The 71023-nt window shown below is 39.8% G+C and overlaps 5 protein-coding genes across 7 annotated transcripts; 3 read left to right on the forward strand and 2 right to left on the reverse strand.

Moving 5' to 3' along the window:
- Positions 1-1067: 1067 nt before the first annotated feature.
- nop9 (NOP9 nucleolar protein) lies at positions 1068-11850 on the reverse strand. Of its 2 annotated transcripts, XM_026150442.1 has the most exons (13): positions 11780-11850; positions 11585-11669; positions 9975-10200; positions 7604-7840; positions 6961-7170; positions 4956-5063; positions 2743-2884; positions 2456-2648; positions 2225-2365; positions 1933-2052; positions 1598-1810; positions 1392-1497; positions 1068-1295 (listed from the first exon to the last, which is right to left on the reverse strand). In XM_026150442.1, the coding sequence occupies exons 3-13, from the start codon at positions 10189-10191 to the stop codon at positions 1141-1143; spliced, it is 1842 nt and encodes a 613-aa protein (XP_026006227.1). In that variant the 5' UTR covers positions 10192-10200; positions 11585-11669; positions 11780-11850; the 3' UTR covers positions 1068-1140. The 2 variants fall into 2 exon arrangements, with proteins under 2 accessions (XP_026006227.1, XP_026006228.1); XM_026150443.1 differs by lacking the exons at positions 11585-11669; positions 11780-11850 and having other exon boundaries at positions 7604-7877; positions 9975-10190.
- Positions 11851-20281: 8431 nt separating this feature from the next.
- tgm1l1 (transglutaminase 1 like 1) lies at positions 20282-36366 on the forward strand. The gene is made up of 14 exons (XM_026150016.1): positions 20282-20695; positions 23684-23976; positions 24058-24249; positions 26598-26849; positions 30951-31069; positions 31327-31434; positions 31528-31705; positions 32306-32444; positions 33026-33218; positions 33398-33551; positions 33866-34150; positions 34973-35133; positions 35252-35388; positions 35483-36366. The coding sequence occupies exons 2-14, from the start codon at positions 23685-23687 to the stop codon at positions 35625-35627; spliced, it is 2355 nt and encodes a 784-aa protein (XP_026005801.1). The 5' UTR covers positions 20282-20695; position 23684; the 3' UTR covers positions 35628-36366.
- Positions 36367-43228: 6862 nt separating this feature from the next.
- On the reverse strand, positions 43229-48035 carry abhd4 (abhydrolase domain containing 4, N-acyl phospholipase B). The gene is made up of 8 exons (XM_026150479.1): positions 47549-48035; positions 46531-46616; positions 46314-46418; positions 45901-46189; positions 44422-44603; positions 44225-44336; positions 43933-44119; positions 43229-43788 (listed from the first exon to the last, which is right to left on the reverse strand). Exons 1-8 carry the CDS (start codon positions 47596-47598, stop codon positions 43699-43701), a joined length of 1101 nt encoding a protein of 366 aa, XP_026006264.1. The 5' UTR covers positions 47599-48035; the 3' UTR covers positions 43229-43698.
- Positions 48036-48130: 95 nt separating this feature from the next.
- On the forward strand, positions 48131-51332 carry dad1 (defender against cell death 1). The gene is made up of 3 exons (XM_026150480.1): positions 48131-48433; positions 50589-50728; positions 51126-51332. Exons 1-2 carry the CDS (start codon positions 48223-48225, stop codon positions 50717-50719), a joined length of 342 nt encoding a protein of 113 aa, XP_026006265.1. The 5' UTR covers positions 48131-48222; the 3' UTR covers positions 50720-50728; positions 51126-51332.
- A 12287-nt stretch (positions 51333-63619) lies between these two features.
- pigr (polymeric immunoglobulin receptor) lies at positions 63620-67927 on the forward strand. Of its 2 annotated transcripts, none has more exons than XM_026150868.1 (8): positions 63620-63736; positions 64365-64709; positions 64797-64878; positions 65062-65288; positions 67015-67105; positions 67192-67280; positions 67454-67503; positions 67614-67927. In XM_026150868.1, exons 1-8 carry the CDS (start codon positions 63688-63690, stop codon positions 67695-67697), a joined length of 1017 nt encoding a protein of 338 aa, XP_026006653.1. In that variant the 5' UTR covers positions 63620-63687; the 3' UTR covers positions 67698-67927. The 2 variants fall into 2 exon arrangements, with proteins under 2 accessions (XP_026006653.1, XP_026006651.1); XM_026150866.1 differs by having other exon boundaries at positions 63621-63736; positions 67012-67105.
- Positions 67928-71023: the final 3096 nt, after the last annotated feature.

Genomic DNA, 71023 nt, shown 5'->3' on the forward strand with positions numbered 1-71023 from the left:
ATGTTTGCACTGAAGCACCGCAGCAATTTCCTAATGTTGTAAACCTGCTCAACATTTGGCAATAAACCCCATTCTGATTCTAATTCTGATTCTGATTCTTCACTGCTGGTAATATCACTCTCTTTGGTTCAAGTGACTTATGTATTTGTGAAGTCAAATATACACATCTCAAAATATATATACGTGTGCAACCCTAGATTGCTAAATGGACGTATACAGGATCTATCAAAATATCTGGATATACCAAATCAGTCTGCCATAAATCTTAGTCAAGTTCCTTTACTGGGTTACTTTTGGAAACACCTTAATAATTAGCCCATTTTTATCATCTGTATTTTGAGTCTTTGTTTCATAAAATGGATTAAAAGGACAAGTGAAAGATGGGTGGGGGTATTCCACAAGGATTAACAGCTTTTAACACACCCACTACTGTATAGACATCATTTTGAGTACTTTAGTCTCTGGTTCTCTTCTGGTTGCTCTTCCCAGCCCTGTGATTCTTCTCAGAAGAGAAGCTCTTCCCAAATAAAGACTTTCCTCCTTCAAATCAATTTATGATCAATAAAAGGGTCTCCAACAACAAAACCTGCCCGCTGCTGAGGCACTGAGCAATTTTCTAACTGCCTGAATTTGTTTGCATTTCCATGAAAGAATCCTGAGGAAAGATGACATTTAGATGAGCTCAAGATTAAGATGTATTTCATTGTCAGACTCACTGGTGGGTGGTGGTGCTTTTTAACAAATGCTTTGAATCTGACTCCTTTTCTTTGTTACATCCCCAATCTAACAAAACCCCTTTTACATGTTTATTATGTGTGTGCCTAGTTAATGTGTAAATAAGGGGGATTCAGTAACTATTCAGCAACACACTAAAAATATGTTAAAAAGGGCCTTGCGTGCTCACACATTTAAACTAATGTTGCTCTAGTTAACTGAAGACCTCATCCATGGGATGAAGTCTAAAATGATACATGTTCCTACAGTGCCCCCTACAGGTCAGGCTGATTCATACAATCCATAGCATACATTGGGTAAAACTAAACTTTAATTCAGCACACACACAGATATTTTCAGATTTTTTTTTTTATTTACATCAAAAAGAAAATCACAACAAAACAATTCTTCACAAATATGCACTTGTCATTCAAGAATGTCACTGAAAAGCTTCCGCTTCTTGGACTCGCCCGTCTGAATTTCCTGCCAGTGGGCTCTTCTGTGTGCAAAGTGGGAGAGAGCAAATTTGGCCCACACGTGACGAGCAAACTGATCTGCCCTCAGCTGGCTTTCACTTGGAACTGAGAAGGGGAGGAGAGACAGGAACAGAAGTCATGAATAGGGAAGTGAGTCACAGGAAAAGTGGGATTCTGAGAGAGAATGTTTGTCATTATTACCTAGTTCCTGTGCGATACTTTGCCTCTGACCGACTGAAGAGCTGTTCCACACGGCTTCGAGTACCCGGCTGCCCAACCTGGAGCAGGCCATCTGGACGTACTGACCCTGAAACAACAAAGAGCGTGATACGGAAAGAGAATGATCATTAAAACTTACACATGTAATACTTGAAGTAATTTTGCTTTCTGAATTAAGTATCACGTACCTCAAGTCTCTTTAGGATCTTCCCCCTGCCCTTGTCACTGGATGTGGTGATTAGGGCCTGGAGGACGTGGCTGCCTGCGGGGTCAGTAGCCATACTGAGCAGGTCCGAAGGGCTCAGAGTGCGCAGGCTGCTGAGGAGGAGTGAGCGCTCCTTGAATTTAGCCAGTGCCTGGACCAGCCGGGATCCGTGGTAACATATGGAGGTCAGTGGGATCTAGAAAAAACCCTGACAACTGATGAAACATGTATTTTGGTGAAGCGCTGCACTGTTAGTCCAGCTGAAACGCCAACACTACAATTACAATCAAACAAATGTTTTTCCTCCCAGCAGTTTACCTCCGTGCTTATGTTGCCCTCTGTGGTGTCAGAGTGATAGTACACCTCATAGGTGAGCAGAGACATGAAGAGAGGGAGGCAGGCGACGTGTCTAGAGCCAGGCTCAGCGCAGTGGAAAGCCTGGGAGGCAACACATCGACAGGGCTTCATTATCCACAAATCAAACATGAAGTAGTTGTTATGCTCCATCAACACCAATCATAACACAGGGATAAATGAAAAAAAGGTTGTTCTAATCACTCAGGGCCCACGTGGGCCTGCACTTCAACAACAAACCCTCTTTTAAGCTTACATTGAGGAGGCATTGCATCATCTCGTCCTGCCTCTCTTCACTTTCTGCGCAGCTCTCTGCCAGCTGAACTATCACACCCATGTGACCTGCGGCCAAGATTGCCTCCACTCCCTGGACCAGCTCATCAAATATTCTCAGGAACTGTGGAAAAAGGAACGACACCAGGAAGCCGGTGAGAAAATTTCCAGCAAATCACCTCTCCCACGTTCTCAATCACAAGGTGTGACCTACCAGTTTGTATTTGGCAGATGCTGCTGTTAGCCTCTGGATGGGAAAGTTGGCGATGGGATGGAGGGCGAGGTCAACCAGCTGGCCCTTGAGATGGTTCTTGTAGAGCCCGCGGAGAAGTGGCTTGTGGGACAGCTGTATGATGGTCTCTATGAGGCGACTGGAGGCCTGGTCCTTCAGAAAGACTAGAAGCGGACTACGGGGAAATAAAAGTCACACAACACAACATTCTTAAAATAAAGAAAGAAAAAACACTCAGTGGTTCACAAACGCAAACTTTGGCCTCTTACCTAACTCCAGGAGCAGCGCTGCGACTCGTCAGGTATTCCATGATGCGCCGGAGGAGCTGTTTGCAGAGTTTGGGCCGTTTTCTGTGACACACAGTCAGCATGGTCTGGAACACTGCGCTGGCAACAGCGTCAGTCACACTTACTACAAAGAGAAGAAGCACCGTTGAGACTTCCTGCCAGTACAAAGGTGCCCTATCATGAACAAAACAAAAGATGCTTCCACACTGAAACACACTGTGTGTGAATACTTTAATACTGTGTAGTAGTAGTCTTCCCTGTCTTTGCAAGTGCGTGACTGCCACCAGCAGTACAAGAGTAAAACTGCATACACAAGCAGGTGTTATGTACTAACGGCCTTAACAAAATACACAATATTCACTGTTGCATGTTTGCAGCATTTCCACAAGTAGGTCCACCCAGAGGAGAGACCATCATAAGACTGAAACACTCTTCTTTCACTACAACTGCAAAATGTGATCGAGGCCACATTTTTAAAGAAATAGTACCAGTCAAAAGAAATTGGAAGCAAGCACTCATCTGAAGTTTTTTCATAATTTCTCTTTAAAATATCCCAATGGGTAAATGAATGAATAAGAATAAACCTAATTCCATACGGTTATGAAGGAGAAGAATTAGAAAATAAAATTGCTTTTTGTACCAGACTAATTTAATTAATGTAGGAGGGTTTATTTAATCGCAGCTATTAAGCAATTATCCTGGAAAAGAAAGGATGGATTGAATCCACAGCTGGGTACAGCCTCAAGTGGTCATTCGAAGAACTGCAGATTTAAAAAAAGCTGCAGGCTGCAAAAGAAAGAAAGAAAAAAAAACACTCCTGGTGGGCACCTCCTGTTCTTTTAACAGGCTTTGTGTCTTGGCAATCCTTCCAAACAAGCCGTACTTGTTCAGTCTTTTTCTACCTGTGCACTCATGAATGTTAATATTTAACATCTTAACTGTGGCCTGTCGTGTCTGAAATGTAGCTCCTGGGTTTTGTTGTCCGTTTTGTTTTTTCGCAGTTCCTTTGAGCATTGCAGTCTAAACTTGGGGTGAATTTGCTGGGAATCCTCTCCTGGGAAGAATTCCTTGAATGTTTTCCACTTGTGAATAATCCTTCTCCCTGCAGAGCGATGGACTCTAAATTGCTTGGAAATGGCCTTATAACCCTTCCCAGATTTTCGGGAGATACATAAATGTCATTTTGCACTGAGCTATAGTTTATGTTTTTATTGTTTAGCCATTATAGATGTTGTATTTGTTGACACCAGCTATATTTGTTAGCCTGGTATGATAGCTGGAACATAGGAAATACATTTAAAGGGAAATGCTGAAGTCTAAAGGAAGTTACACATAATGTTTACTACACAATTCCATACATGTTATGTTTAATTATCCACCTTTGGGTTTTTTGCCAAATGACAGAAAATTGTGAAATAAATGACAGAAAATTGTGAATATGTGTTCAAACTTTCGACTGCAACTCTATTCCCTCAAATTATAGACAAATAAAAAATTCTGATCACTCAACTCACACTGACATAAAAAAAAAATTTAAATTCACCAAATGCAGAAAACTGAACGTGCATTGGAGCCACACTGCATTTAATATCTCATTTTAATACAATTTATGTTACAAGGCCTGCTAAACTGCGTCTGCTGTGCCAGATTCCACCATTGCTCTGTCAGATTAATGGCTTACAGTTTAAAGCCTATAGTTTCAATCAGAGACTGTGTGTGTGTGTGTGTGTGTGTGTGTGTGTGTGTGTGCACGTTAACTAATGGAAAAACTGTGGACTAAACAGCATTTCTTTCTGACACAGAGCTCTACTAAAAGCCACTTAGGCTTCTCTGCAGCGTGTGCATTTGCCCTCACTTTATTTACTGCCCATTTCATTTTGTTTTGATATTACGACTGCAAGAATTTGAATTGAGCACATAAATTCTAAACACATGCTGGTCAGCGTTCTGTTCAAGACTGCCTTTAGGCAATTCCCCTTTGACTTTACTCCGAATCCTCGCCTGCATTCAAAAACAGCTTCTATGGTTTTCAGATTCCCAGAAAAATGTTACAAGAGTCAGGAGAGCACAGGAAGAGGGAGGCAACACTGCTGCTTTCTTTTTTTAATGACCTACTTAAAACATCTATCATACAACAACAGTTAAATTCCAACATAATAATAAAACCACCAATTATTTTATGAAAGATGACTTACAATTAATGTTTTCCATCAAGGTCTCTGTAAGATCTTTAAGCTCGTACCAGAAGGAAGTGGGAATCTCAAAGTCTGTCAGCTGAGGAGGGATGCTTCGCTCTTTTCCTCCTGGTTAAAAACAAGAATATGAACAGAGAAAACACGAAGAAGAAGAAGAAGAATATACCTCTTGGCATAAAGGGCCTGACATAGTCTCAAAAGAAAAGCGCACTGACAAAGCCAGCAGATCAAGAGCTGTATTTTTCTTCTGTTACATCTTGCAGAAAAAGAAACTGAAGTGAGACATCGGGCCAAATGGGAGAAATTGCTTTTTTTTCCGTAGGGTGAACCGAAAGCTCTTTCTCTGTATAGCAAATGTCAGCTAGTGCCAGTGTTGCCAATTAAGCTACTCTACATGCCTTCTCAGCCAATTGCTGCAATTTGTATCATAATTTGCACTTTTTCTCTGAGTCATAACTCAGTCAGCTCTTAGCATACACGCATTATGCATGTGTATTTAGATTCTTTTTGACTTGTGCTTCCTGGGGATCTCATTATCTCTAAAGCTAACAAATAAAGCAAGCTGGATCGCTACAGAACCTGGCAGAGAATAATCGTATTTCACGTGTTCTTTGGTGTCAGCGGATTACAGTGATAACAGCCTGTGCCTGCATGGGTATCTTGCAAAGTGGAACATCTAGAGGTTAACTCCGCATACTTTATGTGCTGCTAATTGGACAAAACGTAAAGATCACAAAAAACCCCCCAAAAAAACATGGATGCCGGCTTATTCTACTCATCTATGGGTGAAATAATGGATGTAGCTTCCAGGCCTGAAAACACAATCCTACCAACAGCTAAGTGCTTTCAATCTCCATTCTTTTATTGGCTAACAGGGGTACCTGGGTTACAAAAAGACTGTTTCTATAGAATCTATGGGAAAACAGGCCTTTGGCAGGACATATGTGAACATCTTAAACACGAAGTCCTGTTTCTAAATTATGATCATTATGATCTAGAAGTCAGACCAGAGGATTATCCAGAATATCTGATCCGGTTTGATCTCTGGCTCCTCCAGTCTGCATGCATATCCGCTGGAGGGTGAGTGTGTGTGAATGTTAAGAAAAGGTGTTTAGGCACAGAAAAAAGCGCTTGTACAAATGTGCGTTTAACAGGGTGAATAATAAAAAGTGCTTTGAGTGCTCGGTTAGTTTAGTCATTTATATTTTTCGGCTTGTTTGTTTTCCCACTTAACATGGCCTGAAAAAAAGACAGGAGCATCCTGCTGTGGAACTCAAAAACTGCTCAGAAAACAGCATAAAGTTGCTTCTCATTGTTGGAGGTCTAACAACCACACACGGTTCTCTGTTGCTGCATATTTTAGTACAGGGATTCCCAAAGTGAGGGCTGGAGCCCCACGGTAGGCCGTTAATGTACTGCGGGTGGGCTGCAGTAGGTACAGTTCCATATGCATATAAATGTATTTATGTAAAGAGCAAATTTAAACTGATGATAGGAGGTGGTTAGTTTGTGACATCACTCATTACTTTGACCTAAATTTACTGCTCTTGTATTGAAGTTTGTGCGATGGTTGGTACCAATAACAGCTCGAGCTGATTCAATTTTGTGAAAATCAGCTCAAGGTCAAGGTCACACCAAGTGTGAAAAGCAGCAAAGATTTTATATTACCCACAATTTTTTATGGAAATAGACAGCAATGAGGGGGCGTGAGCACCTAGGTTGGCTAAGGATTTGATCCAGACCTTCACTGTTTGCACCCAAGATCAAAGTTGACCTTAAAAAAATATATTCAAGAAACCAAATCAAGTGTAATATATGACATGAACGAGCAGAGAGAGAGTAGTGCAACACACTTTTTATTTTTTTCAATACGACGCCCTACAACTATAACCCTCAGGGGTAGTTGTTTTGAGTGTTTTGTTTAACTAATTAAATGGGAAAAAGTATCCACTAAAAATCGTCATTTTTTTCATACCAGCGTGAGTGTGTGTCTGCGTGCATTTACCTGGACGGGTTTCGGTGCGAGGTGGTCCGAGGCAGCCTCCCAGCACGTGTAAAAGCGTGCGGACCACGTGTGAGCCGTGAACATGTCTGATGAACTCGGCAGCGTTGTCCCTCACCACCTGACTGAAAGACAACACCTGAGCCTCCAACAGGCCACAGCTTTCTTCTCCCTCCTCCTCTGTGGGCGGAGAGGATTCCTTCTCTGAAGACTCTAAAAAGGACAGAGTCCTACCAGGAGTTAGGTTGGTGCGATTTTCTCAACCGCAGCTGTTCTCTGTCACAGTAGAAAATGGGAATGTTTTCCCTTCTTATCACTCTTATCCTTCTTCCAGCTTCCACAGTTCATTTCCCTCCCCCCCTCGCCTCACTCCCAACCGATCACTGGAAATGGCCGACCCTCCCTTAGCCTGGTTTGACTGGAGGTTTTTCCCTTTAAAAAAAGAGTTTTTAAAGTAAAGTAAAGTAGTGCTCACTCATAGGGGGTCATCTGATTGATGGGGTTTCTCTGAATTATTGTAGGTACCTTACCATATAAATCACTTTGAAGTTAATGATTTTGTAATTTACAGCTGTGTAAATAAAACTAAACTGAAGCTGAATTGATATTTCACTTGTAAAGCAAACTTACACTTGTGTGAACTTACCCATCCACCTGGACATCTGTCTGACTGCGCTCTCCACAACATGGCCTCCACACCGGTCACAAGAAACCGCCTTAAACTCTGAGCCCGATTCTCCACCCAGTTCAGCCAGCACCTCCCCGACCTGCTGGGGGCTGGACAGCGGGAGCAGCCGCTGCAGAGTGATGCTTCCGGTCCGATCTGTCGCCACCAAGGCCGCTTTACCTTTTACTTCTGTGAGGACATTCTCCACAAACATCTCTGTGAAAGACGGGGTGAGTATAAACAGAGAAGAAAGCTGCTGGAGTTAAAAGCAGAAATATAATGGAAGGAGGGAGAGGAAGCTGTTTGTTATGTTTAAGGTAAAATGATGCAATGGACGTGCAATGAGCAGTCATTTAAGATCAGTGCATGACGTGAATAAGTCGAGGTCAGTGCAAGAGACGGTTATATCCAGCTCCAGGCAGTTTTTCTTAAAGCAATTACTTAATGGAGGATTTTGCTCCAGAAACACACAAAGTACCAACTTTGCGTACTAACACATCACTTGTCAACACAATGAATTAATTAGCATAAAACAGAGTGGGCATCTTTGGTATGAAGTAGTGGTGGGTACTGTATTAAATAGAGATTAAAATAAATAAATAAAACGGACAGGGCGATCAATCACAGATTGAAACCATTTTTCAATTCAGGCTTCTCTCTTCTTTCTCCTCTTTTTCTTCATTATATATACACGTGACAGCAGATCTAATGCTAGTAAATAAACCTGCCATCTGCTTCGCTACATAAGCAACTGGAAAGGCTGGAGGTGATTTATGTGTCGCATTCACCATCGGCTCTGTGGCAGAGCAGAGCTGAAGATGTTCGCCAATGGTGGTCAGCTAATTCCTCCAACAGATGGTCGTTTGTGGGAATGCAGAAATTAATCAGTCAGAAAGCACAAGAACACAGCTTCTGAGCGACCTTCACAGTCTGGACCAAGCTTTGTGTGAAAACACATTTAATTAACTTATTGAACCCACCACCAATTATCTTCTAGTTTGTTATTTAAATAATCAAACCTCTCTTGTTTTGGGCCCTGATTCATGGCACCAGTGTATCGTGAATCGGGGGAGTTTGAGCTGTCTTTAGTTGTTCTTGCTCCACGTGGGGCTCAACTTCCTGTTATCCTCTTTTGGACATCCTGGTGATATAAACCAGGTGAGATCAACCAATAAAAAGCAAACTAATGTGGCGAGGAGCAGAGTTCAGAGGAGTTCGGCTGTGACATTCTGAGACAGGACATTTGGCATAAACAGTCGAGGTGCGTGCCATCCTGAGTAAAGAGTACACTGGAAACACAGGAGGTTTTGGGCCAGCCAAGATAGTACTTACACAAAGATTTGGCTCCCTGTAACCTGAACCTCTTCTCCAAAGAAAATTTAAGTAGAAGTGGTTAAAAAAACTTCCGAGAAGTGAGCCAGCGTAAATGTAGCATGAATGCTGACGCCACTTTAAGGACACAACCTTGAAGCAGCCAAACTGATGTATGTACAGTGCACAGATTATGTGCTGTGCTCAAAACTCACAAATATTCAATCTACTATACATAAACAGCTCAAAAAAATAATTAATTACATTTTGTAGCTCTGGCAGTGCTCAACCTGTTCCTCCTTGCACAAAGAAGCAGGTATCGGTCCTGCTGATAGTTTAAGGACCTTCTATGGCCCTGTCTCCTAGAGTAACTGCCTGTCGCATGAAATCTACTCCATGCTCCTGAGACTGTGCTGGGAGACACAGCAAACCTTCTGGCAATGGTACGTATTGATGTGACATCCTGTAGGAGTTGGGCTACCTGTGCAACCTCTGTAGGGCCCATGTATCACCTCATGTTACCTGACCCTAGCCAAAAGCAAAACTAGTGAAAAATGTCACCTGTACAGACATTCCTGTTTCAGGGCTTGTCTCATTGTTTCCCCTCTAGTGCACCTGTTGTTAATGCCATTAACACCAAAGCAGCTGAAACTGATTAACAGCCCCCTCTGATACTTGACCGACCAGATCAATATCCCGCAGTTCAAGAAATGTGAAAAAATGATTCGATTTATGAAGATGGAATAAGTAAATGTACACCTTGGAAAAAAATGCATTTAATGAATTGTCAGCTTATGTGTTTCTTCTCTACAGTCTAAGTCTGCTTCAGCAGACCTCATCCAAGCAAAGCCGGCAGAGGATGCTCCACATATCACTAGTCTGTGATTTTCTGTTCCCTATGGCAGCCAAGTTCAAAAGATAAAGTTCATGAATCATGGCTGCACATGGTGCTGTGTAATGTGACCTTCTGCTGCACCCCTTATTTAAAGTTCCAGTCCTGTGCTTTACTCAGATCCCCAGAAAAAAAGACCTTTCTCACCTCTCTCCTCATCATCTTCAAAGCCTTCACTGAGCCTTTCTCCGACACGGCGGAAATAGCCCACACTGAGGGCGTCCAAGCGCTTCTTGCCACCCTGACCCTTCTCTCCTTTTGGACTTTCTCTCCTCTTCCTCTCTCCTCCTCCATCTTCTCCGGGATGCCTCCTCTTCTTTCCTCCCCCTTTCTGTGGCTTCTTGTCTTCTGCTTTTGACAGCATATCTTGAACCTTTAACCACGAGGATACAAGTGAAATATAAAGCTAGTTTCTAAAGCAGATTTGAACCAATTAACTACATAACATATCTCATTACACTGCTGCATGTTTGCTACCAGTAAGACAGATTATTATACTTCAATAGATATATAGTACTTGATCAAACCCTCATTTCTTTATATTTTGCTTCCACAGACCCAGATGTTCTTGTGATTTCTAAAGAGCTCTTGAGCGAAGGCTCTTTGGGCTTCAGGCTCTTTGAAGGTCTTCCAAAGTTTTCTTTGGACACTGGCTGCTTATGTAATCATTTGTCCTCATACCTCACCATTTTCAGAGTTATTCAAGCATTAAAAACAAAACAAAAAATACCTAACTTAAGGGTTGAACCAACGCTGTGTCTAAACATAAAAGACAACTTAGCAGAGAATCAGTTTTACACTGGTTACATTTTGTTATCAGCTGCTAAAGATAACGCAATTTGACCAGCATAAAATGGTATCTGTGCGGCGAAAAGGTGATTTCCAAAGAAAAAACAAGTGATTCTCCGAAGAAAATCTAATAAAAAACTATTTAGGGAACATTTTAAGGACAAAAGAAGCATTGGGAGGTCTAAAAAGCTACCTACAGCAAGCTAACAGTATCTGAAAGTCATGTCTTTCAGAAATCGGAAAGAACACTTATGCAAAGAACCTGAGAGATGGATGATGATTATGCTGAAGCCTCATCGGAAATGGTTTCAGTGAAAGAGTGGCTAGAAAAAAAAATCTTAAGGAAGGGAAACAGGGAGAACAGACTGAGGAATACCATATTACTCAAGAATGGGACTAAAGATCAGCAGGAACAGGACTTTTGGAGTGATTAATAAAAATGTTTGGTTCAAATCGTTGTCAGCATATCAGAAGGAAGTAAGGAGAGAAGGGAGCTTGCCTAACAGGGTCCAGGCTGGAATAAAGAATACCAAATACTGACTTTCAAACCCATTAGCATTGCACACACTGTTTTTTTGCTCTATATACTCTCTTTCCGTGCATATTTGCAAGTTTCAATAAATAGCTGCACCTATTTTGCACTTTCCTAGCAACATATACGGATCAAGATTGTACTTTAAAAAGCTGTTACAGGTAAAAGGTAATATTGGCATAATGTTAAAGTGGCTACAAATAAAGCTGTCATTATTTTAGAAGGAGTTCGACTAAAACATGCAAACAGGCACAGGGACTGTCCATGCTAACGTGCTGCACTCCAAACAACAACACAAACTCTCGAAAACGTTGCCAAAATAAAAAAAAACGATGGTTTCCCAAAATGTTAAAGAATGACTAAACCACACTGCTAAGTTACTCTGCGGAAAAATGTGTATATTAATATCGTTTCTGTAAAGCAACGTTTTACTCACGTGTGAGAGAAGTCAGACAGAAGCACTGTGCCGTTGACGCGTGATGATGACGTAACAGCACGCGGACAAATATTATTACAGTTTCCTTAAAGATTAATGAATGGATAAAGAAATAAACAAATACATAAATAAATAGTTCACCATGCTCGAAAAGGCTTTATTTATGTAGCCTAAATAAAAACTGGTTGTATTTACCGTAACTAGCACGTCGCTGTCTTTTCTTCAATGTCCTTATTGGTTGACACCAGCAGAGGGCAGCATAGCTACTTTCCTGAAAGGCTGATTCGGGACGACCTCTCGATGGGGGTTCAGAGGTGTGCCCAACAGGCATATGAGTCAATTAAAAAAAAAACCTGTGATAATCAAATGTCGACATCTTACACCATCCCAACCCACAAAACAGAACAGTCTCGTTGGGCATAAAATAGGAAGCCACTTTTAATGTTCTTGGGATTTTTAACTGGCAGCAAGGTTATCAAATTAAACCTCATAATTCTCAAACAAAAAACGTGCTTTTTTCATGGTAGCAATGCCATAATATCACAATTTGGCGTCATAATTACACAAAAATGATATGACGTTGATTTAAAAATAAAAACAAAAATTTATTTTTTGGGCAGATTGAGCTCAAATGTGTTACAAGAGCTACTGAAAAGGTTTGCCTAAAGGCATAAAATAAAATAAAAATAAAATAAAGGACAAAATCAACATAGTACCTTTTTTTTCTTAATATCACAGTTATCATCAACACATGGTTATTTCAAGGTTAATAGATACATTCCACAAGTGAAGAGAGAGCTCTAACCAAATCAGTCAAAATGCAGTTTTACTGCATCCCACCTTTTTTGCATTTGTATTTAGTATTTAGTATTTATTTATTTATTGTCATTGTCAAGAACAATGAAATTGCGTTTGGGGCTTCCATACAACCCAAAAAAAAGAAGAAAATAATAAATACCCCTTAAAACCCAAGTGTACATATTTAACCCAGTGTGACTCCAATGCAATAAGACAATCCTTAGCAATAATGTTCGTAGAAATTCAGACAAAGACCTGAGAAACATGACAAAATACAACAATGCAACCCATTCAATATTATTGTACTGTGAGATATGATATCAGATATGATAGTTATCTATTTAAGAAAGAGGGGGGGGGGGGGCAGGAGGGGGAAGAGAATAAAGATATGATGCACCAATGCAGACCAGTTCATTGCTATTAAGAAGTTGGATATGGTTATTGTCCGTGAGAGGGGGGCAGAGAGTTCAGGAGCCTCACAGCCTGTGGATACAGGCTGTTGGCCATTCTGGATGTTCTGGCCTGTATAGACCTGTACCTTCTCCCTGAGGGCAGCAGATGGAAAAGGTGGGGGCATTGTTTCCTAATAACTGTTTGTTCATGGGTTAGTGGTTTTATTGCTCAGGGCAGAACATTCTGGATTTCTGCTGGGACTTGACTGTAGTGTAACGGAAAAACAAAAGCCCATTCATCTGAAACTACAAAAAATGACATATCCGTGGCTACAGTAAATGTTGCACAATTAAATGAATCAGAGGTGATGTAAGTTAAGATTTTGTCATCTGTCTCCATCTCACTCTATCCCCAGCTTCCTCTTCCGTCACACCAACCCTCTGCATGAACCCTCCGTGAACCTTCTCTGCGGTGTTCCTGTTTTCCTCCTGCCTGTCAGCTTCGTCTTCATCATCCCAAAGTCTCCATCCTCACTTACCAATCTACCCCTCCTGACTTCCTCAGTTCCACAGTTCCTTCCTGTTGACATCCTATCACATTTCTCTAGATCCACAATGAAACAGTGTAACTTGTGAACTTCTCTATACTTCTTCATCAACACTGCTGCTCGCTGATCATCACCTCTCCCCTTAACCTAGCTTCAACAGCGTAGCTTCACGGTTTGACTCATCAACGTTATCCCTCTGTAGTTACTACAGCTCTGGACCTTTGTTCTTGAAAATCAATGCCACTTCACTTCTTCTGCATTTCTCAGGCATCCCCTCACGCTCCAGAACTGTGTTAAATTCTGTTCAAATGTCCTCTCTCTGAGGCATCTCCATGACATCTGGACCACCCGCCTTTCCACTCTTCATCCTCTTCACAGCTACCCTCTCATCCTCCTTATTAATCCTCTGAACTTCTGTCTCTCTCGTTTTCTTCATTTATTCAAAGCACATTTTTCCTAACACACTCTCTTCACTTTTTAGTGTATTTCTACCTTTGATACAGCTCGATCTTTCTATCGAGCCAATCAGTACCAGTCCTGTTCTCCTTCCATGTGTTGTATCTAAGAAAAATGATCTCACACAAGGAGATGTTGGTAAAGAGAAGCATTTAGAGATGTGTGGTATTAGAAATGCCAGCCAATCCATACAGAAAATAGAAAGAAACATAATCAGCTGCTGGGGAGATTTAGAAGATTTGTGACATTATGGACAAGTGCATACTTTTCAGTTCACATTGTTATGCTGGATTAGCAATTCCATTAATGAAATTTTCAGAAAGGAACAAGCATGGTCCAGATTACTGAGTGGATGTACAGGAGGCAGAGATCGGCTATAGCTTACTGTCTCAGCTTGCCTGTTTGTCAAAGCTGCCACACCCTTAACTTCAACAAAATGTCAACAAAATCCAAATTGATGCTATATTGACAAAAAAAAAAAAGAAAAGAAAGAAAGATGATACCTTGTACAATTGTTAAGAATGAAAAATTCAGCTAGAAATCCCAAACCATTTTTATACTAGACTTTAAACAGTATTTATGGGAGAGTGCTGTTGGAGCCAGTCTCAAGTAACAACAATTACTTATCCTTCTGACGCCAGCGTGCTTCTTCTGGCTAGGTGACGCATCTGTGGATGCAGTAAATGGCTGGGAGTGCTGTTAGAGGTGATGTAAGTCGAAATATTGTGCTTTCAGATGAGAAATGCAGGTTCTACTTTTCACAGGTAAATGATGCATGCAGAGGAAACAAATAAAAAACCCACAGGCAGCTGTAGCAGAAAGGAGACTATTTACAGATTTTTAGCCATTCAGAGCCATGACACAGTCAGCCAGCAAGTGCAAAAGATTTGTCAAAATTATGTCCTATCCATAGACTGTATACAAAAGATGGAAATGACCATATTTAAACCGGACGGTGAAAAGTCATTTAGCTGACGCGATCAATCTGGATTATCAAATCGCACTCATAAGTGCTTGTCCACAACTGCTAATTACTGCTAACAAGCTAATAAATACACTAATAAAACTGTAATTTCCCTTATAAAACCTCGAAACAGGCCAATTTATTTATCAGATCATAAATAGCTCAGTCACAACTAAGCTCTGGTGATGCCTACCTAACATCAGCTAGCCTGTTTTGGCTTGGCTAACACCCCTAACATTAAGCTTAAAAAAATCTAAATACAAAGGTTATTTCAGAAATACATGTGTTGTACAGTTCTTAAGAAGGAGGAAATTACCAACAGGGCCAAAACCATTGTTCTGTGCCAACCTTTAAACTTCAGTCATGGGGTGGGGTTTGTTTTCAGAGCTAGCCTCAAGTGGCCATCAGAGGAACTGCAGGCTTTGCAATTCCGTGTTCCTTTTTCAGTCCTAGTTCATCGTAATATAACATTGTAGTTTTAGTCATGATGAGTAAATGCAAATTGTCCAATAGATAAAAGGCTTACATCCAAACCTTTAGTCTACTTTGTTGCTGCACTGTGTTAAGATTCAGATAGTAAAAGTTGAAACCTCCACAGGGCTTTTTTTCTACACAAAAATAGATCAGGAATCAATAACTCTGTTAATAATGAACTGGACATATAAACAGAATTGATAAAAAAAAGTCCTAAATAATATTCACATTCCTTCTTATCAGTATGTAGAATCTGCTTCCATTTAATTGGCCATTGAGGCTAAAGCTGCACAATACAAGGAGACTAAACAAATACGTTCAGAAAGCTGTCTCAGTCCTGTGGGTAGAGCTGGACAATCACTACACAGTCGTGCAGTGGAGGATACTGTCAAAACTTCTCTCTACCATTTATGTCTCCCACCTTTTAAATAGTGTTTGGTTTGCTAGAGGGGCATCATTATCCCACCCAGAGGATGAGATAGACTAAAGGCTCCGCTGAACATTACAGGACATTACATTACATCCTTCGTGCTTAAGCTATACAATTTTCACTTTCCACAATCTGGAGCAACAATTACCCTAAAGGGATTAATGAAAAGGTTTTTTTTTGAGCAGCCTGTGCTTGATAGCTTGCTTACATTAGCATTTAGCTCTAAGCAACAACCAGATCTAAATCTCTTTACCACTCAGCCTGTACAGCCTAACTACAGGTTTGATTGCATTCCAATTAGTCTAGTTCCACTTGAAAAGAGCTCAAGCAGTATATACAACCATAAAGTTTTAGACAGACAATGTCCGGTCAGTTTTGCAATCTGTATACTATAGAACACACTCTGTGATCCACTCTCGATTTAGATAAGTCCCTGAAAAAGGGTACTTGCTATCAGAAAGCACATATCTCTGCCTTTAACTCGGAGAGCTGAATCATGCATGAAAGAGAATCTTACTTTCTCTGGATTTGCTCATTTTAAATTGTGGGAACAAAGAACTGATAGCGGGGACGCAGGAGAACAGAGATATTGTTTGTTCTCCAGCAGAGTTCCTGTCGGCTCTGTCTGTTTGTATTCATCTCCAGAGCAACTGCAGCAGTGCATGAATCAGCCTGAACATGGCAAACTGTGAAGGAATGCTTCAATTATGAAAAAAGAAAATCCCGTCTATGCAGGCGTGCAGCATAGACAGATTTCATCACATCACTATAAAACAGACAGCTGTTGATGTCATGCGCTGAATCTTGTTGAGTCATGTTAATCGGGGCAACAGCAGAACTTTGAATGTTAAATCCTCCACTCCCATTTACCAGGCTTTAGGTATGACGTTTGTGTCACGCTTAATGAAACATCTCTCTTTATCTCAGGGTTGAATTCTTTATTAAAGATGGGTGGATGAGGTGGAGTCACACTATGAGTAAACTAGTTTAGATGCTGGTGATGGCAACAAGCCTAACATAAAAAGGGGTACAGCTAGCTTGTTCAAAAGGTGTTTTTTTTTTTTCAAACTCCCTACCAAATAAAGTACATGGGTTGTGTCCATAAAAGCATTTGGTAAACAAGTTCTCCACTGAGCCCAAGGAGTGCTCATAGACAGCATAAAAGATGGATCCAGCCTAAGGGGCTTAAAAGTGAAATCAAGTGCCTCAGACCTCTGTTGTTTTTAAATGCCACCAAGAGGCAATAGCTGTGTTTGCACAAAGACTTCCAGCAAATAGCTCAACATACTGAACATGATACAATCACCAGTTGCAAAGGGAAAGATGTGTATTTCCAAACTGGTTGATAAATGGTTCCTGGAGGTTGTTGCCAGTCAATGGGTTGCAAAGAGGCTGTACCAAAAAAAAAAAAGAAAACGCCTTATGATCGCTTTGGTCAATGGCAGATTGCTGCAGTCACCTTAAGTTTGCATGGAAGGTCCTGACTTGTCTGCAAACACTTGTTACCTAAATGCCGAGCAGTAAAAGTTGAAAAAGTGTGATGCAACCCAGAAACTGAGCACGTACACTTTCAAAGTAAAGGTTGCGAAATGAGTGATTAAACGTAAAAATCCATCACGAGTGGAAGATGTAATCAGATCAGATAGGATGCAGGATTAATATTACAGAGAAAACTTTTGCAATGGATTTATTTCTCCACCCTAGAGCTAAATCCACGTCTATCTTCTTAAGCTTTTAAAGGAATAAAGTGTATAAAACATTCTTTTCCTGAGCTTGAGTGGTTCTATTTCTAGCCAACAAACAACTTTGTCTGGTTGCTAAATAAGACACTTAGCTTCAGAACTTAGAACAGATCAAGATAATCTATCCCGAAGGTAAAAATAAAAAAATAAAAAATTAGCTTACTAATACAATGTAGCTTTTTAAAAGAAATTTATGTGAAACATTCTAGAAATATTTTTTTACTTACTTTATTTTATTAATTGATTTTCTTGTTTTTAGCTAGCCCTCTATTATTTTAAACTCCCCTTATTATGCTAAACTGATCTGTTTCCAGGCTACTTCTACACAACATCATCTATGTCTATGAATTAACACATAAGAGACAAATTATCTAATTAATTACATAATTTCCTAAATAAAGACTGAATACAGAGAAAATAAAAAGAGGCAAATGGCAACTGATTGCTTCTTCATTACAAATGTTTAATGAGGGGTTTTGATTTTTTTTTAGTTTTATATTCTTTTTTTATTCAAAATGCTTTACTTCTCCTCTTCCACTTGTCTTCCAGTCTTTATGCAAAAAAAGCTATCCAGCCCACAGATAAAAGAACTGCCTTAAGCATTCCTTTAGCATAACATGGTCTTTTTTTATTTTCCCTTTCTTCTTATGTTAAACTCATAATGTGTGCTTTGGCTCTCTGTGCTTTTTTTAATCCTCTCGCCACTGAAAAAAGTCAGTGGAACTTGGTTACTTTTTAACAAAGACACACCAATACAACACATACCAAAAATATTCTCACAGACACAGGGTCAGTCCAACAGTAACCTGCTGTGTGTTTGCTGAGAAAAAAAAATCCAATTGTAAAATGATATACAATAAATGACAGCCAATGTTTTTCACTTTTTGTTCTTAATAAAAAATGTATATAACACACAAATAAAAGGTTTCTTCCAACTCCTAATAAGTTATGTCTCTCACAGCCAGGAAGTTTCCTTTGGCCCGCTGCTGGGTGTTTAGTTTCCCAAGTACAATATAAGAACAAGGGCCCAGTCCCATCTGTTATACTCAGATACTCAGCGAACCCAAGTCACCTTTATGTTTCCTCTCACGCCCACCGCTCTGCAGAAGCCGCAAATGTTGTCTGAGCCATTTATCATGCTAGTGCCAAGCCAACAGAATCAAGAATAAGACTGGTAAACCCTCTGCACTTTTCAAAATACAAATCATGACAAAAATCTATGGTTCTTAGCTGCTATTTCTAATTATATTGTAAAAAAAATGCATTAGGCCTTTAATTTCTGCATCAAATGGTTCAAATAATAACAGCCCTCTCTCTTAGATTAGACATTTATGAATACATTTCTGTGTTCCATTAAGTCCCTAACTAAATGTTAAACTCATGTTCCGGACTTGTGGCTGTGCTGTTTACTGTGTCTTTGCTGATGCATTTTGCAGGCCTTCTCTCTTCAACCCCAACCCAGACTGCTTGACCCAATATGCCTGCGTCCTGTGACAGAAGATAAAGTACTATTAAATCTACCACCTCCAGAATGGTCAATGCTGTTTTTTCTTTTCTACGTTTTTTCCCCTCTTGGACTGACAGATTGAAAGTTTTCGCTCAGGCATACAGTGCAAAAACATGCCTTAACTCATTGTTACTCAGCCATGCTGGCACCTAACTTGTACCTTTGCCGAAGGTACATTTAGTCCAACACTTAAGTTCACTCTTGAATATCTTTAAAAAATAAAGAATTACGAAGGTTCACACCAAAATTTTAAAACTTTGTAAACCAACATCAGGATACTCTTCCTAAGGTAAAACCCAGACTTTACTTCTTGTATCCCCACAAGCTCACATGTTCACTGACAATTAGATTAGCTGCAATGAAACTTGGCAACACGTGTGGTCCGGGGACAGATGTGTCCTAATGATTTCCAGCATGGCTGAATGTTTTGAATGTGAACATGGAAAGTATGAAAATAGCTGTTCTTAGTGGCTCATATTTGTCCAAAGATCTGGAATACTACAGAGGTTCTCCCATTATAAAAGAGGGGAACCAAGTGACTTAATTGTCATGCCTAGGAAAACCCCCGGCATTGCTATAGTAACTTGTAATGTCTGTTACTGCTTTAAATTTAAATACAGTACACAGCATGTCAGGTGAAATTGTAGCTATAGAACACAGTGAAATGAAAAAAAAGTGATATACTTTATCGCCTAAACGTGGATTGAGCTACAAGAATATCAAACTGTATACATCAACATATGCACCACATTTTTAAAAAGGTTAAACTTATGCATCTGCAATTTCATCCGGAAACATGTTTAAAGGATATATTGATAATAATAAGACCAACATTTACATTTAACATCACCTAAATATTTTGCTTGCTTATGGCAGCCCTAATTCTAAGTAATAGTAATTTGTAATGCCTTACTGTAGCCTGTGAGAGCATTTCTCTCCTCTAGATGTAGCTGATTAAGCAACCATCTAATGCTGATTGGTACAGGAGGGCAGGTTTTGATATTTATCGGGCTGTCTGTGTCATCATCACCACGATCTGGTATGACTTCATAATTCTATTCTGCCAAGCCACAAAGCTGCTGATGCAACTTCAGTTATTCACTCTGCTTGCTTGAATTGGCCTATGAGTCATAAAACCTCGAATAGGTGTTCAATTATCCCGGGATGAACTTATGCCTTGGTTATTATGAAGTTCAAACTTTGCGCGGTCAGAGGTCAGAATGGGTTTGACTTTGAGGTTTTCCTGTACAGCAATCAAGAAAAGGAGAAGAGAAAAAAGGGAAGTTTGGCTAAATCAGCACTTTCTTGAACTCCTGAGTTCATAACTGAAAACATCCATGAGATTTTTGTTATTTTTGGTCCTATTGTATGCGCCGTATAAAGCAAACACAAAAAATAGTTCTTCAGGCATGCCGTCCTTATCTCTCCTCTTCACTGTCTGTCACCTTCCCTCCATCGATAAAGTTTTGCTAAGTGTTGCACAACGAAACTTTGGGTCCTCCGCCTTGTCCCACTCTACGCTCTCTGACGCATCGTGCACAAACGTCAGCTGCAGCTTCTGTTGGGAGTGGGAAACTTCAAACAAGGGCGGGGCGGTGGTGCTAAGCGGTGTGAAACAGAGGTGTGTGTGTCAGCTTTAAGTACCGCGCAGGACATTCCAGGACACCCTTAAAATTCTGATCCACGAACGGAGCGCATTAAGACGAAAAGTTTCCAAAAGTTCTCACAGGCTGAGAGATAGCTACTCACGACGACATCCAGGTCTCATCGTTGATCCAAAGAAGAATCCATACAGAGAAAGTAAGTTTTTCAACCACTCGCATTTTGTTTTCTTAAGACAGATGTTGAAGTCAGGCACAGGCGTAAAGTTGTGCGCATTCTTTCTTGGTTTTGTTACAGTTAAACTCTTACTGGATCTTTCTCCACGGGGAAAAACAAGTTAGGAAAGCTCGAATTTGAGGGCTATGTTCATCATTACAATTAGCCACCTCATCTAATTTGTGTCCAGTAGAAAGAACATGTCTGGTGACCCCACCTTCCAAACTCTAAGACGTTTTTTGTTGTTTAAACGTTTTCTACGTTCATTTAAAATCAAACAAACACAGTCAATTAGTTCAGGTATTTTCATGGCTTCAGCTTTTTTGGTTGGCAGCCAGCTGCTGCAGCTCATCCCTTTCTTTTCTCAATGACCTAGACGATGTGTAGTGTATAGGATTTAAGCAATATCTCTATGTACTTACAAAAAATTACACTGGAACTCCAGGGATTTGTTGCGACAGTTTAATAATCAGTCAGTTTTACATGGGACCAAACTCACTGGACAAACAAGCCAGTTTAAGCTGGTTTTACTGTAGAAAAGATAAAGTTAAATTTGTAGGGGGCATATCAGAACCTAGTAGGCATACCAGCCATGCTAACAAAAACTGGAAGAAAAGTGCAGGACTGCGGAGATACAGAGCAAAGTACAATGGAAGAAAGTGATATGAGTGGTAGTGAGAGTAGCAAAGGGAGGACGAGATGAAGAATACTTCATTTCAAGCTTGGCTGATGGCTGTATTACAGTATAGATCATTTTAAGTTTGTGCATTAGAGTGTGAGCAAGGGAAGAGAAAGGCTGCCAAAAAATTAGGCTTGTGAAATGACTTTTCATGGTTCTAGGGGGTTCAGTGGATGTCTCTAATTGGCCAATTTTAGACCACCTTGGTGCAAGAGGAAGATAAGGCTTCATTTTAAAAAGGACAAAAAACACTTGTAAGTTGCTTGTTTACTTAGTTATGTTTCAAAAGATCCTGTAATAGCTCATATGGAGGGTGTTTGTTTTTCTGCCTCGCTTCCTTTTTTTTTAGATTCAGTGAGCCTAACAGTATCGACTTGAGCTTTGGGTGAGGTCACTGTGTGAAAAACATACAGCTTTATCATTTTCCGTCAGGATTCAGATGAACTCAGGAAGCCACAGAGTTAAAAAATACAAAACGTGACCGACACACAGATGGTGCACACATGCATTGATTTTAAAAGCTTTGAGGCTATGAGGCGCCCCTCCCTCTTCCTCAGCTGTTGTCTGCCCTTTGACCTCTGCCCTTTCCACCCTGTGTCGTGACATGCAAATAGTTACCCTTGAAAATCAGCTCAGCCACACTGGATCAGCAGCTCCCATCTGTCTGCGTTATCATCTAAACATTCCTGTAATGCTTTTTTACTTCGCCGGTCAAACCTGTACCTGTAAACTGGTATGCTGAAGTTATGTACAGAAATGATTGAATGTGTGGTAACTGTCCAATCACAGCTCACTCACTATAACTAGAAATGATCTCCAAAGTAAGCCCTAAATGTTACCTTGTATCTTGTTTATAGGGAAACTTAGGGTTACCCCCAAAGCTAAGGAGCATATTATTAGTTAACTACAGTACAGTTCATGCTTAAGTTCAAAAGTATCAACATTGCCTAGAAGTAAAGATGCTCATGTTCTGCTGACGGCAGCTCATGTTTAGGTGGTTGTGAATCAGAAGGTAGAGCCGATCATCTAGTAACCGGAAGATTAGCGGTTCAGTCCCTGGTTGCACAGGTCGGTATGCTAAAGTATCCCTGGGCAACATACTGAACAACCACATTTCTGACTGTGTATGCTAATGTTAGATCAAAAAGCACTCAGACGTAGAAATAACGGGCTTTTGATGAATTAATAAATGAATGGGTGAAAGCCACATGCTCAAGTAGAGTAGAAAAGAGCTATATAAGAACCAGTCCATTCACCAGTAAGAACTGGTAACAAGCACACACATGCACGTACATATATGTTCATGGCTATTTAAATTGTATTGCTCTATAAACCACGTGTCTGCTATTAACGTTTCATTAACAACACTGTTTTCTCCCAACAATGTGCATCACTGCAGCTCATTACAGTTTACATGTGCTAACAAAACTTCACTGATGGTTTGTTTTTGAAAAACAAAATAGCTTTCACATTTGCAAAGTTGCATGTCACACACAGCTTGTGATTTTGTTTTGATAGAGAGAAGATGCAGATGGTAAAACCAAAAGAAGGACTGAGGGAAAACCGTCTCCTCCCTCAGATTTGCATTCTAGTAAACACAAGAACGAGCGAGGAAGGTCAGGCCAATCCTCAAAGAGACTAACGATCTCATTCCGCTGTGATTATTAGTGCAGTGTATGAGGGTGGGGATGTGACAGTATGATAAATGCTCGTAAGGTGCACGACCCTGTCCACTTGCGCTTGCAGTCAATGTGCACGCAAAAAGACATCACGAGCACAGCAGCTACACTGCTCTCCAGCAGCTGAGGCGCAGCAGATTGAATCCAGCTGCTCGAAGCAGTTATGTTTGCTCACGCAGAGCACCTAAGAAGGAAGAATGGCGAAATTCCCCGAAATTGTTCGGGAAGGACTTGCAGCTGAGTAGAGTCCATGTCAGGAATGTAGTAATTAATGAAACTAAGAAACAAGGAAACTGTTCATTTAGTCCATCGCATTGTTTTTATTACAAAGATATGAAATAAATTGGACTGCCTGTGGCCTCTCATTACTTGTGAGCAGTTAATTGGCATAAAATATTAACTGTATGTGTACTTAATTAATCTCATTTCTTTCTATTATTGTGGGGTCTTTACTTTACTATATATATGTTGGGAACTGGCCGATAAAAAAAAAAAAAACTGAATGAAAATTGAATTTTAGTGAATTAAAAGACCAGAGAATAGTGCATATAATCGGTACTCAAAATTCTTCTCTTTAGAATTACAGTTAACATTTTTTCATGTGTTTTCCAGAATGCCAGGTGAGCGGTTAACAGTAAGAACTACATCAGAGATTGGGCGATTCCCCGGAGCAGCCCCACCCACAAGGGTGGAGCTGACCATCCAGAATGAGGGTGAGAAGAAGCGGGAGGAGGGGGGCTGTCTATGGTGGCTCAGAAAGATGTGCCCGTGCTGCTGTAAGCACCCAAACGCCACCTCATATGATGTCACAGATAAGGTGGAATTCACCAAACTCCCAACCCCTGCCGCCATCGTAGATCCCCCCAAGCCGAAGCCCGAGAACGGAGAGGCAAAGGAAACAGATGGTAACGACACTTATTTTAAACTGTGTGAAAACATGACATTGTCTTTGGCATCAAATCTGATATTCACTCCTCTCCTGTTAGAAGGGAAGCTGTCAGTGTGTTCGGTGGACCTATTGAGTTCCAAGGCAGGTCAGAACAGACAGGAGCATCACACTGACCTGTATCACGGGGATGAGCTGATCCTTCGCAGAGGCCAGACCTTCCAGATAGAGGTTGAGCTCAACAGGCCCTTCAGTACTGACACTGACAAGCTGTACCTGGAGCTGAAAACAGGTATGAAGCCAGTGGCTGGACAGTGTCCATCTTTTTAAAACCAAAATATGAAGAAAAATAAATTAAAAATTGTAACAATGAGTATGATCAATAGTTTTTTTTAGCCATTTAAAAGACAGTTTTAAAAGTAACAGATGCACATTGTAATTAAGTGTATGTGGGAAACATTGCATGTGGGAGATAACATTTAACGCTGATGTTACTGGAAGGTAAGTCATTCAATAAAACGCTGCTTTCGATTTTTCATAGGAAAAGTGCCACTAACTATTTGTAAACGTTTTTTTGCGTTTAAAATTGTTGGATTGCCTTTTAACCAAAATTAGCTTCATTTGCAAACACAAGAAAGAAACCAGCGACTGCTCAAATCATGGGAAATACGGTCCAAATGTTGTGCATAGCTAGCACATTTGATTTCAGCAGCAGCTCATGGCTGCACAACAAGTTCTGGATTCCACCCAGCAGCCCGCAGTCTTAACAGTTTCCAGGCCTCGGTACACTGGACACCTCCCTCTGGTATTTACAGACCTCACGCTACACACTCTGGCAATACATCACCACCCAGAAGTGATTTGCTCCTTCTGCTGTGATAGCTTCATGGGGAGAGGGGAGGAAAAAAGAAACAAAGTGTCTGAGCTCTCCACATTCAGCAGACTGGCTGCCATCAGTGGGCAGGGAACAGGCTCGAAGTGTTGCTCCAAAAGCAGTGATTTTTATCAGTAAAGCTTTCAAAGCTGTTGTTTTGAGCAGAAAAGAGACACTGTTTTTCATCATTTTCATGCTTTAAAAAAAAGTATGCTAAAAAAAAGTATTCAGAGGTGAGAGAGGAAGGGAGGGGTGTCCTGGATGCGGTCAAATGGAGAACAATGGTTTCTTGGTAAACTCCGTATTTCTGTTTGGACGAATGGTCGTCCAGCAGGGTTGCACAAAGCAAGCAGCTCGGAGGAGAACATCCAGAGGGTTTTAATCTAACTAATGGATTTGCTAGTCCATGAGAAAAACACATTTAAAGGAACATTAAAGCTAAATAATCACTCACACAAATGTGCACGCTTTCTGTGGAGATGTGCACATCCTGGAGTTTTGGAGGCTTTCCAGGCCCACGCTAGTGTTTACTCTTGGAACCCACACATAGCTGGGCCAAAGACTATCATACACATGTGGTTTACAGTTTGGAATGGTTGCCATACACTGGAAATAACATAAAATTACTGTGATGTGAAAAGGTTTGCAACCAGATTTTGTAAGGAGGTCTCTTTGCTGTTGTTGCTGCTGCCTTATTTGATCAAAATCTTCAAGGTTAGCTTATAATTACAAATAAGCGAAAACAGGAAAACACTTTTTGGAGCTGTGCAGGTTAAATTTTCATTCAAAAACATAAAGCAAAGATATTTTACCACATCCTTGACAAGGTTATGTGCATGCACTCATACACACACAGTACACTCAAATACACCTGACTGTGTCCTGACTCAAGTTTTACATTTAAAAGACAAATTCTCTGACTGTCTTTAAAACATTGAATGCCATGAATATGAATTTAAATGTACTTTTTGTAAAAACTCTTCATAACTCTTCATAAAGTGTATTTGAAAAGAACCTCTGCCACAAGGTGGCAGCATTTTAGCAAAGAAGTTGCAGTTGTTTACAACTATTTTTGAAATCCTTTGTCATCGCAATCAGTGTTGAATGTAACGCTTTCCAAAGTAACATGTTGCTCTATCGTATTACATTTACACAATCCAGTAATTACAAGTTTATTGTCACTTGCATTACAAAGCTTTTTCGTTATTTGCACAACCCAGACAGAAAAAAAAAGAAAAAACATGCTACATTGAGCTGATTTCAGTTCTTGTCAAGAGGAGGAAAATGGTGGAGCTATGGACGTTACTTTTATCTTTATTGCATAAACTGACAGGAGCATGATGGTAAAGTGCATACTGCGTCCAGAACGGAAATAACTACGTAATACTATAATGCAACTTCAGCTCTTTGCAAGCATCTGCACAGATAGCATGCTAACACAAGCCAAGAACCTAGGGTGATGATAAAGAGTGAATGCTAACCCCAGCCCAGCAGCCCGAACTTCAGCATGTGATAGATCAGTGATGAACAGTCCGGCTTCAGCCTCCATTTTTACCTGTTCATGCTAACAAGCACAACACTAAGCCTGGATTCTCTGACTCGCTGTAACATCTTCATCATCTTCAACCTTAGTTAATATCTCTGCAATATTTAGAAGGATTTCAATTATTAAACAAGTGCTTTGACTATTAGTAGTTTGAGTAGAAATATACAAATAAATTTTTTAAAAAAAGGGAATAATATGGTTATGTATCTGTTTGGTGTAGGTTCCCTGCCCTTGGTATCCAAAGGGACCCATGTCATCATTCCGCTGGTGAAGCACCTGGAAGATGAACGCTGGGAGGCCAAAATTGTAGAGCAGAACGGCAATAAGATCAAGCTGTCCATCAACTCTCCAGCCAACGCTGTGATCGGCCTTTACGAGCTCACTGTGACAACTTCTTCGCTCAAAGGCGACGCCACAACTACTTACACCTCCAGCAAGAACATTGTCATGCTCTTCAACCCTTGGTGTGAAGGTAAGCTGGCACCAATGGGAACAGGGAAGGCGGGGGTGGGTGTGGGTGGATTGAAGCCAGGGAATGTGGAAGACAGGAAGGAAAGAAGACGACTCACAGATGATTGGAAAAATAAAAAAAGAGAAGACGTGTGACCTTACATACCATTCCAGAAATGAATTACTTACTATCTGGATTTATGTTAGGCTTTAGGTAGAATTGAGTATCTGAAAAAGTCAATATTTTTCTGGGAGCAGCAGATTCCATCTGTCTAACTGCGAATACTCAGATAAAATGGATGCCTGTATAGCCATTTAATCTCCTAGAGCAGCTCTGGTATAATATTACACTTGGGTGATAGAGGCCAAGTCAGTCCACGAGTGTGTTGTTGCCCATGAATAGCAACAGCGTGACTATGTGTGTCTATGTGACTGTGGTCTGTTATGCAACTCCCCCGGCTTGGACCAAAACTTCTGCCGTATTTGGTTTAGCCACAAGTGAGAGCACGACTTTCACCTGCATTGGAGATCAAAACCGTTTGGGTGTAAGATGAGGGAGACCTTTAGCGGGGTCATTCGATATGCAGATATGATTGCTAATTGTGTATGCCTAAATGCCTGCTGTTCAAAGAGCTGAAAGCACCATGACTTAAGAAAACAAACAAGGAAATTGGGAACATTTCTACAGAACAGAGGCACAGCAGAGAAAAATACATTCAGAAAAAGCTGAAAAAATGCTGCACGTAGCACAGACTACAATGGAAATGAAGCCAGGGTGGACTATAAGTAATGGAGATGGCTGAAAGAAAAGAAAAACCCTTTTAGGTGCTTCGGTTACTAATAAAGCTCCAGAAGTTGGCCGTCTGTCCCTGGTGTCCTGGGAAACACTGGAGACATTAAGTGTGTCGACTGGCTTGGAAAGCCCCCTCCACAAGAGCTGGCAGAGGCAGAGAGGGAGGTCTGGGCATCTCTCTTGAGACTGCTGCCCCAGTGACATTGGTGGGTGGGTGGATGGATGGATGGATGGATGGGTGAGTGGATGGATGGATGAACAGATGGATGGATGGATGGATGACAAATAACGATGAAGGACCACACCACCTGGAGGATTACCACACCAGTTATCTGTGTCATAACTTTGGCCAGCATCAAATAATCTGGACTAGTGAGGTTCAGTCTAAATATAACAGCAGATAGTTGTAATGCTTTTAGGGGATGATGTCATGGTCCTGGGCCATGTTGGCCCAGTGTTCTTAGTTTCCTTGTATGTTTGTATTTTGTTCCTTATTTAGACCATGTTTTCTGAGTTGCCCTGTTGTGTTGTTCCCTAAGTGTTTTCCCTTCATGGCTTTTACCCCCTGTGTGCCCCTCTGTGTATCTGTGAGCCCTCGTCCCCTTTCGTGTTTATTCCATGTCTCCCCTGCCTGTTACGTTGGTGTTCTACTCGTGCTCTCTCTCCTCCTGTACTTCCTGTTTCACCTCTCCCGTCAGTGTTCAGTTCACCCCGCCCTGTCTCGTTATGATTATCAGTGTCACCTGTGTTCCCCGTGTGTTCCCACTTCCCTCGTTAACCCTCTGTGTATTTCTGTCTGCGTCTCCCTCTGTTCAGTGTGACGTCGTCCCTCATGCCGTGTGTGGATCTCCCTGTGTCTCTCTGTGAATTCTTAGTTTGTAGTTTTCCCAGTTTAGTTTTGTATTTCCTATGTTCTGCCTCTTCAGCAATAAAGCTGCCTTTTGAGTTTATTCCCTCGTGCCTGTGAGTCCTGCATTTTGGGTCCTACTCCTGCCTGCCGCACGGCGATTCATGACAGATGAAACTGTCACCTAATGATTTTATGTTATTTCCTAATTTGGATAATACATTACCATTTATTTGAAGGAGTATTTTTTGTGCATATTTCAAATTCTCTTTATGTGGCTTTATTCATGTGATATTCAATCTTGTGTACTGTGCTTTTTTCAGTAGAACTGGTTTGATATGAATTCTTGGTACAATAAGACATTCTTCAGCCACTTATTGGGCACTCATTGAAATAAAAAATTGTCTGTTATTGACTTTTTTTAAAAACTTTCTTTCATAGTTTTTCAATGTTTGTTGCACATGCAGTTTCCTAGAGGGTTAGACTTACAATGTAGTCTTTCACTCCTGCAGAAAACATTTTTCTTTGAAGGGTTCAACAGCTAGAGGGGCTTTTCCTCTTTCAAAGAGAAAAAAGGAAAAAAATGCCTCTACAGAAAGCTCACAATGGCACAGAAGCTCAGCATGATGGACATGCTGAGCTTCAGACAGCATTGCGAGTGTGTGATTCTTAGAAAGACAGGGGTCAGCACTTGTGCTAACTTGTCAGGCATGGTGGGTAAAGCTTCTCTGGGCTGGTGAAAGCAGCATGGTTACTGAGTTTTCATGTCTTCCAAATTAAACCCTCAGTTAGAAATCCCATAATCAGAGTCATGTCTCCCTCCCCTCGCCCCAAACCAGTCAGGACAGATGGCTGCCCCTCCCTGTGCCCGGTTCTGCAGGAGGTTTCTTCCTGTTAAAAGAGAGTTTTTCCTTCCCACTGTTGCCAAAGTGCTTGCTCATATATTATTATTGTATGGTCTTTACCTTACAATATAAAACACATTGAGGTGACTTTTGTTCCAATTTAGCACTATATAACTACAATTGAATTGAATTATTATCGTCTTCTTGCCAGTGGCCAGCAAGAGGGACCAAATGTCTAATTTAGCTTTTTTACCTTGATATAAGTTATGTGAAGCCTGGCCCTTGCTTCTATCTGCTAATCTTAACCCTATTCAAAGCTCCACTAAGAAATTCAACCGTAGAGTGTCTTGTTGTACATTCTCAGAACTGCTATCTTAGACCCAAACTTCTATTTTTTTTCTTTGATATTCGACAGAAAAAAGCACATTTGCAATGCAGCAAAATAAAAGAGAAAAGAAAAGAAAAAACAGTGGACCTGGTTGTGATAAAAAGCCTGTGTGTCTTTCATTATGGGGTTGCTGCTTTTGGCGGCATGCCCAATCTCCTTTTCCCTCTTTCAATCTCCTCTTCCCTAGACCAATCTCTCCCTCACACTCATAAAAGTCAAAATCCTACAATTACTGTATGAAGCGCCATGGGGCGAGCTCGCAGAAATCCTTACAGCTGGTGACAACCTGTCCTCTCCCTTGCTTTTACTGCCTCCGTGTGTATTTCCTTCCCGTTTTTATGCCTCTCCCTCCCTGTTTTGTACCTTTCTTGCTATCTGCTGACCTGACCTTCACTCTGACTCTTGGACCTCCTCCCTAACATCTTCCTCTATGAATCTATTTCTTCCCACATTCCAGGAATTTTTTAGCAAGATATGAAAACCACAATTATCACAGCTGCCAGATACTATCAGCTTCATCCCTTAAAATCTCGAGACAATATGTTATGCTTCACTCTCTCTCTCCTCCTCCTCCTCTTCTTTTCCCACCCAAGCATAACTTCCCCTCTTCCTCTCCTATGCCCCCCGTACTTTGTTAAATCTCTTCCTTCCACTTGCATTTTCTTATGTCCATCTCAAACAGTCTGTTACTTTTACTGCTTTTCCTTTCTTTCTCTTTGTCCCGTTCCTCGTCCCCACCCATGGGCATTTTCAAGGTGGTGACAGTAACAGATAAAAAGGGATGGAAAAAGAAACACATAGATTCGGGTGAGGGGCACACGCCCAAGTCTGGAGTGCTGAGGTCACCAAAACCAGACTTTTTCCCATAAGTGAGTGTGGGCCTCACTGCAAGATCTATGCAGTCATTGTGTTTCTTAACCATTTCCTGGCCTTGGGAACTTTTTTCACATGATAAGTAAGAAAAAAACACATTCTTGAGTTGTTCAGTCACAAAGGAGGTGAATAAAGCAGGGATTTTAGGTCATTTTCACAAACAGGGGGGGAGCTCGAATGTTTCCGTTCATTAAAAGAAATTTAAAACATCTACTTAAAAAAAGGGTTTCCTTGTATTCCCTGGTTTAATTAGACTGAACGTCAGGGATAACCACATAAATGTACTTAACTGTGCATGCATTATTGAAAGCCTGTTCTTGGAGGATTACATTTTCAGTGACATGAAGCTAAATAAGAGCAAATTCCTGTGTTTCTAGAGGACAGCGTGTTCCTGGATAACGAGGAGGAGAGGAAGGAGTATGTGCTGAATGACACTGGGAGGATTTACTACGGAACGGAGAAACAAATCGGTGCTCGCACTTGGAATTTCGGACAGGTACAAGCTATGAAGAGCAAGCTTGGTTTCTAAGCTATCATTACACGATTATGACCCTGTGGCACTTACCCTGTTTGTTCCTGCTGAAGATGGAATTATTTTAAACTGTTCCCAGTACCTATATTTTCATTGTGTTTTTCAGTAGCTGGTAATTTCTGTTTAAAAACAAAATGTTTTCATTTTTTTTACAGTATTCAGTGTTCACAGGACAATTCCCCAAACTTTGGTTTCATAGTGAATTTTTTTCTTCATTGTAGTTTCATGAGGGAATCCTGGAAGCATGTCTGTTTATCATGGAGAAGAGTGAAATGCCGCCATCTGGTCGAGGGGATCCGGTCAACGTGGTCAGGGTCATATCTGCCATGGTGAGCTAATATACAAAAGAAAGATGTTTTTTCTAGAAAAAGTAGGAAAAAAATACAGGAAATGCAATGACCGTGTCACTGTGTCCTTTTTAGATAAATGCTCAGGATGATTACGGTGTTCTAGTTGGAAACTGGTCAGGTGATTACTCTGATGGAGTCTCACCTACGGCGTGGAGCAGCAGCGTGGAGATCCTGAGGAAATACCACTCGACCAATGGAACGCCTGTGTCATATGGACAGTGCTGGGTCTTCTCTGGGATCACTACAACAGGTGATTATGAGGAAAAAAACATTAAAAAGGAAGGGTGCTGGATGGCTGAGAGAAAGTTAAGAGTGTGTCTGTGGTGAAACCTTAAACTTTAGTAGGCAGTCGCAAGCCTTAGAAGGCATGCGAATGGATTGTACTGTATGTTCGGCTTGTGTGTGTAAAAAAGCTGCAAAGAATACCCAAGAGTGGGTCTTGGTGTGGATGTCAATTTAATTACAAATCCACAAATTTATTATAATCATGGCTTTTTGTCAGTCTGTGTCTTTGCATTAGCTCTCACAGTAACTCTGTCATAGAGCACTTCATATTCACTGTGTGTGCATCCAGGGAAGCTTGCATGATAGCTAGCTGACCCTAGCACATAATATTGCCCCTGACAGCAAGTCATAGCTTTTATGCACTCCAAATACCTTGCATTGGCATTCTTAACATACCATCTATATTTGTCACAGATAGAGCCACATGTGTTGCTTTCATTCAACCAGAATGATGAAATTCCTTGCTGCCTAAAGTATTACCATCTGAAAATCTAACTCAAGTATCAAATGGCCTTGCAGAAATAAATTTTAATTGATCTATTTATATCTGTGTCTTTGGTTTTAGTGCTGCGCTGCCTTGGCATTCCTTCCCGCAGTGTGACCAACTTCCAGTCAGCACATGATACCGACGTATCCCTTACTACAGATGTATACCTTAATGAGAATTTGGAGCCAATTGACTATCTCAATAGAGACTCTGTTTGGTAAGATATAGAGCTTTACGTAGAATGGCATCCTGCCATGAAAATCATCTAAACCTATGCTAAAGAAATGTTCTAAAATGTTCTTGAAAATCCCCAAGTTGAAATTTCTTTTAAAAGTGCATAGGCTTGTCTTGTATCTATGTGTTCTTTTATGCTGTATTACTGGTATCCTACAAGAGCCCTTAGACATTCTGTCTGCATTTTCCATATCCCTATAACTGCCTGAACACCCGTTCACTATAACTGTGGAACAGGGCACATGTTGTGAATGTAGCTAATGTAACAAAAACTAAACCCATATCCTTAATTCCTATTAAATTGTTAAGATGTGTTTCACTTCTACAAAAATTGCCAGCTATGTTTAAAGTCAGTAAAATATATCTACAAATGCCACCAAAAGTCTCTAATGAACACTTTGCATTTTATACAAAAAATTAAAGTGTAAAATTGTGGCATATAAACAAGCTAACTGCTTTATGCTAAGCTAAGCTAACTACATGCTAATTGTATTATTATATTAACCTAAAAGGAACAGTTTAATTTACTTAAATTCAAAATACCTAAACTCTGTCTAACTGTAGGAATTTCCACGTATGGAATGACTGCTGGATGGCCAGACCAGACTTACCTCCAGGTAATGGAGGCTGGCAGGCCGTAGACGCCACTCCCCAGGAAACTAGCCAGGGCACCTTCCGCTGTGGCCCTGCTTCTGTGAACGCCATCCGCTCTGGCCATGTCTACCTTAAACATGACACGCCGTTTGTCTTTGCTGAGGTGAGTGCGTGTTCTTGAACTCTTTGTTGTTTTGCATGTACTAGATATAGATATGTAAGAATTTCAGAAGTGGTCTTTGCAGCTTGAACCGTCAGCAAAAGATGAATCACGTAATCATATGTAAAAAGGGTAACCTGTTCTGTTTGAGCTTATTGTGTTTATTGGTATTTTTCTGGCAGGTCAACAGTGACAAAATTTACTGGCAGAGAAACCTGGACGGCACATTTAAACAGATCTACAGTGAAAAGAAAGCTGTCGGCCACTGCATCAGCACCAAAGCGGTGGGCTCTGATAAGCGGGCAGATATCACATCCTTGTACAAACATGAAGAAGGTACTGGCAGCTATTTTTTACTTGTCTAATTGTAAGTCTACCTTAGACTGATGTTCCAGAAACAGACAGAATCATTTCTGCACCACCTGGAAATATCTTAATAAGCAGTGATTTAGTCCTGTCATTCTCTATAGATCATTTTGTTGAACTTATTCAACCCTCATCAACTGTTCACCTGCTCTCCACAATTCTTTAAATATAGCTCTCTGTTTGTTTTCATTGGAAAGACTTTGCACCATATCTCTTGCATATGTCAGTAAATCCTGAAACCTCTGACAGAATGAGGTGCACTTACATTCTCCTCCCTCTACTAGATTCAGAAGAAGAACGCATTGCAGTAGAGACTGCAAGTCGCTATGGCAGCAAGCCAGATGTCTATTCCACACCAGTGGCAGAAGATGTGTCAGTGGAGGTAAAGGTGGATGGCGAGGGACCCAGGGTGGGTGCTGATGCCCAGTTGAAAATTCTGGTGAAGAATCTAAGCTCACAGCCCCGCCAGGCAACAATCCACAGCCAGGTGGCTGTCATGTACTACACTGGAGTGCTGAAGGGAACCATCAAGAAGGAGCAGATGCCTGTGGAGCTTTCGCCTAATGAAGGTTGGATTTCGAGCTCAATTATGAAGCTGCACTATCTATGTAGGGTTTTGGTCTTAGTCGTTATTGTCAAAACCTCTTCAGTACAATTTGATGTGAAATTAGCAACATCTAGGCCCAGTTAGAGTAAAAAAGATGATACGTTTTGGCGCGATTAGGAGAGCCTCACCTCTGTGATTAACAATTGCTACCTTTTGTTTGGATTTTCTCTTGCTTATCAAGACTGGTTTCAAACAAACCCAAGGGTGAAAGCTAAAATGCTAAACTCAAGGCTTTAAAATAATAGGACAAAACTTCCATCTTTTAGCTCTTGCTGCTCTCGCATCACAAAAAAAAACAAGTTACTAAAGGTCTGGAAAACTTTATTCATAAATGAAAGGTAGAAGATGTGAAATACTAACATTTTATGTCATGTTTAATTAAATTAGTTTGTTAAACAAATATTTTAATCTAAAAAGTGTTAAAGTAAATAAAGGCTAAGAAGATAAAACTGTGTGATACTAAATCAAGCAACAGTCATTTTATTACTCATAACTGCAGCTCTTTGTTTAGATGTGAAAAAAGATAAGGTAACAAGAGTTTTGGAAATGCACAGTCATGAAGAAAATTGGGGACAGGATCATTTTTAATCAAACTGAAACCTGAAGTGGAAAATCAAACTTATTTTCTGAAACCTTTACATTGTGCTTAGGCTAGGCTAGCTCGTCCTGTGGGAAGTTACTTGAGCCAAGCTAACTAGCAGCTAGCTGCTGTTCCAAAATGTCTAAGCATTCATTTAAATTGAAAACAACAACAACAAAATTTGCTTTTTTTCCCATCACATAGAGAAAACCATTGACTGGGTCCTGACCTACCAACAATACCAGAGCCAGCTGGTGGATCAAGCAGCCTTCATGCTAACCCTGTGTGGAAGAGTCACTGAAACGAAGCAAGTGTTAGCTAACCAGACAACTTTCAGGCTTCGCACACCTGACATCACCATCACAGTAAGATTTCATTTTTCCCCCCTTATTCATACAGTGAGCATTATTTTAACACAACATGCATAACATTTATTTCTATTAAAGGTATCCCTCTTGACTAATTTAACTCTTTCTCTGGCAGCCTATTGGAGACGCCGTTGTTGGTAAAGAGATGGCTGCCAAGATTACTTTCACCAACCCCCTGCCATCTACACTGAAGGGAGTGGTGTTCAGAGTGGAGGGCCTGGGCCTTCAGGAGGGCCATGAGGTGGTCGTGGGGTAAGAACAAGTCTTTCTCTTTTTTGCCTCCCTTTCTCTTCCACTAACATTTTTGTGTCGAGACTAACGTTTCATTTCATCCTGCCCCTCTCAGTGACGTCGGCGCCCACTCCAAAGTGACGCTGACAGAGCACTTCATCCCCTCCCAACCTGGACCCAGGAAGCTGGTGGCGTCCCTCGACTGTGAACAGCTCTCACAAGTGCATGGAGTGGCTGACATTGTTGTTCTTGAACAATGAAAGGCACCACAATGATCAGCTTCTCGCACAACACTTATTTCTTATAAAATATCAACTGACAATGCCTCATCATATTAAGTGTGCTAAGTTCCCATATCTTGAGCTATACTGTTTGTTTTTTATTGCAGAAAATGTTTAATTTTTGATATTCATAAAACTATTAATAGATGATTTACTGTAGCATTATCAGTATTACTACTATTTTTACATTTTAAATAACAGAAATTCACACTTGTGTCTTGCTGTGGAAGAATTGTAATAGACGTGTGACAAGGTGCTTTTTGACTAACAAGGGTTTGTATCCTTAGACTTCTAAAACAAGTCCATTTGAAGACACTGAAAAAAACCTGTGAAGGTGCAGAAAGTCAGGCAACATTGAGCTAATGTAAATACTATATATGTTGCTAGTCATAATGTGAAAACTGTTGTCTGACAAAATGAACCTCACATGGCTTATATGAAGGGAGGGAACTGTGACGTGCTTGGAAAGGGAACGATGCTGACTTTGGCAAATGTAACGTTTAAATGTACCAATTCAGAAAACAGAAAATGATGTCGTCTGCAAGGACACAGATTACCACTTATTTCAACTGTCAAATGAAATGAAAAGTCCGCCTTTATTAAAAACCCAAACCCCTCAAATGTCTGCATATCCGAAACGAGACCATTTATCTACTTGGAATGTTTTGGGTTTTCTATCATCTGTGCTGTGTCTTTAATAAAAGTCACACTAAAATGATGTTGCAGCTCTTTATTAAACAAGCCTGTGCTGGTTAAAGCCGATGTAAGCCTCTCAGAGGAAACAGGAAACTTTCCACTTTTGCAATTGAACAATGTTTTATGGCGCAAAAAAAAGAGAGTGACTAATTTCAGCCTTACAAATTATGGTGGGTGACACACCTTTACTGCGTTTCACCAATCAGGATGAGTAATGTATTCCCAGGTACTTAAAGCTGACTGTGCTAAGGCAGTGGCTCATAGTTTTAGCATTTTTTACAGAGAAATACTGCGCCCTTTATGCCACTCGACTCGTTTAACAGCTCTAATTTGTAGCTCTCTTTCACATTCAAGGCATTAGAAAATGTACGAGTTCATAAAGGAAGTAATCGCTGTCATTGAAGCCATCAGAGAAAGATGTCAGATCATATTCCTTGCAGTGCTATGAACTCACGTATTTCCTGAATTCCAGTTCATCAAGCATTGTGACGGTGGGCTTGTCGGACAGTTTGAAGTGGAATTTGACACATTTTAAAAACTCAGGTTTTAAAATTCATCTGAATGTTAAATATAGCGTATAATGTCCCAGTAATTATAGTATGCCAAAAAGAGATGGAATAACAGTTTTACTGTTTACTTTATTACAGATTTGATGATGTAATATTACCTTTCACATTAATACAATGTTATTTTTTTAATTTTATGTTTTATAGTTCTGCATTCAGGCACAATTTTTATAACTTATCACATAAAATTAAAAGTTTAAGATTTTTAAAAGTACACTGAAAGAAGTGATATTGTCTCCTTTTAAATATAGCATATTATATTTTGGTATATCTTTTCAATTCAAATGAGTAATTCCTGTCTACATATATAATTCGAGTAACTCCAGAATACATTCCCTGCGTTTTAATCCAATTAATTTTAGTTAATTAAATGTAGCTCAAAATGCTTAAGTATGTTTTTCATAGCCTCCTGCTGGGCCATTTTGCGCATGCGTTAGGACAGGCCACCATTTTGCACGCGGACTGAAGAAGCGGACTCTTTGTGTGCTGCAAGCGGGCTCAAGTTAATCGCACAACTTCATATAAAGGTGGTCTAGCTTCGGTAAGTAAACCTTTTACGGTCGTTTTTGTTTTATTTTTTTACCTCAGTCAAAGCATGTTGACTCTTTAAGACGTGTGCACATGGAGAAAGAAGTCTAAGTAGTTGTACACCTCTGAACTTTGTCATGAATTTGACTTAAGCTAGCTATGTGCTCTATTAGCTACTGCTCTATTAAAAGAGTAATTGTATTGATGCGTTAAAATGTCATATGTTTTTAGCTTAGTTCTTGTAGCACACTTTGTACTAACAAATTATGGAACGAGGCAATTTCTCTGTAGTTAGCTGTAAAGTTCACTGTACAGTCGCCTGCAGTTTTAAGTTGAGAAATCGTCCCTCCCGCCACAACATTGGCATTAAGGAATAGTCGGGCGGGGGAGGGGGGCTTCTGAACGCACCTGCACAGTCAGGGGTGCAGTAGGAAATAAGTAGTATTGGCGTTGCACAACGTCTTTTGTGCAGAAAAAAATAATGGTTGTAAACTGTGGAGGAGAATAACTCAGTGGTTGCCAAAAATGTGAGATCAAAAGGCACTGAGAGTGAGGTTTGTCAGGACTGAAATTAACTCAGAAAAGAAGTTGCTTCACTTGATAGAGCTGTTGAGTGCAAGACCTGTCAGCGGTCTGGTTTAGCATTTAAAGCCTCGCTACGTGCTTCCAAACCGCTGCATTTAATCTCAGAGAAAACTAACACAGAGAAGTAAAGCAAGTGTGTAAGTTCATCTCTTTATGTTTGCATAGTATTTTCATGTTGAGCTTAACAACCGATGTATGGAGCCATAGCTGGACTGGCTGTCGGAGTTTTGTATTGAGGGGGAAAGGAAGCGATTTGTTTTATACTTCAGCTAGAATGAAAAAAGACACAAAGCTGGAGTTATTCGGTGTCTTCATGCTGAACAGCTAAAACTTCTTCCCTCATTCTCCCCCCTCCCTCTCCTGTTGCTACTTCAATCATGAAACTGATCGATTATCAGGTGATCGGCTTTTCTGTCGCTAGTCTCTCTCATTTGTTAGTCACCCAGTTTGCGCTAGAAAGAGGAAAACGGCAGATAAACAACAGCAGCACGTTTAAGCTTGATAAGCTGTTGCTAGAATTTTTTTAATATTACTTCTAGTATCCGCTTATGTTTTCTGGAGCCACAGCCGTAATAGCTGCTGGTCATGATAGTTTGGATATGTGGTGAGAAGGAAACATGAAGGTGAAACCAGGAGAAGTTTTTACTGAATCATTAGAGCTGAACAGGTAATGAAGAAACAGGTTTACATTTTAGGTCACATGAATGAGTTGAAGGGAAGTTATGAACTGTTTATGAGAGACAAATAACACCAGGATCCTTTTCTATGTAGCTGACATCTGGTAACTGTGCAGGGGCGGGTCTAGCAAAGTTTTGCCAGGGGGCCAGGTAGGGCATTAACAGGGAAAGGGAGACACAAAGACATAATTTCTTTCTTATTCTCATTTAAAATGTCTAGCTTTTAATAAATAATTATTCTAAATCTTACTACCAAAGCGGTGATCTGGTTAAATGTATAGAGATCCATTATTGTATGTAGTAAATATTAAGTCTAATATATGCCCTAGTAATAGTAGTACATATAGCACTTTTTCCTTTGGGAAGGTACGCTGTCTGCGCTGTCTGCAACTGTATTGAAGAAAAATGTTGAATCAAATTATTATAGAAAAATAATTGATTTCTGTGCATTAAAGTAGATTACGTCAATTAAGCATTATCAGGCGAAGGGTGCGGGGTGGTTTCCTAATATTTTTGCTGGGAGTTGGCAGTCCTATTAGTTAGTTTAATATTTCTATGTACTGTTTAGAATACCTGAATAAGGAGGATGGTGTAAGTTTTTTAGGTTGATCAGTATTGTTGAAGTATAAAATATTTTGGGTGCAGTGTATTTTTTGCATACAGGTATAACAGAATAGCTTTAATGTTTTGTTTTTAAAACTGAGTATGAACTTATACAAAATGCAGCAAAATATTTATAAAAACAGTTTTATTTATTATAAAATACACTATATCGGATTCATATCGGCATCGGCAGATAATCAAATTTATGATATCGGTATCGGACATAAAAAAGTGGTATCGTGCCATCTGTAGTTTGCACAGAGGCACAAGTAAGATTTGTTTTGTTACAAGGGAGTATCATGAAGTAATGCACTAATGGCTTGGAAACGGTAATTGTTTGTCTTTCTAAAGTTTATTTTTTTTATTTGTCTTCCTTTTCTGGCAGATTTTCTTCCCCTTATGTGTTACTGTTTATTCAAGAAGATGGTGTTATTTTGGTAAGTACATGCAAATTCCTTACATATTTATCACAACAGTATTTGTCACAGTATTGCAGGGACAAGTTTATCTATCTCATCTTAAGGGTTCTTGTGATTATTAATATTGATATTAATTAATATCAATTAATATATATGATTCAATTTCTTTTATCCAGGACAAAAGAAAAAAAAACTTGCGAAAGTGAAATGAAAAACAGGAATTTAGTTCTTGTGAGTTAAGAGGATGCAGAGCATAGGGTTAGATGGAGGTGGATCACTGTGGTGATCCCTGAAGGAAACAGCCAAGAGAAAAAGGATCAGATTGCAAAAAAAAATGTGGTTTGTTTGCATACATGAGTCTTTACGGTACCCACAGGACTCCTGAAGTATAAGTACTCTGAAGTTTGCAGAGCAATTTCAGAGATGTTTGGGGCTTACATGGCAAGCATGTTTTTAGTTGCACATCTAAATTTTCTCTGCTCTCTGTTGCTGATGGCAGAGTTCTGCCCCGCTGACCTCACAGGTGAGACACTCCCACCAGTGGACAAAGAGCACAGGAAAATGTGTTGCCAACCACCTGAAACAGACAAATATCTGCTTTTTAAAACCCTTTAAACCCGTTAAATGGACTGATGCCATTCATTTCTTCTTTGATTAACAGTAGTAACATCCTTCATGCACTGTATACTAACCCATATGATAATCATGCTTTATGAAGTGATGGCAATTGCATTGTAGCATTTAATGAAGAAATAACAAAATAATCATACCAATGATTAAGCACCAGTCTTCTTTCTTTCTCTGTGTGTGTGTGTGTGTGTGTGTGTGTGTGTGTGTGTGTGTGTGTGTGTGTGTGTGTGTGTGTGTGTGTGTGTGTGTGAGAGATACAGGTAAATGCTGAATTCCAGTGTATTACAACACTTCAACTGGAGATGACCTTCAGGTCACTGGTGAGTCCAATAAGCCGTTTTAGGTGACCAGCCAAGCAATCTAAATTTTGAAATTTCATATATAAATTTTATTTACTATGTTTGAACTGACATATGATAAAATTTACTTATTGCGAATGTCAGACATTGTTCTTTTTTCCAAATTGGTTTAATCAGCAACTCTCTTTAAACAGGCTGAAAGTGATGTTAAAGTGAAAAGGGAAGCAGTTCTCAGGGCACTTTGCCTCTACCTTGGTGAAGAGGACGGAAGCCTTATTCGGGAGTTCTTTGTAAGTCATTTAAGTCATTGTAAGCAAGTCATCTATACACACACTTTTTAGATAGATATCTGTGTGTGTGTGTATTACACACACACACACACACACACACACACACACACACACACACACACACACACACACAAACGACTAGATTGGAATTTAATTGTAGAGTTAATTGTTTTTTCTTTTACCTTTTTATTAAATGTTTAGGACATTGAAGGAGATGATATCCAGAGAGACCTGAAGAAGCACACCATGGGCATTTATGTCATCAACAAGGAGGATGGACAAAATGGACATTATGATGACATTGGAATATTTGTTGAAGGGGAGATAGTCATGGACAACATTGGATCTCTGGCCCAAGCTTGTGCATTGATGCTTGGAGTAATCTATGCACTAAACCTAGCCTTCCCCAAGGAATTGAAGGACTATTATGAATTCATTTAGAAAGTGTTGATGGGATTCGATGGTGAAAAGCTCTCCCCCAAAGTCTTTGGGCTGAAGAACAAAATTGCTACTGGATAGGAAGATTTCTAAAATAACACATCAAGAGAATGCTGTTATGTAAATTACCAATGACTGGTGCTCTTGTGAATAGGAGTGAAACTCTTGTACAACCATCATTTGTTCTGTGTTATGTTTCGATTGAACATTTTAACTTTCAATAATGAATGTTTCACGTGTGGTACATTTGAGTAGCTTGAAGAGCAACTTTGTAATTATTCAGTTATAGCTGCTGCCCTGCGTATAATCAGTGTTAACTCAACCGGATAAAAAAAACAAAAAAAACCATTCATGATTACCACACTGCAGCACACTGGTAACACTTTAAAGACTATTAATTGTTTTGAAGCGAGTATGTTAGGTCAGAAAATATGTAAAACATTCAGAATCTTCAAGGAAGGACTAGAATGGAAAGACAGTGGTCAATAAGCAGTAAGGAAAACACAAGTTTAATTTTAAGTCTAATTACCTTATTAAAATGCAATTTCTAAATATGGATCGCAGAACAGCAAGTCTGAAACTGGTTAGTTTGTGGATGCATCAGTTTCTAATTGTGATACATTATACTGCTGGTAGTGTTTTATTCTTTTATGTAAGGAGTTTGTTTTTTTTCTTTTTTAGAGGAAGAGAAACATTGGTTAACATTTCTCTTGTCTGTTGTTTCTGTTTTGTTTGAATACAGCTTTTTAAAGCTACTAGTTCATAGGCAAAAGTTTTGTAATTTGTATTATACAAATTGCAGCAATTTCCCTTAGAGATGTGGATTCTTATTCTGTTTGCAACAAATTTTGCATTAATAAATGATGTGAAAGAATGTTGTAGTTTTCATTATTGATGTTTTTAAAAACTACAAATCAGGGTAAGCAATATTTTTTAAGTAAACTTAACTTAATTGAAATAGAGAGAAATTAACAATTTGATTGATTTGAATATAAGTTTGGGACATAAGTGTAAAGGAAACAAATTATTCTGGTACATTTAACACGACCTTAGTTGGACTTACTAATAATATTTGACTAAGACGTATCCACAACAGTTAAGTTAAAGTAGCTTAAAAATATATGTTGGTTTTACTCGCTTAAATTAAATTCAGTGTACTTAAAAAATATTTCTGGATTCAAACAAATTTATTTCGTGCAACCACTTGTCATAAAAAAATTGAGTAAATTGAACAAAACATTTTTTTTCAGTGTAAAGTAAGAAAAGTAAATGTAAAAAAGTTACCTTTTATAGCTGTTAATCAAGTTTTGTGTTTAGATTTAAATTTGTTATACTTTTGATATTACATTTTTTCTTAACTTATTACCACCTTCAAACACGGTACAAAAATATATATATAAAACTGTATTTTTACTTAATCAACTTCTGATTTATCACAAGTGTTATGGAACTTTTACCAAATATACTTTTTTTCTTCAGTTGCATTTATTTTTATGCTACATTTACTTTACAGGTTAATTTAAATCTATATACTTGTAAGTTTTACAGTTTTAAACAGCTGTTCTAACAATTGGTAAATATATATTTTTAAGTGACTTTCTCATTTGATATTTATAATTCATATCCATTCATCAATTTGTCCATTTGGAGTCGCAGACAGGGGTGGATAGGGTGTAGCCTATCCCAGCATTCACTGGGTAGGTGGTGGGTACACCCCTGCCGTGAGGGAACAATGCTAACCGCTATACAGTGCCACTGATGGGCAAAACCCACTGAGAGTATAAAACCTAAAAAATATGCCAGCTGTCACTGCCCCCTGCTGGTGGGGCAATAAAGTGCATCACTCGTAGGTAGTTTAAATAAGCTTTTACTGGTTTCATTTTACAAAATACAGCTGATTGATACATGAGGAAGACATTAAGAGCAGGGATTAAAGAAAAATTGTCAGGCACATATTGAAGTGTGAACCGGGAATCATGTGGCTGATGGGTAATAAATAACACATCCATAGCCGTGTGCGTGTTCCACTGAGTGTTAAAGGAATATGACAACCCAGTATATTTCGGCACTGGCAGTTCGGTTAATGCTCTTCATGAAAATGTCAAAAATAAATGTAAATAACACTAAAAACCCCTTCTAACAAATATAAGAGTTTTACTGGAATAATAATAACAACAACTTGTTACAATAATAATAAAGAAACTACAATCAAAATCATGGCATTTCAATATGCAAACCCACCCAGCATACTTCACATGCAAAAGTGCCGGTGTTAAGACCATCGCCACTTTTTCTTAACAAGTTCAGTCCAAAAACATGTCAGTTCACAGATTTACAAATATTTTCAACAACTCTGTTGAACTCCCCTGGTTGATCTGCGTACACGTGGTGGGAGGCTTCATTTATCAGCTGCAAAGAGGAGCAGATAGGAGCAGTCAGCAGGAATGTACAGCAAAGTTGATTTTAATTATATTAACATAACATTAAGCTGAATTAGACTCATATGCTTGTCTTTGTGTTTCTATGGATGCAAATGTGTGTGTCTCTACTTACCAGCACTCTGGTGTTGGAGTGGTTCCTAATCTGAGCCATTTTGTATCCGGATGAGCTGTCCACCCAGGACTGTGCTCCATACAGCAGAGTGACGGGCATGGAGGCGGGCAGCTGATGAACCCGATCCAGCATCGGCCTCTTAGCCCAACCCAAGGACTCCGTCATGGCCCTAAAACCCACCTCTCCACTTGGATGGAGGAAGAGAAAGAGAAGGTTGTCACTTCTCTCTAATCAGAATCGCATTTTTAATATGGGGGGGGGGGGGGGGGGGGGGGGGTGTTTCTTCACATACCTTGGTGTTTGTGCGTTACAGTGGTAGATGTACTGGGTCATGGTGTCGTCATCAAACAGATCTTCAAACTTCCTTTTGAAATCAGGACGGAATCTGTTCACCAAGCCCGGACCTGGATGCAGAACACGTTGTGAGAAGGAGGTCGCAACATTACGCGTGCCACAGCGCAGCAGCAGAACGATGTTCGCACTTCTTACCCAACGGTCCCGCTGCTCTAATCACAGCAAGTGGGTTGAAGAGGGTAACGACTGCTAGGATAGCCTTCACCCAGCGAGGAGGGGACGGCCTCTTCACCACATCTGTCCCCTGGCCCTGCTGGTTCTGGACCTTGGGTCGCTCCGGAAAACCCCAGGGATCTACCAGGATAAGGTGTGATACTCTGTGAAAAAGAAAGCAGAATATAATCACGATAACATACAGCACGATGTATTAGTATGAGTCGCCAGCTCATTTATAGAAAAAAGTCACGAGTTGGTAAAAATGAAACATTACAGTAGAAATAACTGATGGCTGAGACTGAAGCAACACAGTACAGTTTCAAGCTTTAACACAATAACAGGCTGTAAAAACAAAGGGAAGCTGATGAGGCTGGTGATAGTTTTCACATTACAGACAGTAACGTGACCCGCTGTTAGCACAACAAATATTAGTCAGTGCAGATTTAAGCTTAATTTGCTAAAAAAAATAAATGTCATTTATATTGATGTCTGACATAGTGGGTTATCCAGGTGGAGGCATTCATCACAAAGAGGACACACTGTGACTATAAATTGATGGACATGGTCGACAGAGTGTTGGATGGTTGCTTAATTGACACTAAACGCCCAAAGCCTGCCCAGAAAATATCCCCAACATCATTAGAACACCAGCAGCAGCCTGAACTTCTGACACAAAGGAGAACGACCCCAAGCTTTCATGTTGTTTATGTCAGATTCTGACCCTAACACCGAATCTCAACAAACAATTTTCCCGTCTTTTATCCTGTCCAATTTTGGTGAGCCTGTGTGAAGATGCTCTTCTGGATATTTTGTAACAACTGTTTATTTAGTTACTGTGACCTTCCAACAACTCAAAGCAGTCTGGCCGTTCTCCTCTGACCTCTGGCATCAACGAGGCATTTTCTCCCAGAGAAGTGCCGCTCGCTGGATATTCTCTCTTTTTTGGACCATTCTCTGTTAACCCCAGAGGAAAAAAATTCCCAGAAGTAGCTTTATCTAATAAATTTACTGCTGCCCATTTGGACCAACCATGCCACATTCAAAGTCACTTAAATCATCTTTCTTTGCCATTTTGAGGTTCCGCGCATTATCTTGACCACGTCTGCATACCTGAATGCGGTGATTTGCTGCCATGTGATTGGCTCATTAGAGTTCTATTAACAAGAAGCTGAAGAGGTGTACCTAATAAAGTGGACAGTCAGATTATACTTTGGAAACTGTTGCTTTCTTGAGGACAGTAATATAAGATGATTTGTATACTGTTCATATCTATACAGTACCATTAAGCTACATCCAGCCTTTAATAACATAACAGGTTTATTATGTTGCTATGGCCACGCCTGGTTAATATTCAACATGACACGTGTGACGCACGTAATTCAAATACTAGTGACTAATGTAAGCCACAGGTAATTCTGACCACAGATGATGGACTGCGTATTTCATCAGCTTTCTTACCTAGATGGATACTGAATGGCATACGAGGTTGCCAGGTAACCCCCCAGGCTGTGTCCCAGCAGAATCATGTTCTCCAGGCCTACAGACTGCCTCCACTGTTCAATGGAGTCCACAAACTGCTCCTCTGCCTCGGCAGCATCTGAAGGGAAGGGAGGCCTGGAACTCCTGCCAAAACCAAGGAGGTCAAACGCGTAGACGGGCCTTGACCGGCTCAGGGCGTCTAGGTTCCTGATCCACAGACCCACCCCTCCTCCAAAGCCATGAACCATTACCAGTGGAGTCTTAGGCACTACAGGCAACACAGGAACAGGAAAGAATGATGTATTACGCCATTGTTATGACAATTCATACTTTACAGCTATGTCTGCTTATAATCAAACAAAGAATACGAAAAGGGGAGCTGAGATCTCTACCTTGTTCTACAGGTTTGCGAACCGCCTTGTTGGTGATGGTCAGAGTCCATATCCGGTACTGGTTTTGTAGGGTCACAAATCTGGCCCATAGATCATTCTGAATACCTGATGTTACCAGACAAGAAGGAATAATCATTAGGGTTAAAGCCTTAAACAAAAACAGTTATATATCATTTCCTGTTATGTAATCACCCAGCTAATATCAACATATCCTTACAGGCAAGAATCTTAGATTCAGTTGTCTTCAAAAGGGACATGGAGGTAGGGCGCCAGGAAGGCCACCAGCTCCAAGCTGAACTTGTCCTGACGAGGACAGAATGAGAGAAAGACATTTGAAGAATGAAGGGATATTAGATAGTGGAGTAGAAACACAATACAAATTCCTCCGATGCAAAACCAAGCAAGTAAAATCAATGTTATCACTATTTGAAATGCAAATAATGTTGCATAGATAATGCACTTGACACTTGAGTGGTACAGAGCCAGAGCCGAGAGTCACGTTTCATCATGCTGTTAATCAAAGTCAGACTTGTAGGACTGATGGTGGTGGGGTAAATCCTGGTTACCTCCATTCTCATTAGCATTCATTTTTAGAGTAATAGATTTTTTTTTTCTACACTGAGGTACAAAAAGAACAGGATCGCGTTTCTGCTTCTGTCATCATTACATCAGGTACATCCCAGGAGCTTTTCACCTATTCACCAATCAACAAAGCAGTTTAGCTTTGCTGAGTCATTTTGATAAGTCACACTCACCCCTGTTCCTCCTTTTTTTGTTGTCAGCCAATAACAAGTAGAACGCACCTGTTAGCCAAGAGTGCAGGTGACACTCCAATAGAGTCCTACCTACCTTATGATTACCTTATTAGACCTACCTTCACAAGTCAACAGTAGACTACACTTACCATCATTTTACTATAACTTTGTATGTCTTTGTTACTTAAAGCTAACTGTTAAATAACTTTCTGCCATACTAGTATTTGCCTTTATGTTTCCAAGAGTAATTTCACACAGAACGTGCCAAAGACCATGGCAACATCTACATTTTACATTAAAAGAAGCTAGAGACCGATTCACAAACAATGACACAGCACAGTCTTACAGTTCATCCCGCCCAGAGCCCAAAACGCGTCTGAATACAGCGAGTCTTCCGAGATTTAAGTAACATTTGATTAAAGGCGACTAGCAGCGTTTTGTGAATGGTTGTATTCGGCTGCATTAAGCTAAGTTACTTACTCTGTTTCACAATCGTTCTGCACAGGTGCGATGGTCGCAGGGTTATCCATTGGTGGGCATATTCCGGTGACTACATTCAGTCTGATCACGTTTGATAACACGCTCTGTCTCCTCTGCTTTCAAGTTACACTCAGCTGCTGTATGCTAATTTCTAATGTTTTGTAACAAGTACATTCCTACGTCAGCTGATCAAACACAAAGATCGTCTCTCGAAATGATGCTCGAACTGTACGAAAAAAAAGTCACACGTTCGGGGGTTGCGATTAGGGGTGGGTTTTAATAGTATAAATACCAATACTACGGTTGGTACTGATACTCTCAATATTTCCACTTTCAGCCTCCATATCCTTTCATCTTTTTCTTCATTTTTCTTTTTGCTATTATCTACTGTGCTGACCACCACACAGCCTGAGGTCACAAATTAAGCCATAAAAAGAGAGAAATAACAACTTAATATCGTTGCAACTCAAGATAGCAGCAGAGAAAATCATCTGTCTTATTTTTACATCTCCGTGCTCTACTCTGTGGCTTTTCGTTCCGATTTGGTCGGAACGTATAACGTGCAACACCACGTCCGTTTCCGGTTTATTGGGACACGTCACTTATTCGACCGAGGAAAAGGTTTCGTGCAACAAAATCCCGAGTAATTTTCTGCTAATTAGACGGCCAAAATCATGTCGAACTCAGTGATATCTGTTATTTCTCGGTTTCTGGACGAGTACGGCACCACGACGCCCAACAAACTCAAAGTGGTGGACGCATATCTGCTGTACATCTTGTTAACTGGAGCCCTGCAGTTCCTCTACTGTCTCCTCGTCGGCACCTTTCCATTCAATAGCTTTCTCTCGGGCTTCATCTCTTGCGTGGGTGCTTTTATTCTCGCAGGTAAGTGTTTATTCGATTAAACGTGTCGCTGGTAATTTTATTTTATTTTTTACAAAAAGGGGTGATCCAGAACGTGCACTCAGGCACAAGTTAGCTATCTATGCTAAACTAGTAGCGTGACTTCAGTTAATATTAAAACGAAATGAATACACGTGTTTCCTGAGTAGCTCTCTGGGTGGCATTGGTTCATTATTTTCAAGGCTTCACAGATGCTTATTTTGCACCTAGAAAAATGTGCTTTAAGCAGTTTTCATACATTCCCGTATTCCTGAACCTTTCAGGATTGTCCACCGCAGGTGCATGGAAAGGCCATGGACTCAAAGACTAAATGTTAGATGGTCACACAGTGATTTGGACCATTGACTTGTAGGCTCTGCATATACAAGCCAAAATATTACGTTTGTCCTCTGCCATATTTATTTATTTTTTTTGGTAAAGCCAACAATCACCTTATTTGGATGATGGCATAGTGTGCCAAAATATTAGCCAACACTAGCAAGCTTGGTTCAAACTGTTAGCGTAAATAAGCACATTTTAATCAAGTAATAAAATATTAGAATTAAAAATATCAGAAATAAAAACAAACCACAAACCAAGTCTATTTTGAATAGGCTCGTTTGTCAGGTAATTCCATTAAAACAATAAAAGTTCATCTGTAATTGAGACAGTGTGTAGGGTTACGTTTAGTTGTATATGAGGACGTTTTTTCCTCCGACACTGTCGGCCCTTCAGGTGTGCAGAGATTTTGAATTGGTTTTCATACGTTTCTTATTAAAATGCTCAAGGTACCAAAAGCACAAACATGGTGGATTGTTTTATAATACAGATGGAGATGGGGGGGGGAATAACAATAACAAAAAAAACCCCATTGTTTAGCTGCTGTGAAGGGGAACCCATGCATAGAAGCTAAAAAAGTTTTTTGTTCGGTGCTGTAAACTTTTTACCTCTTTGTCCTGAAAAGCTGATGCGGGCACCCATGTTTGTGAATGTGAAAACTCGAGAATGAAGCAATTTTATCAATTGAAAATCTTGTGAATGTGATAACTTGAGAACAAGTTGATGTAGGATTTTGAAATTCATTCCATTGGTGCATCTAGTAAGAGGCTGAGGGGTATCCCTGGCTGACAGCCAGCATTCTGTTTAAAAATAAAAAATAAAAAAATACAGTAAAATTCGGGATTTTAAGATGGGCATTGACTTGCTTTTGGAGCCAGCCTTAAGTGGCCATTAGTATCAATTCACTGATTTATGCTGTCGGCATTGGCATTTGTAATGGACGATAAATACAATTTTTAAAAATACTGATTGGAGAAACACCCTTCACCATGTTAGCTTCAAGCTGGATTGACCTGAGTGTAAAGAAGTAAATACATATGTACACCTAGCATATGTTAGTGGAAATTGTTTGTTTTGTCCATCTGGAAAAACATAAATACATAGGCTCATATATCTGTATATCTAGCCATTAGAAGATCTGCCGTTGCTGCAACCACCAGAGGTTTATGTTGGTGAACTCGAATTTCTTTTTCTGTCAGCTGCTAGTTGTTTGTGGCATTACAAACACACATGATGCCAACAAGAAGTTGCAGAGTGCCCTCTGGTCTACACACTATATAACATCAGTAATCATAACATGATTGAAGGGTGTTTCTCCTATCAGTACTTTATATCAGATTTTCATATATTGTCAGGTATGAAATCCAAAACCAATGGCTCTTCAAATGGCTACTAGAAGTCAGTAAATTAAGCCCATTGATAAATCGGTTGACCTTTACAACTCATGTTGGACATTAACAAGTATGAGAATTTAATTGGTTTATAAATGTGATGGAGGTGTGGTGTTTTTAGGATGACAAAAATGGAGAAATTATCAGTCTGCATTGACCAATCAGCTATTCAGTGAATTATTTCAGCTATACTGCGTAGTATCTGTGCTTCCTATTTCCATCTAAATGCAAAAACAGGTAACGAGCTGAAAATTTTGAAAAAATTAGGCTGTCTGACTTTTGGTGTTTAACTACTAAACAACTAACCCTAATATTAAAACTATTAAATTATCATGGGGAAAAAAAACTCCGCTGTAGCCCCACTGCAGTTGTGCATTGACAAGTGAAAGAGGTACATGCTGATACTTAATCCCTTGTTTGTTTTTCAGTGTGTCTTCGTATCCAGATCAACCCACAGAACAAAGGAGATTTTCTGTCCATCTCCCCAGAGAGAGCCTTCGCCGACTTCCTGTTCGCTCACACCGTCCTCCATCTCGTTGTGATGAATTTCATTGGCTGAGGCAAACATGTAAGTGCGTCTAAGTGTTCCACGATGAGAAACTGTAGAAATTGTACAAAATATCCAAACTAAATCTGCCATATGTGTCTGTGGATATTGAGTTGTTTTTGTCAGTGAAAAGTAAACAGATATATTGTCCTTCAGGTGCTCTGTCACATTAGACGTTATTGCCAGTTCGTCACTTCATTCTCTGTGGAACAGCACAGCAGATAGTACATGTGATGAGATGCTTCTCTGAGGACTACATGATGACACATATTGCTTTTGCTTTACTAGAAAATGGTGATATTGAATTTTTAGACTTGCTGCTGGCTGGGAAGGTCACAATGTGTCATTTCTTTTTTTGCTTTCATAACTTTGCTGTCTCACACAAACGCCGCGTTTTTTGTTTGTTTTTTTTCTACAGATCGCGACGAGAAGAAGTTATTAAACTCCCCGCTGATCTGGACTATCCCATCCTCACCGAATAAGTCGGATCTGGTCACATACGATGCAGTGCTATTTTTTTTTTTTTTTTCTTTCTACTTTTATGGAAACATTTTTTATGTAAACATTTGTCCAGCATTCCCTTTTTTTGCACTGACACAAAGAAATAAAAACAACTGAAATGGTGGCCTTGTTAAACTCTGTGTGTGTGTGTGTGTGTGTGTGTGTGTGTGTGTGTGTGTGTGTGTGTGTGTGTGTGTGTGTGATATAATTTTTTTTTTGTGTAATTAGATTTAACAAGTAGCTAGGTCTGTGATTGATAGCAAAAAGTGCTATGTTGATGCATTTCTGTAAACAAGTCTTGAGTCATGCCTCATTGCTTTATGTTGTACTTGTTTTGTTACACTTTCTTACATTTCTTCTTTTCTTTTTTTTTTTTTTTACAAGTGGCCTTGAGCAGTAGCTCTCCTGGCTTTGTGAAGCCCTTTCAAAGTTTTCCGTTGTTGGTTTTCCTTTTTCAAACCGCTTAACACTGACCTATGAATCATTCAAGCATAAAAAGGCACCTAACTCAAGGGATGAGGCACCATTGTCTGCAGGTAATACAGAACAGAGAACCACTTTTAAAGTGTATCTTTAGGCATTTGTTATTAGCAGCCTGTTGCAAAACACAATTTGTTCCAATTTCTTCAGTAGAATCTACTAAGAAATGCAGAAGAAAACTTTGACAGGCATAAAATTGTATTTTTGCTCCAACGAGGTGATTATCAAAGCGGCATTAAGCAATAGCTTGGTATATCTCAGCATGGTGCGCAGTGTGTCCTTCAATTCAATTCAATTCAATTTTATTTATATAGCGCCAAATCACAACAAAAGTCGCCTCAAGGCGCTTCATAGATACAGAGAAAAACCCAACAATCATATGACCCCCTATGAGCAAGCACTTTGGCGACAGTGGGAAGGAAAAACTCCCTTTTAACAGGAAGAAACCTCCGGCAGAACCAGGCTCAGGGAGGGGCGGCCATCTGCTGCGACCGGTTGGGGTGAGAGAAGGAAGACAGGATAAAGACATGCTGTGGAAGAGAGACAGAGGTTAATAACAGATATGATTCAATGCAGAGAGGTCTATTAATACATAGTGAGTGAGAAAGGTGACTGGAAAGGAAAAACTCAATGCATCATGGGAATCCCCCGGCAGCCTACATCTATTGCAGCATAACAAAGGGAGGATTCAGGGTCACCTGGTCCAGCCCTAACTATATGCTTTAGAAAAAAGGAAAGTTTTAAGCCTAATCTTAAAAGTAGAGATAGTGTCTGTCTCCCGAATCCAAACTGGAAGCTGGTTCCACAGAAGAGGGGCCTGAAAACTGAAGGCTCTCCCTCCCATTCTACTTTTAAATACTCTAGGAACAACAAGTAGGCCTGCAGAGCGAGAGCGGAGCGCTCTAATAGGGTGATATGGTACTACAAGGTCATTAAGATAAGATGGGGCCTGATTATTTAAGACCTTGTATGTGAGGAGCAGGATTTTGAATTCAATTCTGGATTTAACAGGAAGCCAATGAAGGGAAGCCAAAACAGGAGAAATATGCTCTCTCTTTCTAGTCCCTGTCAGGACTCTTGCTGCAGCATTTTGGATTAGCTGAAGGCTTTTCAGTGAGTTTTTTGGACATCCTGATAATAATGAATTACAGTAGTCCAGCCTGGAAGTAATAAATGCATGAACTAGTTTTTCCGCGTCACTCTGAGACAGGATATTTCTAATTTTAGAGATGTTGCGCAAATGGAAGAAAGCAGTCTTACATATTTGTTTAATATGTGCGTTGAAGGACATGTCCTGGTCAAAAATGACTCCAAGGTTCCTCACCGCGTTACTGGAGGCCAAGGTAATGCCATCCAGAGTAAGAATCTGATTAGATACCATATTTCTAAGATTTTCAGGGCCGAGTACAATAACCTCAGTTTTATCTGAATTAAGAAGCAGAAAGTTAGCGGCCATCCAGGTCTTTATGTCTTTAAGACATTCCTGCAGTTTAACTAATTGGTGTGTGTTATCTGGCTTCATGGACAGATAGAGCTGGGTGTCATCTGCATAGCAGTGAAAATGTATGCTATGTCTTCTAATGATACTGCCTAAGGGAAGCATGTATAATGTAAACAGAATTGGTCCTAGCACTGAACCCTGTGGAACTCCATAATTAACCTCAGTGTGTGAAGAGGACTCTCCATTTACATGCACGAATTGGAGTCTATTAGATAGATATGATACAAACCACTGCAGCGCAGTACTTGTAATACCTACAGCATGTTCTAATCGCTCTAATAGGATATTATGATCAACAGTATCGAACGCTGCACTGAGGTCTAGCAGGACAAGCACAGAGATGAGTCCACTGTCAGAGGCCATAAGAAGATCATTTGTAACCTTCACTAAAGCTGTTTCTGTGCTGTGCTGAGCTCTGAAACCTGACTGAAACTCTTCAAATAAACCATTCCTCTGCAGATGATCTGTTAGCTGTTTGACAACTACTCTTTCAAGGATTTTTGATATGAAAGGAAGGTTGGAGATTGGCCTATAATTAGCTAAGACTGCTGGGTCTAGAGATGGCTTTTTGAGTAAAGGTTTAACTACAGCCAGCTTGAAGGCCTGTGGTACATAGCCGATTATTAGAGATAGGTTGATCATATTTAAGATCGAAGAATTAATTAATGGCAGGACTTCTTTGAGCAGTTTTGTAGGAATGGGGTCTAAAAGACACGTTGATGGTTTGGAGGAAGTAATTATTGAAGTTAACTCAGAAAGATCAATTGGAGAAAAAGAGTCTAACTTAATATCAATGGTACTAAGAGTAGCTGTAGATAATATTACATCTGTGGGATGATTATTGGTAATTTTTACTCTAATGATAAAAATTTTATTTGTGAAGAAGTTCATGAAGTCATTACTAGTTAACGTTAAAGGGATGGTTGGCTCAAAAGAGCTCTGACTTTTTGTCAGCCTGGCTACAGTGCTGAAGAGAAACCTAGGGTTGTTCTTATTTTCTTCAATCAGTGATGAATAGTAAGATGTTCTGGCTTTGCGGAGGGCTTTCTTATAAAGCAGCAAACTATTTCTCCAGGCTAAATGATGATCCTCTAGATTTGTGACACGCCATTTCCTCTCCAGATTACGAGTCATCTGCTTTAGGCTACGTGTTTGAGAATTATACCACAGAGTCAGGTACTTCTGATTTGAGGCCTTAGTTTTCACAGGAGCTACAGTATCCAGAGTCGTACGTAGTGAGGAGGTGAAATTATTAACAAGATAATCGACCTCTGTTGGGGTAGCGTTCAGATAGCTGCTTTGCTCTGTGTTGGTACAGGGCATTGGAGATGATAACAGTGGGTGGATTATATTCTTAAACTTAGTTACAGTGCTTTCAGAAAGACATCTACTTTGATAAAGTCTACTCTTCACCGCAGTGTAATCAATTATTGTAAAAGTAAATGTTATCAGGAAATGATCAGACAGGAGAGGGTTTTCAGGAAACACTGTTAAATGTTCAGGTTCGATGCCATATGTTAAAACAAGATCTAGAGTGTGATTAAAGTGGTGGGTGGGTTCTTTTACATTTTGAGAGAAACCAATTGAGTCTAATAACAGATTAAATGCCATGTTGAGGCTGTCATTTTTAGCATCTACATGGATGTTAAAATCACCCACAATAATTATTTTATCTGAGCTCAGAACTAAATCAGATAAAAGGTCTGAGAAATCAGACAGAAACTCTGTGTAAGGCCCAGGTGGACGATAGATGATAACAAGTAAGACTGGTTTCTGAGTTTCACTGCTGGGGTGGACAATGTTAAGCATCAGGCTTTCAAATGAATTAAAAGTCTGTCTTGGTCTTTCATTAATTAATAGGCTGGTGTGAAAAATTGCTGCCACACCGCCCCCTCGGCCTGTGCTTCGAGATTTCTGGTAGTTAGAATGACTCGGGGGTGTTGATTCATTTAAACTAACATAATCATCCTGCTGCAACCAGGTTTCTGTAAGGCAGAGTAAATCAATTTGTTGATCAATTATTAAGTCATGTACTAACAGAGACTTGGAGGAGAGAGACCTAATATTTAATAATCCACATTTCACTGTTTTACTCTTTGGTTCAGATGTGGATACTTTATTGTTCTTTCTTTGTGATTGTTTATGTTTAAGTTGTTTGTTGCTGGTTTTTAGTTTGTTTTTTGTCTGTTTGGGAGCTGACACAGTCTCTATGGAGATGGGTTTTTGGGGGGGTAGCAGGAGGAGAGAAGCTGCAGAGAAGCGTGTAAGACTGCAACTCTGCTTCCTGGTCCCAACTCTGGATAGTCATATTTTGGGGGGTTTAATAAATTTGTCCATATTTCTAGAAATGAGAGCTGCTCCATCCAAAGTGGGATGGATGCCGTCTCTCCTAACAAGACCAGGTTTCCTCCAGAAGGTTTGCCAATTATCTATGAAGCCCACATCGTTTCTGGGACACCACTCAGACAGCCAGCAATTTAAGGAGAACATGCGGCTAAACATGTCACTCCTGGTCTGATTGGGGAGGGGACCAGAGAAAACTACAGAGTCCGACATTGTTTTGGCAAAGTTGCACACCGATTCAATATTGATTTTAGTGACCTCCGATTGGCGTAACCGGGTGTCATTACTGCCGACGTCCTTAAAATATGTATTGAAATTGGACAGGTGGAAGACAAAAGCTTTTCCTGCCTGCCTCTTCTATCTACAGCAAATGAACTGTATCTGAAAATCATGTCTTTAAGAAATAGGAAAAAATTCAGGAAAGACCTGACATAGGATATGAGAGATGTCTCCTCAGCACACCTACAGTTTACTGAAGCCTCATCACAAATATTTTAAAGGGAAAGGCTGAGGTGTACCAATTACACAAGAACTGGGCTGTAAACAGGTCCTGTGGTCAGTATGTATGTGTGGGAGTGTCTACAGCCATCTGTAAAACACAATGGAGGCTATGCCATGGTTTGATGGTGGAATTCCAGCCAGATGTGTTGGGGATCTTGTCAAACTTGATGGTATTATGAATGCTGGAAAATACCATTAGATTTTGATTCACCATCTAATACCATCTGGAATGTGTCTGATTGGGAACACTTCATTCTTCACTCATCACAAACACGCTGTCAGTGCGCTACAGCATATCTGGATGGAAAAACACGTAATGGAACACCGTGAGGCATGGATCGGCCTCCCAAGAGCCCAGACCTAAATGTTATTGAAGCGGTGTTAGAGCATTTTGACAGACACCAGAACAAAAGGCAGTCAACATCCAAAGAAAAGCTTTGAATGGCCTTCAAGAAGCCCGGAGAACTGCTAGATGAAAGCTTGCCCGAGAGAGTTCAGGCTGTGTTGCAGAATAAAGGTGGTCATACTAAATATTGACTTTAAAGCTTGTTAGGATTATACAAGGCCCTTATTTGCATTATGTGCTGTATTTCCGTATGTATTTACACATGCTTCCTATTTCTCATTTTCCTTGCAAAATATAAAGAAATTAGTGATGACTCCACACTTTTGCACAGCACTATATATCTGTGCATCCCCCCCCCCCTCTTCTGCAGCTTCTCATAAAAAGTAGTACTGTCCAAATCTGGCTTTTCAAATTACCATTTAGTGCTAGTTATTGCAAAGAGAAATCCTTTCTTCTTTTCAAGGATAGCAGGGAAGAAAACTCTACATCCAAATGGTTGTGGCAAAGGACTCCAGGCTCAGTGGTGGAACTCACATCTTTAGAAGTTGTGCATTTCCATTTTATGCCACAGTCCAAAATGTCTCTTTTTCTTCCCCTCGCTTTTTTTTCTTTCTAACTTCGGGATCTAAGCTTAAGCATATTCAGTTCTACATAAAGAAATGCATACTGTATTAATGTGCCAAGTCTCAGTTTTAATTGGAGTGGATTTACGGCAGTATTGAAAAGTCTTCCATAAAAATGCAGCAATTTTTACTGCAGAATTTAGGGGTCTGAGAATGTTTGCAGAGATCCACATCCAAACTGATATTTAATAATTCTTATTGAAAAGCATGTGGTGAATGACTGCTTTAAGTCTTAGATATCTGCAGACACTTTGTGTTTTCCCTGGAGATGCCCTCACAGACCTTTACTGCAGACACCTGGGGTTCTCTCCACCTTTTCTCTGCCTTCACTTTTCAAGGTACAATGCATCCAAGTGTCCAATTACCTTTAAACAGCGACACTGGAAGGACCATAACTCCCACACAATCCTTTCAATGTTGAAGTGAATCTATTAGGATTAGTATTTCTTACACTACATTTAATTCTAAGTGTCACAACCTGGGCTCTGTAGGCTCAGTGTCAAAGTAGGCCTTACACGAGTGCAAGGACCAAGGTTTCCCAGCAGAAGATTGCACTGAAACAAGATAAGCAGTTAATCGTCTTGTTGTCACTGTGGCTTACATGATATTTATTTATACATGTAAGCCACATTTATATCATAGCCCTTGATATTTATACATAGGACTATTTATTTCGCTCAGAATACTTAAGATACTTTTTCTCATGTCCATTTTTAATGTAGGTCCTGGTAAAATCTGTTTTCACTTGGAAGAGAATATTCCCCACCACTCCGCACTTTGCAGATATTATTCTGTTATTCCCACAGACTGCATAATTTCTTTCTTCCAAGTCGAAGGCAGAGGAACTTGCATTTCCCTGCTGCCCTATTTCTGCTAAGAGAGGGCAAAGCGAGAACATTACCCCCAGAGCAAAGAGAGGGTTTGCTTCTATTACTTGTTCTGGGAGAAGTGATTGAGTCAAACACATTCCTACCAAAATTGCTTTAAACTGTGCAGAGCCAATATAGGCTTATATTTGTCACAGAAAACACTGACCCGAGGGTACATTTCAGCTAGTTTGGTCTTGGCGTGTGAGTTTGTGGGGGTGTTTGAACTGGAAATGAAACCCCCTCCTGGTGCATGCAGAGATGAAAAATAGAATCGAGTACATCAGGCCATGTTTCAGAAACCTTAAAGGTCAGATCTGAGTTTCTTCCTGTGCTGACTTTATGACAAGCAGTTAGGCAGTCCATCTACCTGTCTCTACATATTAAATATAAATGTGTCATCATTCTCTCATTATAGGACCTGTCATGGGTACAGGGCAGGTAAAGGTTACTGGAAGATAAACAGTCCCTGGTGGAATTAAAGATACAAGCAGCAGTGATCCTCATGTGACCAATGTGGAACATTATAAATGCACAAAGAATACTGCTGTATAACATGTATAGAATACAGTGCATACATCATGCATATCAGTTCATGTTTATCTAATAATGTTGACTTCCTGTTGTCACTTGATGGGGCTTTGATTGTGACTGTGACTCAATTTTGGTTTGATAAGAGCTGGACTTTTCACATTGAGTGAGACGTTCCTGTGTTGTGATTGAACATCTAAATTCATCACGCTGCAACCTAATGAAACTCTTATGAAATACTTTTTATAATGAAAGCGTTGCAATTCAGCATTAAACAGGTCTTTAGACTGAGTGAACATGATAAGTCACATAAATACTCTCAGATTGAGTTGAAATTTCGTACATTTTAAGTATGTATACTAGCTGTTGCTACAACAATCACTCGGCATGCAGATATGTTCAGGTTGGGACTCTTATCGCGCATGACATCTGGAGTAGACTAGAAAGCCTGCATGTGAACTGAAATACAGTGTTACAGTGTGAAAAATATCACCAGTAGGTGTAAGTAGGTTGAAAACTGCAGTCAACTGAATTTTGTTTTTTCCCCCCTCCTAATTCAAGTGCATAATCCTAGCTACAGTGGCTGTTGTAAGACAAACAACTCTGGCCACCATTCATCTGTAGTGAGTGTAGGCTGTCAGTCCACTGTTTACTTCAGCTGTCAATATGCGTCGGCATCTATTTACTTTGTGAAAGGAGTCCAAAATGAATCATTCAGACAGTTACTCTGTCTGAATGATAACAGAGTAACTGAGTTGCTGAGGATTTCTTAAACTTCAGTCAGTAAACGCTGATGATTAGCTGCAGTTAGCTGGCGGTAGTAAAACTGTCTTTGAAGTGCATCTAAGATTGCTGCACACTTAATGAGACACAGTGTGAGAATGTAATCAAACTATTTATCACAGGTAAAGTGTGAATTTTAGGGATTAACATTAGCTGACATAAGCACCTGTTGTTATTGTTTACCCAGCTTGTTGTCAGCTGCCTAAAGACGGGAAGGTTTTGCATCTAATCTGCTGACATTGTTTGTGAAAATGTCTGGAATAAATGAGTATGTTTATGCAAATTTTGATGTGTTGGACTCCTGACTTACGTTTAGGAAATGAGGATTGAGGTGGAAGGAGGAAGAGGAAAATGTTTTATCAGTTGCATGGTCTCTTTCCTTCGTATCTTTGCTTCTTTGGTGAAAGTGACCCCTTCCCTGACAATAAAACATCGGTATGATCCTTCATAAGTCTGAACTCTGAAGATGTAGACACAAATTAAAAATTATCCCCATGCCACACAAATGCCTACAAGTTATATTCTCCTCTTCCTGTGGCATACTACATATGTGGCCACATACATTAAACCTGATTAGGTGGAACAGCTATGTCTATCTTGGCTACTGTATTTAAGATGGCAGGGCAACATGGCAGCTTCCAGAAATCTGCGCCTACTATGTATTTTGAATACATCAACTTGTTGGTAGACGTAACTAAATACTAATGATTACTGTGCAATGTTACTATGTTCCTGTCAAATACACTCAAAAAACTACTTACTGTATCTTTAAAGATTTTTTATGTGTCCATATTTTTCAGAATTTCATAAGATAAGATAAGATAACCTTTATTAGTCCCACACGTGGGAAATTTGTTTTGTCACAGCAGGAAGTGGACAGTGCAAAGTTATGAAGCAAAAATTAGAATACAATAAATATAAATGCAGTACACAACTGTACAGAATAGAATAAAATAAAATACTATATGCAGTAGAATAAAATAGAATAAAATATACAATAAGATAAAAATAGAATACAAATGCTATATACAACTGAGTAAAAATACAACGATGCCAGAAAAGATTATTGCACTTAGTGTTATTGCACATGTGTGGATGTGTGTGTTCATGCATACTATATTTTGGTAATTGGTAATACTCATGTCATTTTAATCTTAATCCATTCTTAATCCATAGGGTTTTAGAAGCTATGTGTGTTTATGGGAATATTCCAGAATGCAATTGCATTTCTGGTGGCAGACACCAGTATGGGACAAGAGGGCCTTGCTTGCAGTCTTCACACTAATTCATCCCAAAGGTGTTCTGTCTGGTTGAGGTCAGGACTGTGCAGGCCTGTCAAATGATTCCATACCAAACTCGGTCATACATGTCTTTATGGACCCTGCTTCGTTCGTGCACCATCCCCAAACTGTTCCCACTAAGTTGGTAGAAAGAAAATTTTCACAACATCTTGCCGAAATATGAACAGTTCATTTTTGTAACTGTGGCCGAGTCAAACTGACCCCTCACCACCACACACACACACCTTAATCCCCACTCCACTAAACTTTACACTTGGCAGTCAAAACACTTGTGAAATGACCGGACCCACACAATGTACAATTGATGTGGTTTAAGCTTTATTTTTGACCACAAGCACTCTTTTTAGGTTTGGCACTGTCTTGTAGCCCGGAGCCAGCTCTCTCTGTGCCTTCCTCCACTACATATTCTCTCCTCGCCAGTCTCCTCCATCACTATAAAGGGGAGAACGTCCACAGCTGGACTGGCCATCGGGCATACCGGGCAAATGCCCGGTGATTTTTCATTTTTACGGGCCGATGTTTTTTGTTTTTTGTTTTTTGTTTGTTTGTTTTTTGTAATGGTATAAACAATGAAAGGTGGTGGATTGGCCAATTGGTCATGATCGCCTCTGGGCTGGACGATGAGGTAGAACTTTAAAGTTCCGCATTGAGATGAAAAGGAACGCGATTTGTCCCGAACTTCAGCTAGAAGTACATTATTGAGATCCTAATTTAATTCCAGCTGTTATCTACTCGAGCACTTTAGACCACTATTATCTGGATGACTAAAATCATAGGCTCATTGTACTTTGAATACTTGGTTCTATTGTGGAAATTTTAAATAACCTGCAAACACCCCCAGCGAGCGTTTTGAAGTGGTTTAATAACATATTTCAATATGGAGAGAATCATCCCAGCCAAAAACTAGGATGATCTCTGAAATTTGGCCTCTGCCCTCACATCTCACACAGACACTCTCAAAGAACATTGCACAACACATCACATATCCCTATACCTTCAGTCCAGCTCATCCTTGACCCCCTCCCACTCTAAGGAAAGCTACGACCATCCGTCACCTTCCTTGAGCAGGACGTCTGGAGATCTTCAAGTCTACAATGAGTCCACTGTGAAGGTGCAATAAAACCTGGGGCCCACTTGTGATAACATACAACTGGTGACAGGAGTGATCTTGCTATACTAAAGTAAGAAAGTGATATTGCTATTACTAATGTGATATGATTAAAGTCATATATCATGAATCATTATATTATAATGATTATGATTATGGCTATAGTATAATGACTATAATTATATTATATTATAATGCATTAATCATATATGATTAATGCATCAGAAAAGAAATCTGCCACAACAGTTCCTAACATGCAAACACACAAAAACTTCATTGTATAACACTACCAACAGCAATATTTCAGTAATTGTATGCAATCAATAAGACTGAGATTTAGTCTTTAAATAACCTTGGCCACTATTCAGTTGTAATGTTTTGTTATATAATACAAACTTTTACTAGTACATTTACACTTTACTCGAAAATGACTAAACCACATTTGAAGAGTAAATGTGTAGAAAACAATGTCATTTACAGTCTGCATTTTGAACCTGTCTAACAATCACACCACAAAGAATACCAGAGTCACAAAAATAAAGACAAGCATTAGGCATTATTACAGTATTCTGTTTTCATCTATATAAAAGCACAGCTGCTTACCATTTGACATATTATAAAGAGACATCATAAACATTAAAAGCAAAGTCAAAGATTTCAAATAATCTGAGAAAAGCTATTAAAATAAGTTTTCCTTTTATCAACATGCCCTCTTATCAAGTTCATCAGTCTGAAATTTCTTGTAAGATACAAAAAGACATACAGTCTGCCACAGTTTTCAAAGCAATACAAGGATATGGGTTAGGGATCTGAAAATAGTAACTTTGGGAAATGTTAGGTTTCATTTCTCCAGAAAGGTCAAACTGGGCAAAAAGTTGAGTTTCACTTCTGAGATCATCCCAAATCTTTCCAGGAAATAGATGACCATAAAAGGTTTTGTAGCAGAAGCAACAACAAAAGAGCAAGTGGGGCTTTAGGGACATCCTTCACAGAGCAAATTGAAAGGATTGGAATAATTGTTTGTTAATTCAGTGTCTGAGGGGGTTGTGCTTTGAAGCTTAATCCGACAAATGAAGACTGGACCATATCCAAGGTTTTCAGGCACCAGAATCAAGTAATTTCACTGCAGCCTGCCAAATGAATTCTCCCCAGCTATGGAAGGGAGAGGCTTAGTATGTGCCTGTCAGGGGGAATAACGTTATTGTAAAAATAAAAAGGCTAAGTATGTCATGTTTTAAGTTACAAGCCTAAACCTTGAATGACAGTCTCTTTAGGGGAAACAAAAATGTGCTGTTTAGTTAGACAATACGATTGATGATACCTTACATGGCTGGATGTTTTATGCAAAATCCATTTGCAGCTGGATCCAGAAAGCAAAATAGGACATGCAAGAACTAAACTGTGTAAAAATCATGTTTTGCTTTTATAGGTGTCGTGCATTCCTGCATATATGTAAAAAATATGAGTGAAACTTAATGCGCCGCCACCCAGATCACCTTTCGACATTGCCAAGATGATGTGGTTGTTTTCTCGTCTTTATGCTAGCACAGCTAACTGTTCATTACCTTTAGCTTTATTTAGAAAACTGCTATGATTGGGATTAAACTTCCCATCTCTCATCGCAACAAAGACAAAATATTAGAATTTGAATTTGAAAGGTGTATTGCGAAATAAAATGTATTTCTGAGAATTAAAAATGTTCCTCTTGCGATAAAAAAAAGAGCTACTAAAGTCCAATATGGAGTTTTTTTTAAATTGTTATATTCTACGCACATTATTGTGAATCAAAATCAAACATGAAAAATACCTATATACTTATATATAGGCTATACATGAGCTGAGAAACAAGGAGTAGGTTTCCTACAGAGAAGATAGATTTAACATCAGCATGACATTAATCTTATTCAAATTTTAGTGTTCACCACAGTAGGTGAACAGTGTCAATAAAATCTGCCTGGCATTTATGCAGTTAACATCTGGAGCATCTGGATCCAGCCAATTGTCACGTGACAAAGGGGAATTTGACACTCTGTGGAACCTGCAGTCTGTGTTTGCGCAGCAGAGAACACTTTCTTGTTAAAACTTGAAGTGGAAACATGCCGCGACTCTTTATACTCACGCTCAGCCTGTTACCATGGATCCCAGGTATTCACTGTGACTGTGTGCATTTGAATAGAGAAGTCAGACAAAAAAGACTTTCAAGCTGTTTTCTGCTTCACATAATTGGAAAAAACAAAGATAATTTATGTCTGTGCCGCCTGTTCCTCACTTCTCTGCTGTGCTTTTAGCAAATACTCTTGCTAAAATGTATGATACTCCTTAGGCTTTGCTTCTCTTTGCAATTTTATGACTTTTCTGTTATTAATCGTTTGTTTAAGACAGACTAGAAGGTTGTTAAAAGCTTGCAAGGAGCCGGAGAGGGCTTTTGTGCTTTTGCAAATCTTCCAATCGTCTGTACAGTTTGCCCTTTAGCAAACAGTATGTTTGATGTTTATTTTGTCAGGCCTTCAAAAGCCTGTGTATTATAAAGGGATAATCCAATTTTGGAATGAGAAGTATGAAGAGGGAAGTTGAAGCAGGAAATGTGCTTCATAACAAAGGAAACTGAAGCGATAAATATGGTACAAGTGTTGCCAAAGGCTACATTTCCCCACATCTCATTTATAGATAACAGGTGTCCAATGTGAGCAACTGCTATATTAAGGTTGTGTCATAACTGAAAGTTTCATTTCAAATTGGTGTTTAACATTGAATGATCTCCACTTCTTATCAGTTGTTCCCTGCTGGGTGACCACTCAGAACGAGGTTAGTGTCCTGGAGGGTGGCTCCATCACTGTCCCGTGTCGATATGACCCTAAGTATGCTAACCATGTCAAGTACTGGTGTCGTGGGAGCATGAGAGAGTTCTGCACCAGCTTGGCTCGAACTGACGAGACCTCCTCGACCAATCCAAGTAAAGACAAAGTGAGCATTTTTGATGACCCGGCCCAGGAGATGTTCACAGTGACCATGAACAACCTGAAAGAGACGGAGTCTGGGTGGTACTTGTGTGGTGTGGAATTAGGTAACGGGTGGAAGGCCGATGATGTTGCTTACACTAAAGTGAAAGTTATTCACGGTGAGTAATGGAGAAATATTAGGTTTGATAAACATTTCTTCACCCACAGTTTTAAAGAAGTTTGTTGCATTTTCATGATTTCTGCAGGTATGTCAGTCGAGAACGGCATGGTGAGTGGGGAAGAAGGAAGTAGTGTCACGGTTCAATGCCTTTACAGTGAAAGATTCAGGTATTTGGTTTTGCTTTGGAGGATTTTATCCACATTTTATCCTTTAAAACTCTTAGAACTGTCCTTAAAGAAGAACTGATCACACTTCAGTAAATGTGGGAATTTGTCCGGAAACTTCCACTGGTGTCAAACGCTGGTGGACAGTGAGCATTCACTGACTCCCCTGTGACTGCCTGCCAACAGAGAAAGTGAGAAGAAGTGGTGTCGGAGCGGAGGCTGGAGCTCCTGTCTGTCGGCGGGTTCTGAAGGGAGTTACGAAGATACTTCAGTGGCCATCAGCGATGACAGAACTGGGACTTTCACTGTAACCTTAAAGAAGCTGCAGATGAGAGATGCCGGCTGGTATTTATGTTCTGCAGGGCAGCAGCAAGTAGCTGTACAGGTTCAGGTCACACCACGCGCCTCTACTAGTAAGTTGATAAAGAGCCTTTCATTTTTTGGACATAAAATACATAACAAATTACACTTTTGAACTTCACTGTCTAACTGACTTGAAACTGTGAAGTTTAAGCTTCATTATGGATTTTCTGTGTGCTGATATCATCAAGGATGAATATTTTTTTCATCGCAGGGAGTTTAGAGTTATTCAACATCCTTATGTAAGACTTCCCTCTCTAGAAATGTACCCCGATATTTTTATTTCTGTTCAGCCAACATTTAAAAGATTTATGACACAAAAGTCATATGTAACACAGTCAGCGGTAAAAGAAATACAACTGACAGGAACCACACAGCTGACGGCATGCATTAAGAGGAAAAGAGAAACCTGTATTCAGATAAAAACCTTTTTATTTTCTCTCTGTGTTTCTATAAATATTAAGTGCTTCTCTCAAAATCAGCATGTGGTGCTGCTTCTCAGCAGAAGGTAACCTCATCTCCCTACAACTTAAAACACTCTGTTTAATAATGTATGCTGCCGTTGTAACACTGTGAATGCAATGATTGAAAGCAATTCTTTTCAGTTTTCCAACCTTACTTCGTTATTGAGCAGATTACACAAATGTCAGCTGGAGCCCATCCTTTCAAACCACCGCGTCACATCAAAATGAATCATACTATGAGATCATTGCTATGTTGAAACGAGTATTTCTGAAGGCAATGCAGATCATGTTGAAAACAAATGCTCATTTCATCTGGTAGTGAGGTCTAGTTAGAGTGTGATTATTTATTCAGCACTAAACCTCAACATTATAATAATATTTATGTCAGTTATGTAAATCTCTTCTACTTTTATCACATGTACCATGTAATTTCTTAGTCATAATAATAACAAGACAAAATTATATATGACAATAAGTCTAAGTCATGATAGACTGTCGACTGTGTTATCCATGGTAACAGGTAACACAGTTGACATTTCTTTCATTTTAGTCCCTCGCTAACATGTCACCCCTAAAATGCAGCCTAGTGTTAATTTGAATAGCAAAACTTGACATTTAGCTAAATGACCAGGAAAAAAATAATTATGGAAATGGTTGATTTTTAAAAAAATTATTAAAAACAACCATGCCCTAATATAATATTTATCATTGCTCGAAGTGAATATTTGGTCGATACAGCCTGTAGACATGAAATTTCTCCCTAACTGTAGAATGAACTAAAATGCTAAACAGAGATTGTTTCATTATTGTGTGTCATTGGTTGCGAATGATTTTAACATACATACTGTCATTTTACAGCATTGTTTTAAGTTAAAGAAAACATACTAAGACCCTTCCCATTTTTCACAGTCCTTACATGCTCATTTTTAAAGGCATATTTACCATCTCTGTGTTCTTAGGTTAGAGGAAAAGCAACATTTCCAAGACAACTAAATGGTCATAGCTTATCATTTGGATAACCTATTAGCATTTTAAATCATGCATTTTAGGTATTTGCGTGATTGCTTGGCATTTTCTCCATGTCACCTTGCAGCTGCTGAATTGAGAAGAAGCAGCTTTAAAGATCAATATGTGTTTGTGACAGATGGCAGAAGCTCTCAAGTCTCTACTTGTTTGGGGGTATTGATTATTAAAAGTCACCTATCAACAATATTGATGTCAGGACGCTGCAAACACTCTTCACCTATCACAGCATATGTACAGAGTTGTTACAGTATTTTTTTTAGCGCTACAATATCTTTACCTTCAATAGCAGAGCCTGTGACATCCCCACCTCCTCCGAGTCAGTCTGCTGTGTACCTCCCTCCACCCAAACCCATCACTAAGGAGTCCTGGAGCAGTCACCGGTAAACGTCAAGCACTTCTTTATCTTCACTTTAATGGATGTTGAAGGTGGGTTGTCTGCTCAGTCTGCTTTGTGCCTGCTTCCTAGTTACATGTTGGAGTCTGTAGCGGTGTGTTCGTCTCTCCTGCTCCTTGTGGGCTTGGCTGTATTGGCAAGAAAGTTGTGGATACTGCACAGTAAGGCAACTTCATATTCCTTTGAATTTTAAATTATGAAGTGTGTGTGTGTGTGTGTCTGTGCATGCATCGGCCACAAATCCTCTATATAGATTTATATGATATAAAAATGCATTAAATTTATCTGACTACTAATTTGCATTCATATTTGTTCATTCATATCATCTTTCTAGAGGAGGATTCTGAACTTAGACACTTTAAGGAGATGAAAGAGAGATTCTCTGTAAGCCCCCATTATCATGGCCATCTCTGATCTATTACATTCTTTAAGAAACACAATTATCAGGGATCGTTTTTAATCAGATCACTCATTCTTCTTTCTGTCAACTACAGGATAATCCATCGGGCATGGGTGACCTGCAACACGTTCCTATTGCTTTCCATAACAAGGCTACCATGGACGTACGTGCTTACTAAGATCATTTTGTGAACTGTTAATTGTTACTGTTTGTAACTGAATGTAATTTTTCTATTAATTTTCCACACAAAACATATGGTCTTTGTTCCAGTATCTTTTTTACCATACCAAACCACGTCTGAACAGAGCTACATGTTCTGTTTCCTGCAATATACATTTGGGACATTATAGTCTTGTCTTGACTCAGTATTTTAGACTCAATAAAATAAATTAACAAAATACATGTGTATAATTATATGTGACTTTTTATTTATGTACCAGACTGTATGTGTTTATGCAACTTGTGACATTTTTGGAAAAGAGGGAATGATTTTTACTAATTATAGGGGTCATATGGCAAAGTTACTAGCTAGATAATCACACACAAATATCAACCAAGTTTAGCATTCAGATGGAAATGTAGGCATAAAACTTTCCTTTTTAGTTACACCTCAGTAGACCTAGAGTGCTTGGGGCTTCCCATGATGCACTGATGGTTTCTTCTTCACTAACTTACATGCTACTTTGCATTTAATCGTCATTATTAACCTCTGACTCTCTTCCACTGTGTATCTTTTCTCATGTCTTCCTCAACAAACCGGTCACTGCTGGGGTCCGTTCTTCGTACCTCGCTAAGTAGGTTAGCCGGATTAGATTGTTGACGATTTCGCGTGATCCTGGATCAGTCGGTTCCCCGAAGCTCATCCGGGACTTGCTGTCATAGCAACAGAGCCGTAAGCGTAAACCTGCTGGGGAGCAGGTTTACTTTATGTAAACAGGATTAGATCGCGGCCACGCAGGTATGTCCGCGTCATTCATACGAAAGCAACAGCGATATTCCACCACTGTTTCACCATAAATAAATAACATCAATGTAACTAAAGACAATGCAGCACCTGATCCATTTATTGATGTCACACAGATACATACAGGTCATTTCCTAAAAAAGGGAAATGTACTATTAACATTCTATTACATGTATGTGATTATTACAGATTTAATTCATATTTCAGAGTAGCAATTGTAAATTACTTCGTGTAATCAAGATGAGAGACCACGGCTATAAAAGCGAAGGTGGATTTGGGAAGTCTGTCGCAGCCATGTCCTGTCCGTTTACGCGAGCAGCCCATTGCGGAAGGTGCAAGATTGATAAGGAGAGTCCTCAGAATTCAGCGTATATTGCGGGACAGACAGGATCCTTTAGCTCAGCGCGACAGTGTGCTCATAGAGAGATATCGATTTTCCCGTGAGGGTATTATTTACTTAACCAACTTGTTGACGAGGGGGTGCAGGACCACCACCTGTCTTTTTTTCCTCTGCCCTTTTCTTGGTTGCTGTTATAAACAAACAGATTATTCCAGGGTCTCTTTCCAAGAGACTAAAAGCAATACAAGTGATAAATATTACCATTCTGTAGAATATTCTTATATTTCACTTTTACCTGTTCCCATGTTCTAGTGGGTCCTGTCGTGGCTCTAATGTGACAGAGGATAAAATATAACATATTATAATATAATGTAATATAATATTGGATAATATAGTGTAATATAATAATCTACCCTACCGCCTACTGGTGTTGGCCAGAGGGGCCGATGGCGCGATATGGCAGCCTGGCTTCTGTCAGTCTGCCCCAGGGCAGCTGTGGCTACACCTGTAGCTGCCTCCACCAGTGTGTGAATGTGAGAGTGAATGAATAGTGGCATTGTAAAGCGCTTTGGGTGCCTTGAAAAGCGCTATATCAATCCACTCCATTATTATTGTTATTATTAAATTACTTACGAGTTTAATTTGTCAGCAACTTCCTGCCAGCCCTCGCTCCTTGCTTTTGCAGCCTTTGCAGTGTTCCCTTGCGTTCTGATTAAACTCTGAAACTCCTGAAATCCCTCACTCAAGAGTTCTTGCTCTGCTGCCGAAAAATACCGAGCCGAGCGCGCTCCGTCGACATTTTCGCCGACCAATCAGAGGGTTGCCGATCAATGTTTCTACTATCGATGCGTAGCCCCTTTTACGACACCCAGTGATGTCACATTACTGCGTCCAGCTGTAGTAATCGTCAACAGCAGGTGTGTTCGGGGAACCGGATTAGCGAGCTCACGGTTAGCGCGATGATTTGATCTTGGATGTAGTAAGCGACGTACGAAGAACGGGCCCCTGATGTCTTCCCCTCCCTGAGCCTGGTTCTGCCCAAGGTTTCTTCCTGTTAAAAGGAAAAGGGAGTTTTTCCTTCCCACTGTTGCAAAGTTCTTGTTCAGGGTTAGCTCCTTGTAGCGTTTTTACATTAATATATATAACACCTTGAGGCAAGTGTTGTTGTGATTTGGAGCTATATAACTAAAATTAAATTTTGTTGAATCTGCCAATCAAAGTTGTTACTGAAGAGAAGAAACACTCACTTGGGGTTTAACTGTTTGTGTTTCACAGATGGCGTATATGGACAGTATAGTTTACTTTTGGCTCTGCTTTAGTTTCTGTCTATTTTGCTTATTAATGCAATTGACTAGGGCTTTTTAATGCTGCATTTGCTCAAAAAGGTCAAAATTGTACTCTAACAGTGTAGAAAGTGCAAAATGATGTCAAATACTGTCAAAAGCACAGCAGCGCTACAGGTGGCGATATAATCGTGTCTGTATTAAAAGGCTGGCCAATCAGAAGCCTAGGAGGAACCATCACCAACAATAACACCGTGCACCATTCTGACATCAAAGAAGGAAATAGAGGCCCACACCTTTGATGCTCCCAGACATCAAAGGTGTGGGCCGTTTTCCTTGTTCACATGTGAACACATAAACTGACTTTCTGAAAACCTTCACCCTGGAAGCAGTTTTCCAAAGTGCTGTTTTCAGTGATCTAAAAAGCTGTTTACATGCTTACAAAAAAGCTAATTTTTTCTATGTCTAAGTGTAGCCAGACCCACACAGACACAGACTTTAATAGTCTTTAATGCATCCATGAGTACATCAGTTTCAACAGGAAGAAACTGTTACATGCCAGTGAAACTACTACCAATTGAGAATAAAATACTAGTTTAACATTGTAAGACTTTCTTTCTGTTATCATAAGGTAACATAATTATGCAGTCACTTAAAACAACATGTTAACACTGATGGAGCCCAAGAAATCATAAAGCCTGTAGATATAATGGTCATATGCAGTGGTCATTTTTTCAGCTCCAAACTGCTGCTTGTTGCTACAAAGGCTAAACAGAAAGAATATGAAATGCAAAACAGTAAATCTTGTCTGCCTAAAAAGCCCATGAGACCCAGAAGGGAAAAATGATTTCAGTTTTTGCTCCTATTAGTGGAACTAGACTGCACTGTTTGATATGTAATATCATCATAATGATATG

This window comes from Astatotilapia calliptera, chromosome 18 (assembly GCF_900246225.1).
Source record: "Astatotilapia calliptera chromosome 18, fAstCal1.2, whole genome shotgun sequence".
In the NCBI taxonomy this organism is placed as follows: domain Eukaryota; kingdom Metazoa; phylum Chordata; class Actinopteri; order Cichliformes; family Cichlidae; genus Astatotilapia; species Astatotilapia calliptera.

Bases quoted from the DNA above. Each gene is read 5' to 3' on its own strand.
- tgm1l1 (XM_026150016.1), top strand. From the start codon at position 23,685: ATGCCAGGTGAGCGGTTAACAGTAAGAACTACATCAGAGATTGGGCGA. The intron at 31,070-31,326 runs GTACAAGCTATG...TCTTCATTGTAG, and splicing joins GCACTTGGAATTTCGGACAG to TTTCATGAGGGAATCCTGGA. The intron at 35,389-35,482 runs GTAAGAACAAGT...TGCCCCTCTCAG, and splicing joins GGCCATGAGGTGGTCGTGGG to TGACGTCGGCGCCCACTCCA.
- pigr (XM_026150866.1), top strand. From the start codon at position 63,688: ATGCCGCGACTCTTTATACTCACGCTCAGCCTGTTACCATGGATCCCA. The intron at 64,710-64,796 runs GTGAGTAATGGA...TGATTTCTGCAG, and splicing joins TAAAGTGAAAGTTATTCACG to GTATGTCAGTCGAGAACGGC. The intron at 67,504-67,613 runs GTAAGCCCCCAT...TGTCAACTACAG, and splicing joins AGATGAAAGAGAGATTCTCT to GATAATCCATCGGGCATGGG.
- dad1 (XM_026150480.1), top strand. From the start codon at position 48,223: ATGTCGAACTCAGTGATATCTGTTATTTCTCGGTTTCTGGACGAGTAC. The intron at 48,434-50,588 runs GTAAGTGTTTAT...TTTGTTTTTCAG, and splicing joins GGGTGCTTTTATTCTCGCAG to TGTGTCTTCGTATCCAGATC.
- abhd4 (XM_026150479.1), bottom strand. From the start codon at position 47,598: ATGGATAACCCTGCGACCATCGCACCTGTGCAGAACGATTGTGAAACA. The intron at 46,419-46,530 runs GTAAGGATATGT...TGGTAACATCAG, and splicing joins TGAATCTAAGATTCTTGCCT to GTATTCAGAATGATCTATGG. The intron at 44,604-45,900 runs GTAAGAAAGCTG...TCTTTTTCACAG, and splicing joins GCCATTCAGTATCCATCTAG to AGTATCACACCTTATCCTGG.
- nop9 (XM_026150442.1), bottom strand. From the start codon at position 10,191: ATGCTGTCAAAAGCAGAAGACAAGAAGCCACAGAAAGGGGGAGGAAAG. The intron at 2,649-2,742 runs GTAAGAGGCCAA...ATTTCCCCGTAG, and splicing joins AGCGCTGCTCCTGGAGTTAG to TCCGCTTCTAGTCTTTCTGA. The intron at 2,053-2,224 runs GTAAGCTTAAAA...GTTGCCTCCCAG, and splicing joins TGATGCAATGCCTCCTCAAT to GCTTTCCACTGCGCTGAGCC.